General features: G+C 32.6%; 8 protein-coding genes across 8 annotated transcripts in view; 6 read left to right on the forward strand and 2 right to left on the reverse strand.

Annotated features, from left to right (window-relative positions):
• Nucleotides 1-1,965, reverse strand: part of vret (vreteno) — an 8,280-nt gene extending 6,315 nt beyond the window's left edge. The window contains exons 1-5 of the mRNA XM_018549201.1: nt 1,913-1,965; nt 1,105-1,159; nt 408-667; nt 89-268; nt 1-15 (exon numbers count right to left, since the gene is read on the reverse strand). The exon at nt 1-15 is cut by the window's left edge and continues 118 nt beyond it. Of these exons, the coding sequence (XP_018404703.1) occupies nt 1-15; nt 89-268; nt 408-667; nt 1,105-1,159; nt 1,913-1,965 (563 nt within the window). The remainder of the gene's footprint in view (nt 16-88; nt 269-407; nt 668-1,104; nt 1,160-1,912) is intronic.
• Nucleotides 1,966-6,929: 4,964 nt separating this feature from the next.
• REPTOR (repressed by TOR) lies at nt 6,930-9,390 on the forward strand. The gene is made up of 5 exons (XM_018549248.1): nt 6,930-7,697; nt 7,891-8,298; nt 8,440-8,931; nt 9,005-9,127; nt 9,296-9,390. Exons 1-5 carry the CDS (start codon nt 7,079-7,081, stop codon nt 9,388-9,390), a joined length of 1,737 nt encoding a protein of 578 aa, XP_018404750.1. The 5' UTR covers nt 6,930-7,078.
• Nucleotides 9,391-12,776: 3,386 nt separating this feature from the next.
• Nucleotides 12,777-19,332, forward strand: LOC108781368 (zinc finger CCCH domain-containing protein 13). Its single transcript, XM_018549323.1, has 10 exons — nt 12,777-13,279; nt 13,710-13,785; nt 13,948-14,348; nt 14,599-16,767; nt 17,070-17,378; nt 17,613-17,955; nt 18,033-18,199; nt 18,587-18,870; nt 18,943-19,057; nt 19,195-19,332. Exons 1-10 carry the CDS (start codon nt 13,086-13,088, stop codon nt 19,301-19,303), a joined length of 4,167 nt encoding a protein of 1,388 aa, XP_018404825.1. The 5' UTR covers nt 12,777-13,085; the 3' UTR covers nt 19,304-19,332.
• A 1,141-nt stretch (nt 19,333-20,473) lies between these two features.
• LOC108781331 (HIG1 domain family member 1A, mitochondrial) lies at nt 20,474-21,633 on the forward strand. The gene is made up of 3 exons (XM_018549270.1): nt 20,474-20,543; nt 21,203-21,326; nt 21,408-21,633. The coding sequence occupies exons 2-3, from the start codon at nt 21,236-21,238 to the stop codon at nt 21,593-21,595; spliced, it is 279 nt and encodes a 92-aa protein (XP_018404772.1). The 5' UTR covers nt 20,474-20,543; nt 21,203-21,235; the 3' UTR covers nt 21,596-21,633.
• A 1,075-nt stretch (nt 21,634-22,708) lies between these two features.
• Spg7 (SPG7 matrix AAA peptidase subunit, paraplegin) lies at nt 22,709-28,294 on the forward strand. Its single transcript, XM_018549158.1, has 9 exons — nt 22,709-23,008; nt 24,495-24,779; nt 24,854-25,085; nt 25,159-25,473; nt 25,569-25,737; nt 25,810-26,162; nt 26,237-26,730; nt 26,811-26,933; nt 28,109-28,294. Exons 1-9 carry the CDS (start codon nt 22,709-22,711, stop codon nt 28,271-28,273), a joined length of 2,436 nt encoding a protein of 811 aa, XP_018404660.1. The 3' UTR covers nt 28,274-28,294.
• A 1,171-nt stretch (nt 28,295-29,465) lies between these two features.
• On the reverse strand, nt 29,466-35,700 carry Nbr (exonuclease mut-7 homolog). Its single transcript, XM_018549197.1, has 13 exons — nt 35,333-35,700; nt 35,106-35,246; nt 34,550-34,740; nt 34,159-34,397; nt 33,892-34,073; nt 33,621-33,809; nt 33,354-33,551; nt 33,036-33,185; nt 31,898-32,176; nt 31,652-31,800; nt 30,372-31,070; nt 30,115-30,305; nt 29,466-30,026 (listed from the first exon to the last, which is right to left on the reverse strand). The coding sequence occupies exons 1-13, from the start codon at nt 35,433-35,435 to the stop codon at nt 29,666-29,668; spliced, it is 3,072 nt and encodes a 1,023-aa protein (XP_018404699.1). The 5' UTR covers nt 35,436-35,700; the 3' UTR covers nt 29,466-29,665.
• Nucleotides 35,701-35,955: 255 nt separating this feature from the next.
• On the forward strand, nt 35,956-37,598 carry LOC108781332 (coenzyme Q-binding protein COQ10 homolog B, mitochondrial). The gene is made up of 3 exons (XM_018549271.1): nt 35,956-36,071; nt 36,684-36,806; nt 37,153-37,598. The coding sequence occupies exons 1-3, from the start codon at nt 36,055-36,057 to the stop codon at nt 37,595-37,597; spliced, it is 585 nt and encodes a 194-aa protein (XP_018404773.1). The 5' UTR covers nt 35,956-36,054; the 3' UTR covers nt 37,598.
• A 27,074-nt stretch (nt 37,599-64,672) lies between these two features.
• The window catches only part of Rhp (GTP-Rho-binding protein rhophilin), a 9,567-nt gene continuing 2,150 nt past the window's right edge, over nt 64,673-72,089 (forward strand). The window contains exons 1-8 of the mRNA XM_018549219.1: nt 64,673-64,910; nt 65,903-66,018; nt 66,476-66,607; nt 66,685-66,760; nt 70,180-70,257; nt 70,982-71,365; nt 71,660-71,758; nt 71,844-72,089. The exon at nt 71,844-72,089 is cut by the window's right edge and continues 25 nt beyond it. Of these exons, the coding sequence (XP_018404721.1) occupies nt 64,695-64,910; nt 65,903-66,018; nt 66,476-66,607; nt 66,685-66,760; nt 70,180-70,257; nt 70,982-71,365; nt 71,660-71,758; nt 71,844-72,089 (1,347 nt within the window). The 5' untranslated portion in view covers nt 64,673-64,694. The remainder of the gene's footprint in view (nt 64,911-65,902; nt 66,019-66,475; nt 66,608-66,684; nt 66,761-70,179; nt 70,258-70,981; nt 71,366-71,659; nt 71,759-71,843) is intronic.

The raw sequence follows: 72,089 nt of genomic DNA on the forward strand, positions 1-72,089 counted from the left end.
ACAGTTACTACACCTCTAAAATAAAAAAACTATGTAAAATACAATAGTTTAAATAATGATTGAATATAAATAATTGTATTTATTTAACCTTGTCCACAATTTATTACTACTCATGTAAGGATCCTCCATTTCATAAATATCATGTGTTTGTAAACATGAAGGCAAAGATGATAATGATCCACAGTTTGCAAAATTAGTTGGTACTGTCAAATGTGGCATTACATGCTTACGAAATACATGCGTTGATTGACCACGGCCCATACTTTGACTAAAATAATACGTATTACATATTATACATATAATTACACTGTCACACTAAATATGTGTGAAAATATATCTTTTTTATAATAATTACTTCAACATTATAACAATAACATTATAGTAATAATAATAATGATTATGCTTACTATTTTAAATCACTATAAATAGGTGACGGTGAATCTGTAGTATTTATCACCTTCGGTTTCTCAAAATATACTTCTTCTTTTGTAGATTTATCTTTTGCAAGTGCCACTTTCAGGCATAATGGTCTTTTTTCGTGGAGTTCTCGCATAGCAAGTTCAGCTTCACGATATGTTCCATATGTAACATAGGCCCATGTGGCATTACGAGGATAGAACATTTCCTTAATTTTGCCATACTGACTAAAAATATCTCTGATACCATCCTTAAAAATTATTAGAATTCATTTTAAATAATAAATATATCTCACAATCTCATTATAAATATATAATATTTGATCGGTTTATAGATGTCAAAACGTTCATTTACATAATTTTTATTATTATATTTTTACTTTATAAGATTTATCTTTATTTTTATATTTTAATTTTTGACTTGTAGCCTTTCTAATTTATTTTGAATCTTTTATTGAGCCACATTATTATTTATAATATTGATTTGCAAAATTATAGCCAATAATATAATTTATACATTAGTATGTAAGTTATACAATATTATATTTATTTGCTATAATATATACAATAATATATAATTTATACAATAGTATGTAATTTATACAAAATTCAAAAATTGTTTCAATAAAAACCATAAACGGTTTAAAATTAATTCTAATTTATAATTAAATAAATTAATAGATTTTACCTCATTTAACTCTATTGGTAAATTTGTCACATATATCGTATATTCGGCATCCATCCTGTAAATAAATAATGTAAAATATAAAAATATTATGCACAAGATATAAATTTTTACAAATTATGCTCATTCTGTTAGTATTGTTCTATTAAAAGATACAACTATGATATAAAAGTAAAAATAATAGTTAAATACAGGACTCAATATATAAAAAGTTGTAATATAAAAGGACAAGTAAGAGTCAAATAAATAGAAACAATTTAATAAAAATTCAAATAAAAGTAATGAGATACAATGATCAAATTATAAATTTTACTATAACAAATTAACATAACATGTTTCAGTTGTATGATTCAGCCCTCTTCAGATATACAAATAAACTTATATAACAAAAATCTATCTTATAATACAAAATGCAAAATCGATATAAAGTTTAGGTATGCTATTTTAAAGAAAATAGATGCGATGAACATTCTGGACAAGATAAAATCTTCTTTGTTCACCAAACGATTGAATGATCGATTGAAACAGTGTTCCACCATAATAGAAAAAAAATGTTTATACATTTTAAGTAAAGAATGAGGCTACGCAGCATTCCATAAAACATGCTTAGCTGTTAAAAACTATAATCGATATAAAAGTATTGCATAAAACAAATTCATAATTTCAAAGATGCATATATAATTTACTGATGCCTCTCGAGTTACACAAGTATGTATATTATGCAAATATTTAATATAAAGATTTCTTTTATTGTGCAATGTATCATTTCAAGCAGATTTATTTATCTAACACACGCTTTTTTTGTTCTTACCGATCAATACCCGGCATTTGGTCGGCATCCGTATGACCATCGTAGTACGCCATGTTATACACGCTATTTATTTCTTACTTGCGAATTTGTAAGTGATCAAGATTCTCTTCGTTTTTACAGTAACAGCAAAGGTATAAAATCTTTTGCGTAGACTGTTCTATTAATCAGCGAATGGAGAATGTAATTCTTCATCACACACAAGGTCTCAGAATAAACAACAAAGGACACCGGTTGATCTGCAAAAGCGGCACGTTAACACAACGTAACGAAGTTAGAGATACGTAGATAAACAATATATCGTATATTCGGCATCCATCCTGTAAATAGATAATGTAAAATATAAAAATATTATGCACAAGATATAAATTTTTACAAATTATGCTCATTCTGTTAGTATTGTTCTATTAAAAGATACAACTATGATATAAAAGTAAAAATAATAGTTAAATACAGGACTCAATATATAAAAAGTTGTAATATAAAAGGACAAGTAAGAGTCAAATAAATAGAAACAATTTAATAAAAATTCAAATAAAAGTAATGAGATACAATGATCAAATTATAAATTTTACTATAACAAATTAACATAACATGTTTCAGTTGTATGATTCAGCCCTCTTCAGATATACAAATAAACTTATATAACAAAAATCTATCTTATAATACAAAATGCAAAATCGATATAAAGTTTAGGTATGCTATTTTGAAGAAAATAGATGCGATGAACATTCTGGACAAGATAAAATCTTCTTTGTTCACCAAACGATTGAATGATCGATTGAAACAGTGTTCCACCATAATAGAAAAAAAATGTTTATACATTTTAAGTAAAGAATGAGGCTACGCAGCATTCCATAAAACATGCTTAGCTGTTAAAAACTATAATCGATATAAAAGTATTGCATAAAACAAATTCATAATTTCAAAGATGCATATATAATTTACTGATGCCTCTCGAGTTACACAAGTATGTATATTATGCAAATATTTAATATAAAGATTTCTTTTATTGTGCAATGTATCATTTCAAGCAGATTTATTTATCTAACACACGCTTTTTTTGTTCTTACCGATCAATACCCGGCATTTGGTCGGCATCCGTATGACCATCGTAGTACGCCATGTTATACACGCTATTTATTTCTTACTTGCGAATTTGTAAGTGATCAAGATTCTCTTCGTTTTTACAGTAACAGCAAAGGTATAAAATCTTTTGCGTAGACTGTTCTATTAATCAGCGAATGGAGAATGTAATTCTTCATCACACACAAGGTCTCAGAATAAACAACAAAGGACACCGGTTGATCTGCAAAAGCGGCACGTTAACACAACGTAACGAAGTTAGAGATACGTAGATAAACTGAGATAAACACGTAAAAAGGAAAATAAAAATGGATAAAAAAAATGTCGTAAGGCCGGCACCTTTATATAGTATCTACATGAAAGAGAACGCAAAAGAAATATGATTTGAATGGACGAATCGGAATTTTCCAACTTAGCAATAAACGGTTGTGTCTAAAGCCTGTTCTACAATGGGCTGTAGTGGATTAAGGAGGCGCGGTCCACTTGGCGTCAGGGCCTCCAAACTGGCCGTAATGCTGATTCACACTGCATCCGATTTTTCGTCGTACGACGACTCTGCAACCAATCAGGAAACAAAATTTTGCTTCGTATCGATGATACGATTTTTCTGATTGGTTGCAGAGTCGTCGTACGACGAAAATCGGATGCAGTGTGAATCCAGCAAGTGTGGTGGCACCCGCTTGTCCAAACGCAATCGCACGACTAACATGGCGTGTCCAGCCAACCACAACATCGCCTCGAGTCGACCAATCGAGCGACGCACAGACGCAACCGGCAGTCGCATTGCGCAAGCCGCGAAAAATAAGGAGGAAGCCGCCATAATTTTTCCAACACTCTTTGTTTTGTGTCGCGACTTGATCCACATATACGAGTACCGAGAAGCTAACGTGAATTAGTTTTATATCATATTGATTAGATACTTATCGTATCAGAGGCCTTTGTATAATAAAAATAAAACGTGTTGTTACATATTAAACGATAATCGCTGTGACTAGTATTCATCCCAGTTTCCGCGCGAATATCACTTCCTCGACAGTCGACGACGCCATACCAGCGTTATATAGTAGCGCCTCTATAATATATTCTCCATATAAATGAACTAAATGCATGGATGCATAAGTACATGTCGGTAAAAAAGTCGGTTTTTGGAGCTTGAGTGAGGCGGACCTGTTTCGTGTTTTCTTTCAGTCTTGTTGCATCATCCGTCTTGGACGGACCTTTGACTACATCAAAGTAGAGACCATCTAATCAGAGTCGCGAAATAACGTTGCCAATTTTGATTGGTGCTGACATTTTTCAGCAAAAACCGGAAATAGTCATGGCGTCAAATTTAAGTCGACCTACATTCACTGCCCATTTTGCTCTTTTTTTCAGGATTACGAGGAAAGACTTTCATAATATAACCCTTTTTTGCAGAATTGTTGCAGTCTGGCGCAGAACAACCAGTCATTTTAGAAAATATAATTTTATGAAATACAGTATTAATATAAAATATATAATAATGTAATTTCTTTCTGATAACTGTATTTAGATTCACATGTATTAGGTATTAATGTATCACAATCATAGTCTTTTCATTGCAACTGCGATGGTGCTCGTACGTGCAGTAGTATTAAGCCCATTCTACATTGGTCGTATCGTAGGCGTCGCAGGTCACAAATTTGTTGCAACAGCCAATCCGATGTGTCAATTAGAAGTCTCACGACGCTTACAATGCTACGATACGACCAATGTAGAATGGGCTTAAGATAAGTAGATGTTGAGCATTTCCTCACAATTCCGCCAATTCCACGTGTCCGAAGCCATCATGGCTATTTCCTTTTCGCAATGAGGATAAAGGTGGCTTTACGAACGGTATTCAAAATCCAATTTTATATTCAAGATCATCTTAAGTCTGGTCATGGATAATTTATTTAGCCTAGTTTAAAATCAGAGCGTACAATGCTTTAAAACGTCATTAAGACATTTTTTAAACAGATACTTATCTGAACGATGGCGGAAAATCTTTGAGACATTTCAAGTTTGGACATATAGATGTCCTTGTTTATCCTGTAGGTTAAACAAAGACACTTATCGTATAGGTCGCGGACTAAGCGCACGGTATAAACGTAGTCACCGTTTGGAAAGAATCTATTCAGCCAATGAAATAACTATTAAGATCGAAATCGGGCTTTGCATACCGTCTTCCGTCGTCAGTCTCTTATTAGGGATTAATAACCTTTATTATTGTGTAGTTGTACTCACTCTGCTGCTTCTTCTTTAGATAGAAATGACATCAGTCCCCGGAGCAACCAAAAGGAGAGGGGGATTAATACAAGTACTCTGTTGCTAAATGAAAAACAAATTGTTAAAAAAAACAAATGCCTATTTAACGAAACAGTTTCGTATTGTGAATGAAACGCATATTCTTTTTCACCTTTTCTCGATGATGGAACTCTATTCACGAGAGCTACTGTCACGATTTAGAACAATCTATAAAGTTAACTCATTCAATACCTTGGTTGAATGGCCTAGTTTATATCGTGCACTTAATACAAGTGCCATACTTATAACTAGTAACATTCCATTCATTGCTGTTTGGACTTGTCACGTGACACTAAAGCGAGTAGAGCCCCAACACAGACTTTTGCATAACGCATAAAGCATGTGCATAAGGAATTTCATTGGCCCATTTTCTTATGCATGAGTCAATGGACCAATCAAATTCTTTATGTATATGGTTTATGCAAAAGTCTGTGCTCCCCGCTTAAGACTTAAAAGCTTAGGTAATAGTTTATTGTAGAAAATCTATTACAACTATAATCGCAATTTTATGGAAAAAAAAAAAAGAACGCGTATTCTTTAGCACGGATTGCTCGCGCACTAACGCACTTGGGTAAAGTTTCCAAACGCAAACCGGACCGGAGGTTTCGTTGATCGATGTCCTTGAGAGGTAACGTCGTCGTGCTTTTTTCCGCACGCACGATGAATAACAGAGTGACAATTCTGCGCCAATTCTGCGTCAAGTTGCAGAACGAACGTAGGAAGATGCGCGCGTTTTTGCAGATGGAGGGAAACAGCAGCGCACGATTGGTCGGCGCTCCGGACTGGTCGACATTCGTTCGCGAGACGTGTCATGTGACCCGTTCTTCTATTTATGCAAACATCACCGATCACTCAGCCCCCGCAGTCTCGTGGCAAAACAATAACAAACAATACTTGTCGTCGCTTCTCCGTGTTTCGAGCGATTTCTCGTCCGATTTCTCGCGCGATTCTCTCGTGGGTCGTTTTCGTACGTGCAACGAAAAGTCCGTAGCACGAGATTTACGGTAATTCGCAGGATCATAGCCGTCCTCGAGCGCGATCGAGAATCTTCTCGCTTTCGTGAAACCCGTCGCGCGGGCGCCACGCGAGTCGAGTCTACTCCCGACGACTCGGGGGGGAAGAAAAGTGAAACTCGTCTGGCCTCGTCGCGAGATGCTGTCAGCTGCGGAAAATGTCCACCGTGTCTACTGACGAGAGACACGCGATGCGTGCGTCCTGTGTGCGCGCGTGGACCAATATGTGATTTTCGGGCTGTGCACATTGTCGTTCTTTCCGAGCAAGTCAGCTCCTGTTTACCAACGACTTTGGCAGAAAAGCCGTTCTCCCTCGTGGTCGTCTGTGCGCGAGGCCACGCGAGGCCACGCGAGGCTGCGAATCACCGCGAATCACTAGCGAATCGATGGAGCGATACGAAGAGTGGAGTAATTAAAATCAGTAAAATCTGTAAACGATGCAACTTGCTCAGCGAGCGATAAGTCGCGCGCGTTTTCTCTCTCTCTCTCTCTCTCTCTCTCTCTTGTTGTTGTTATCGTTCCGCTGTAACAACACGCTGTAATAACGATCGTTTTCGTCTGCAACGATATTCATCTCTGATACATCCGAAGTCAAACGACGAATAGATCGAGCTTGAACGATTTATTTTGTTCAGAAAACTTTTGTGTTTCGTGCAAACAATTTTCAGAGATATAATTATTGACGTTGCTGTAGCGTGCTCGATTATTCAAGGCGTGTACGTCTTACGTTCTCTGCCGTTTTTCGTTGACACACTCCAAGTAGCTGATGGATGACTCCAATTATAGCGACTTTTCGCTACCCAGCACGATGGATAGCGTAGTGAAGCAGGAACCTGGCCAGGAGATGAGTTCAGCGTCGGCATCTGTGCCGATACCAGGTGGACACAGAGGTACCACGCGAGGAACTTATGATCAGTTCTCTCCGTCTCCTCTGGCGGTATCCTCAGGATGGGATATAAGGGCAGAGCAAATGGAGTATCCCTTTAAAATGGATCCAGATCAGATGGATATCTCCTTCAAGATGGACGAGGACGACATATTTCAGGTGGACAAAGCTGAACTTATACAAGGTCCAACTCTGGCTGAATTGAACGCCAACGACGATACCTTGCTGGGAGATTTAAATTTTGATGATTTGTTATTACCTGAAGAACGGGTACAACCAATTAAAATGGAATATGCCCCTCCGTTGACTGGCTCTCTGTTTAGTAGTAGCATAGGATTTGCGCCAAGTAGTTTTCCTCAATCTGGAGTAACTCACCGTAGTTGTCCCACATATACAAATACATGTGGCTTTAATTTAAATAGAGATTCAAGTGTCGTGGATAATGCTGAAGCTGTTAGTCCCACTGCGTTTCCTAGTCCAGGCACTAGTAATGTTGCAGGTATGTTCAAACAAATGTATTTCATCTTCTTTATAACAATAACATTAAACAATAACACAAATTTCTTTTACATGTAACAGCAAAAACAATTAGATAATATTAGTATTGTGCCCTTCATGATTTATATTTGTATTTTTATGATTTGTTGTTGCTGTTTGTTGATAAGAACGATAATGTATTATAATTCATTCAGGTAGTTCAACAGCAAGCTCATCGACTTCGCCACATCCTGTAGTTCGGCCCATTGGCTCGTCGACTCTACACGAGCTACTTATGAAAAGAGGTGAAAATCCATTTAATCCAATATCTCAACAGGCTGATAATATTTCTACGATAGGTGGTAAACCTAAAATTTCGAGACTGTCTATGTCTGCACCGACGCAGACAATGGGACATTTGGATCAAATCTGGTCCCACAGGGAACCACGACAACATCTCTTGAGTACTGGTAGCTTGGTAGAAGCAGGATCGACGAGTAGCCTAAGTACTGGAGGTGCTCTTAGTCCAGATCCACTATATATTGATCCTCTTAGCCATGATGAAGGTTATGAAGATAGTGATGATGATAGTGATCACTATGATGACTACAGCAGTGATAATGGTATATATATGTACATATAATAAAAAATATACATATATAATATAGTCATAATCAAATTAATCTTATGTTTATTGAACGTTTTGTAAATCAAAAGAGAGAGAAGTGAAAATGTAGTTATATAAATCATCGTTTATTTATCAGATACAGGTGGAAGCGACGGCGAAGAACAAAGTAATAACAGAGTAGGAACAGGAACTACAGAATTGGGAAAGGAAAGGCATAGCAAAAAAGAAAGATTCTTCTGGCAATATAACGTTCAAGCGAAGGGACCAAAAGGACAGCGATTAATCGCACGAGCGCGTTTAGAAGATCCACACGTCTTGAACGAAGCAACTGATCCAGTATTTAGTCCTCATTGTGCTCTTAGAGGAATTAAACATAGTGGAAAGGCACGGAAAGGCGACGGGAACGATCTTACACCAAATCCTCGCAAGCTCCATAACATCGGACGAGAACTAGATAAATTAAATCGCATTATAAATGATATGACACCTGTTTCAGAATTACCTTTCCCGGCAAGACCGAAGACGCGTAAAGAAAAAAATAAACTAGCTTCACGAGCATGCCGTTTAAAGAAAAAGGCTCAACATGAAGCAAATAAGATAAAGCTGCATGGACTTGAAACAGAACACAGTTGAGTAAACGTTGAAATGTATTGAAACATATTTTATTTCGAACATATTAAGAAAAACGAATTATTTTTTAGGACGTCTTATACATGGTATATCACAAGCTAAACATACACTTGCTGCTAAATTAGCTGAATCTGATCCTGACACTCAAGAAGAACTTACACGACAAATGGAAAAATGTTGCAAGCTAGCTACCAGTGAGTAATATCAATTTATATATACATATATATATAATATATACTTTCCTAAATAAAATGTCATGGGTATGACATACAGATAAAATATACAATAAGTATACACATATAAATTATTATTATTTTAATATGTATGTAAATAATTTAATATATATATACATCTGATTACAGAAATGCGAATAGCAAATTATTCAACAGATTTTGTGAACAAAGTGTTGGAGAATGTTAGAGCCGGTATTCCTGACGGTGGTATCGATAATTTTTAATATTATAACGAATCATTTTCCTATAAATCTTATGTCTACGCGTGTATATATATATTTAGAAAAATATGTTATGTCTATACACACATGTAGGGTAATATTGCTTTTTATCTTTAAAGTTGCTGTTAAATGCTTCAAAAAGAAGATTTACAGTTAACTTATTGGTTAATTAACATATATTGTATACGTTATATTTCCGAAAGTATTTACTGATATAAATAAGAAACGAAACCTTGACATACGTATTGGTTTATCTTTTAGATTTTCAAATCGTTAATTTTTTTTTCTTTTTACAAAAGTATCTGCGCTTTCACCTACTGTATATATTGGTCAATATGTATATAACATTTTTCATGCATCACGTATGATAGTCTCAGTAATGTATTTATGCAAACAAAGGATATCATTTTTTTTACAAATTAACTGCAAAACTATCATTTGATTAAAAAGAAGAACGGTTATATATCCTGATGAAAGTGCAAAGAAAAAAGTGCCGAATGTCACTTAATTATAACATATTAAAGAGAGATGATATCATCAATGTCCATTATCAATCAACGTTGCACACGTTGTGTGATATTAAATTTAATCTTTAAATTACATTTAATGTGTACCACACAGCAGAACTTTTTGGCCTTAGAACGGTAAAACTGCTATGTTAAATTTAATTAATATTTTTTCAAAAATATTCAAAATATTAACGATTTTTTCCGAATAGATATGATTCAATTTTTACTTAATTACTAATGATCAAGGTTTCGGAATTGTTGATGGCGGCTGATGCAACAGTACTAAGAATTGACATTGATGATCTTTTTTTTTTTTTTTTAATGTTCAGACGACGATGTAGTTCTAATCATAATTGTAAAAGATTTAGAATGTGCATTAGATGCACTTAGAAATGAGCTTTGAATTATATAGTTGTTTGCTGTTTGCTGACTCGATCTACCTCAGAACGAAACGCTATACCTACGTACATATATATTTGGATTAAAGATAAAATACAATAATAATGTATGTGGAAAGATTGTAATCGTGGCGCGAGGTGGAATAGCATTGCTTTAGAATTTTAGAAGAGAGAACGAATATAGCGAAGCATATACGACTCTTCTGTAGCGTCTACATCTCTTCTAAATAATCTATCCAACGATTGTTTAGAGCGATTGTACGCCGCGATTAGAATTATATTTTGCTAATCACTAATATACACATACATATATTTTAAATATGCAAGATGTTAATTCATATTATATATTCGTACTAATATTTTTTTAATCGATTTTTGTATGTAAAGTTGCGCTGAAGATCATAGTTATGAAAGAAATAAAAACCGTGTGGATATATAGTCATATGATTACATACATATATAAATACAGATATTGTATAATCCTTATTGAATCGTTATGCAGTCTAATTTATTGTTATGCGGGGTATCACCGTAGGTTTCATTCGTTGTATATGTAACATCGGCAAAAATTAATGGATGTAATATCAGTATAGCACGAGACGTCACTTCGATATCACCATAATTACAAGTATGCGGGAAATGTTGCGTATAATAATAATAATAATAATATAATAATAATAATATTTCTTTTTTTTTTATGGTGTGCAATACGTGCGTTTGTGCGAAAAGCGCCACTTTATTGTTTTGAACGACGACCCCGATTTTATGATGAGTGCTTGTGTTCGTTCGCTCACTCGCTCGCTCACGCATTCGTTGCCTCCAATCGCACTCCCTGCGTAATTCATCAAAAAGTGAGGATAAGTGCGCACAACTCTTTGTTATCGCGCGGGTCAGTGTAAGATATAAAATTGCAATTAGCGTGCGAGTGCATTCCTGACGTTAATCGTGCTAATCGAGTTGCGGCAAACGACCCGAGGATAAACTGATTAGAATATGTAATGATGATTGAATTATTTTTATTCTAATAAAAAAACACATGCGAACGGCAAGCAGACCTTTCATTATATAATTATTCTAAAGATAATATGTTTAAAATGTTTTTTTTTTTTTTAATGTAAGATATATTATATGTAATGTGCAAAATCAATGAAATTTAATATAATACAAAAGGTGGGTTTAATACACAAGGAAGGAAGAAAAGGTATTAACTAAATTTAATCAATTTAATTAATGTAAATGAAATGTATAATATAAATGTATATATATGAATATTTGTGTTGTAAAAAGCAAAATTCCATGAAAGAAACAATACACTATTCCATGGTTATTAGTCATCGGACGCATCTGATCGGTCATTCTCATTTAATTGGTATGATTCGACGTGATTGTAGCGTTAAGTCATCCGATTTCCGCGTATTTTCTGATTTGAATACATAATATAACGATAGATGGCAAGCGAACGCTTTGTCTATTTTTGCAAATTGATCAAAATTGAGATGAAAGTAATTGGCATATAACATAAATATCCATAAAAAACAGAACAATTTAACAACATTATTGCAACATTACGGTATATAAATGCGCGAGTCGAGTTTTATAATTATATATTAAATGTAGATACACATTTTTAAGACAAAATATTGATCGAAAAATTTGGATCGATCTTCTTAAAACTTTCGAATATTTCAGATTCTTTGCAGATAAATAGTGTTTTAATGGAAATTATATATAAAAAACTTTTTAAAGTTTGACAGTCTTGTGTAAATGTACGCGAATACCAAAATTTAACTTGAGTCGCTCGTATAATATATATGATATTAAAAGTTTATGATTTATTATTACTCTTAAATATATATGAGCATCTCTCCCTCTATGGCCTATATAGTTTAACTATATGTCACTTGAAAAGATATCGGAAACTTAATATTCAAATTGAACGAAACATTCATTATAAAGAGAATTAAACACTTATAAGAAAACTAATTAGCAATGAGATTGGTTTAATCAGACGTCTACTCTAGTTACCGCAGTATAAATAGTGTATGCTTTCCAACAAGCGACACAGTGATCATCTCATCCTTGTTTAACATTGGTGAACAACAAGAATAAAATGATATCTCATGTGCATTATGCGTGCAACGGAACATAGCCACTTGTATAACACAGTGAATCATATTACACATCTTTGTTGTCTGCTTACGTTAAACAAGAATGAAGTGATTCATTGTGTTAAGTTTATAATTCTATGTCCACAGTGCTAGAACTGATCAGTCCGAGTTCTTGGATTCAGAAATCTATAGCCAATCCCAACATGTATAATATGGTTTTTACGGAAAAACGGTAAGTTGATTGGCTACACATTTCTCGGTCCGATAATCGGACCGAGTTCTAGGTTCTAGCAGAGTTCCGTGTGGAACACAGAACTTTATAAAGACTCCAATATAGACTCCGTGGAGTTTTGGATTTCAGCCGATTTCGATTGACTCCGATCTACTCCGATCTCGTTACCGACGGCCGATCGAATGTCAAATACAAGCTGTGAAATGTAATTAGGGAAGGGGATATTCCTAAGATATTCCGATTTTCGAGCGCAGCGTGAAGATACCTTTCTCCTTCTCGCATGTATTGATATTATTGTATCGTGCCGATTGTGCGCTGACGGCGGAAGCCGAGAGATCCAAGTCGCATTGCCGCGTGACGATCAATGACGGTTTTGCACGGCACGTAAACGCCTGCATGCTCGCAGTTATGCGCTTCCATTGTGAGAATACGAGTGCTTTATGGTGATAATATGTCAAAACCAAACATAAGGAAAATAACGGCTGACCCTACGAAATGTAATACAGACTCTTCACGACGGCCGAGTGTGTTTGAGAGGTTGGGCACCAAACCAGCGATCGCCGCCACCGCCGCCGCTCAAAATACATCGGATTATTGCAGAAATTGGGCCCTCAACGGTAGTTGTTCCTACGGAAAGAGTTGCAAGTGAGTGCTCGATTCGTTTGTCATAATCTATTGCCGAAGTGCACAGTAATATAGACGGCTAGTTGATCGTTGCAAGATTTTACACTTGCACATAAAAAAAAAAAACAATATTTCGCATTATAACGTAAAGACGATAGTAAGAAGAATTCTTGTAATATATAGTTAATTTTTACATTAATAATAATAATAATTAATATATTAATATTTTACGATTTATTATTAACTGAAATTAGCATTAAAATGAGCTGAATCTACGATAGTTTTATATTTTCTCCAATATTCATTCAAACAGCTATTTTTCGTTGATCTAATAATTTCATTTATTTTGCGTAATATGATATAATCCAAAGGCTAATTTCTTATAAAGATCTGATTTCTGATTTAAAATTTCATTTTTTATTAATTCTCATTTCTTTTATTTATTAATTAGATACGCAAACACACATACCTTGATAAGTCCATCCAAGCGTGCTAAGAAAGATAATGCGATCGCAGGTACATCTGGGGTAAGCTCATGTCATATTTTTCTATTTGATAAGAATTTTATTTGATATGCATATACATATAGTGTGTCCAGCATTGCAATATAATTGACAAGAGTAAAAATTGACGCGATTGATTATAAACTAAAAAGTCAAGAATTCTTTTTTATCTTTTCGATATTGCAGCTCATTGAGGATCCCTTCAAACGGCTCACATCAAAAATTGTGAAAAAGCCGTCGCATAGCCCAGATTTAAATATAGAAGAGTGGAATCAGAAAGATCTCGAGTACGAGGACGAGAAGGTGTTGGAGAAACGGCGGCAACTCCTACAACGGGAATTAAAATTACAAATGAAGAAAGACAAAGAAGTACATGGCAAAGATAAAGTAAGGCAGAAGAAAAAAGCGATGAGCTCCTCCTCTAGTTCGCGCACATCCAGCACGTCTAGCAGTAGCAGCAGCTCCAGCAGCGAAGACTCCTCTTCTACGTCCACGTCGGACTCGCATAAGAAAATCAAAAAAATCAAGACTAAAAGACATCATAGTATTTCTGCTGATTACAATGAAGATAAAGAAAGAAAGAAAAAGTAAATACTTATCTATAGCGTATTTGATCCGAGCGGGTTTGCACCAACCTGGGTTGAATTAATGATGTATGGCTCTTCTATTGGTAGAACATGTAACATCAACTAATAGTAGAACGTTATCCAACCCAAATCAGTACAAACCAGCTTGGATTGAAAACACTATTAATATCCTTTATACTTTATAACATATGAATATGTAATCACCAGTATTTATATATAAGCAAACAAATTAGGATCTCAATCCTTACAGATTGAAACTCAAGAGACTAGGAACGAGAAACGACAAAACCGTCAACAAGAAGAAACGCAAACTCGACAATTCCACAAAGAAAGATCTTACTACGAGATCAATCAAGAAGTATGCTCCGTCGTCTGTATCCAGAAAACACCCCAGCTCGTTGCGCACTAGATCACCTGTGGTGCAGCAGGGATCTACGAGTGGAGTCACGTCTGCAGTGACCACAACGTTGGGCTCGCAAGTTTCTGTCGCGCATCACGCATCATCCAGCAAAATCCGGGAAAGAAACAGGAGCGAATCTCCGAAAGCGATAAAGAATAATCGAGAAGTGGACAAGGAGGACAGCAGGCATTACAAGAAGGTACGTGATGTGGACGAGTGTCTGTCCAAAGACGCTGTCAAGTGCAAGTCATTCGATAAAATCAAAGAGCAACAGGAGAAAGAAAAGAACCGCGCTATTGACGAAAAAAACAAATCCGACGATCGGTTGAGGTCCAAGTGCAAGGAGAAGGATGTCCGTTCACGTACGCCGCCGCCACCGCCGCCATCATCGGAGCGGTCATCCAAGTACCAACACGTCAAAGAGAATGCGTCATCAAAAATACAACGTAGTCGAACGCCATCGAGGAGACGCGATCTTACCCCGGCGAAGAATACGGAGAAGCAAGGCAACTCGTCAAGTCGCGTGAGAGATGCAGAGAAAAAAGATCGCGACGCGCACAAGAGAGATAAAAGCAAAGAACGAGATGATGCGAGAAAAAACGAGCAGACGTCTTCCGGTAAAGCAAAACAAACAATGACTTCGAGTCAAGACGACAGCTATCGAAGGAACAACACAAATAAGGACAATTTTGATGATAAGACGCAACAGAAAAGCCGTGAGCGTCAGCGTGAGAAGGAGGTGAGAGACGAGCGACCCTCGAGATTGACTCGTGATCAACGCCAAGAACCTCAGCGCGACAAGGATAAGGATGAATCTCAAGAGCGTTGTCGAAATGAAAGACAGCGCGAGCGTGATCGTGATCGGGATCGGGATCGAGAAAGGGAACGCGAACGCGACAGAGAGAGAGATAGAGATCGTGAACGAGAACGGGAACGTGATCGCGAGCGGGAAAGAGATCGTGAAATACGAGATCGAGATCGCGATCGGGACCGAGAAAGAGAGAAGTCTATAAAATCACGAGAAAGGGATGTGTCTACGGTAATTCCACCCGCGACATTGAGCCTATCGGCGGATAAGGGTTCACGTTACAATAACAGAATCAAGGAAAGACCCCTAGGTAAGGATGTGTCGTTTGAAAAGAACAGCGGGACTCGCGAACGAAATAGAAACGAACGTGAACGGGAACGTTCTGAAACGAAAGCTCTCGCCGAGCGTGAACGGAACTCCACGCAGTCACGACTGGATGGAAGATACGAAAGAAATAGCATTGCCGAGAAGGACGTATCGTCAAGTCGCGGCAAGTCGACTGTCAATTCACCTCGGGATCGCATGGATCGCTTTCGGGAAACGTCTTTAGATCGTACAGCCTTGCACGAGAAGAGTGGGCACGCCGCGACGTCGTCGAGTGTTCAGTCAACAGCGACGTTACCGCCCGTAAAAATACCTCCGGCTTCATCTTCCTCATCAGTAGTAGCTGTGACACCCTCTCTATCGTCTCGCGATCATCTTATAGACATGGTGGACGGTCACTATGACAGAGATAGGCACAGAAGGTTCGGTGTGAGATATGAACGGGGTCATACGTCAGAGCACAGTAGTAGAAAGGATCAGGCACGAATTGAATCGAATCGCATTCCGAGCAAAATCAACCGGATAGTGGATCGTCGGGATGCAAACAGTCCGCGACGTACCATGGAGGTGGACAGGAACTTTGGTAGGAACTACGGCAGATTGCCGGAGCAGTGGGAGGAGCAGGAGGAATCGGCTCCACACGTTGAGTATCGGGATCACGCTCACATTCATGAGGATGACAGAAGAAAAACTATCGAGGGAAGAAGGTTTGACAGTCCCTTTGAAGAGAGACGCGTTGCTCGCGACGAGAGATCCAGAGAAAAAGCGAGATATGTGATTCAAACTACAGAGCGACCATCCTTCGATGATCATCGTCATCATCACCATCATCATCGACATCCTCTGTATCCTGGCGATAAGATGAGAAGTGGTGGAGCTAGTATCAGGTAATAATTAACGTACTAATATAAACTATAGAAATATTCTCTCTTTCTCTCTCTCTCTCTTTTTCTAAAAGTTAGTTCGAAATAATATTGAATTATACTTTTTGAGAATATTTAATTTAATTTAATTTTCTATGTGTTATTCTTTCACTAAGATAGTATTATTCTATTCTAACAGATAATTTTTTATCAGATCTGAAACATTTTATATGTTGTGATAATATCTTACAATTATAAATTTTTCTATTTCTTTTTTTTCATATTACTGAAGTTTTGCTCTTATTATTAATTATTTTCTATTTTAGAGATGAAACTGTTCCTAACGATAATTGGGAAGGACATCACCGTGATGTGGAACACGGTCGAGACCGTAATTATCAGGCGGTAGAATGGGAAGAAAGGGAATGGCGCAATAGACCATTATGGGAAAACAGAGATAGTCTTCCTCGTTCGGAAATACATGACGACGAGTGGAATTCCAGATATGATAATACTATAAACGACTGGAAGCCTAATGATGCACGGAAATGGGATAATCAGAACGTTCACGTTCGATCGCATTATAGAAACGATCGTTCGAAGGACTTGGAGCACGGAGAATCTACACAACATAGGTAAACATAAAGTCTTACCGTCTTACAAGATTAAAATAAAAATAATTATAGTATGTATATGTTTGTATCATACGGGATGAGGCATCTAAAACAGGTCACCTAAATAACTGGCTTGTTTTTGATGATACGAAAGAATGTTTCAGATGAAAGTGGAACGGTTTCAAGGGGAACGTGTTTTAGATGCCTCACTCTCTATTAGTATCAAAGCATGTTAATTGAAAATAATTCTTATAGCAAAAGACGATCGTATAATGCGCCGGAAACAAGAGAAGAGCCAGTGATTCATCCTTCTGCTAAGCAAGCTGCTATTTATGGTAGTATGAAAGAAGAACCTATTAACAAGAAATTGATGGAACTTGCTGAAGGTAGATTGTGCACAACTACTAGAGAAAAGTCTACGGATAATTTCCAAAAGAAGAATCAGCAAAAAGATAAACCCGAAATTAAGGAACCTGTTGCGATAGAACCAAAGCGTCCCATTGTCGATGAGTCTTTACAGACCCTTCATACCGAGAGCGACTTGAGTGATATCAGCGATGATCCTGATGATATATTGAATATGGAAGAAGATGCTACAGTACATATCTTATATTTTTATTTTTTTGTTTGTTTCGAAATGTGATATTTACACTTTTATATATAATTTTTCAACAGGATATGGAAAATAATAAGACGCGAATAAATAAGAAAGCATCGGATGCTGCTCATCGTGATGCGCAGTCAACAGTACAAGAGCCAGTTCAATTATCTCCAAAAGAACCTGCAGAAGAAACTATTTTCAGTTCAAAATCCAAGGATAATGCCGATACAGTATCATTGAAGTAAGATATATAGATTATAAAATGTTAAGAGATAAAATGTTTCTGTTAAGGAAAATATTTGATATTAAAATTAATTCGGCGCTCAATTCGAAATACTACAAATGTGGGTGGTATATTTTCATATGAAATTATTTAGAGCACTTTTGAGATCAAGTTTCAACCGGTACAAGCATTACTTCTTACTTATTGTGTGTTCATATTATACGATTATAATAAATCATTATTATTGTTTGTTTGATATTCTGTTCGTAGTTTGTAATAGAAAAATATGCGATTATCTTTAAAAAATTTTAATTCTTTTTATTCAGATTGCTTTATTTACGCGAACGCTCTAATTTTATATCTAAAACATCAAATTTTATATCTGACTCTCTCTATTGTACTAAGGAATATGGAAGACGATAATATGGAGACTATGGACTTTGAAGAAATTTCTGATGGTGAGTTAGAGGAGGACATCAAAACGAGTGGAAAAGGACTAGGTGATGCCTTAGGAGTCGATTGGGAATCTCTTGTGAAGGAAACGCAAGCAAGGAGAATAGTTCCGTCCAATCAAGACTCTGCGGAGAATCGATGGCAGTGTAAAGCTATTTTTTATAGAATCGGTATATCTAAGAAATATGCGGGTGAAGATTTCATGAAAAAGCTGGTAAAAAAGTATGAGAAGAATGGTAAGTTTCAATAATTTTATTAAAGTCAGAAATAGGTCTCTGTATAAATAAATAATTAAAAAATTTTTATAGATCATAAATTTTTGCTGAATGATATTGCGCTAATGCACACAGCGCTCGCGCGAAATCGGTTACTTCGAGATTTAGGTAACGGCGCAATGCATTCTGTAGATGATACTTTGTATAGGTAAGATTTTAAATTATTCTTATATTTAAAAGTGCAATTTATTTTAAATTATGTGCATTATAAATTATAAACGTCAATTAGTTATATTATAAAGTTTAACAATGTGTAATCATTAATAAAATAAAATTGTGTCGTAGAAATAATAATGCAAATTATGATGAAGATGTGGACTACGATTGGGAAACATTAAAGCCAAGTACTGCTTTGTACGAAGAAGCGAAATGTTTATTACAGCAAGTAATATAAAAATAAGATTTGTATATAAAATTATTAGTAATCATTGTGTTCTTGTAATATTTATGCATATAAAGTATATAATACATATAAAATGTGTGTGGGATACAGCACAAGTAGTAAACAACAAAAATTTAAATTATTTTATTAAATAGAATGTACATTATGTATTAATATTTGTGATCGAGACAAATTTAAAAACACAATTATTGGAAAATATACAAGATGCACAAATATGTTGTTAAACTTCAAAATTATGCTTTGAAAATGAAGATTTATATTTAAAAAATTTTTATATTATATTTTGTTGCAAAGTAACACCTTGTCACTACTCACGCTACCCTGTATTGCTCCAGTATGCGTACGTGCAATTGTAGTATAAAACTTTTTAAAACATTCCGCGTACCCTAGAATGAGGCTAGTTATGTTCTAAATATTAAACACAACTATAATTGAGATTTAGTACATACGTGCTACGCATATTATTAATTTAACTTTTAATGGGAGCCCCCACTACTGTTTACTGCACATGCGCAGTATAACTTCGAAAAGGACAAAGACACCACTTGAAACGTTCTCTCTCTCTCTCTCTCTCTCTCTCTCTCTCTCTCTCTCTCTACTCTCTCTCTCTCTCTCTCTCTCTCTCTCTCTTATCACTGTTAATAAAGGCGGCGAGAAGCCGTATTGGTTACGACGTTGACATCGCCGATGTCGCAGCCAATAAATAGCGAGATTCTAATCAAACTAGGAATCCAGCAGAAAAAAACAGATATTGCATGCCGCCAGCTTAAATATTTCTTATAGCTAAAACAATTACATACTCTCTAATTTAAAAAATTAATGTTTTATTATGTTATTTATACATGTCGTTTATTATTTAGTTATTAATGAATAATTGCATATGCAATCTCTTTTGGTAAGTATTGATAGATATATATCAACAATATTTAATAAATAAAAATTTAAATTTTTAATACGATTACTTGGGGCTTTCTGCTTGGGGTATGTTGAATAGAGATAGAGGTCAGCATTTGTGGTTGGCGGGAGCCATTTCGATAAAAAGAACTAGATGTGTTCGAAAACGTCACTCGACTCTGGTTAGGTGTCCTCTAGTATCATATCCTTGTTCAACATTGGGTAGCAACAATTAGGATAAAACGATATACATATATATATGTAGATTGTAGATAACATAACGTTCCCGAACGCAGTCTAGACTAGAAGTATTGATCCACTGTGCAAGATAACTCCGGTAATTGTTCAGTTTAATATGTATAACTATAAAATTAAATAAAAAATATATCAATCGACATGTTTTATTGTGAAATAAACGAATGTGACAGAAAAAAGTGTCTCTTCACCCTATGAACTAAGATATTAATTATTAAAGTTGCCGAGATTATTCAGGTTAGGAAATCTGTCACAGCAATAAAAAAAAAAATCTTTTTTTATTCTTGCTATTCATATGGAATCATTTGTGGGTTTCCAACTTGGCACGCAAAGCAAGATGTGAACCATTTTCTGTTCCTGCACTAATCTGCACTAGAATTCGCTTTCGACAAATATCAAATCTATCTCATTTTAAATTCCAAAAATGCATAGTATATATACACTAGTTCAGTCACAGAAAACAGAGCTTTAATACAAAAAAAAGAAAAGATTGGCATAGTTTTTTTTATGGTGGTAGCAGAGCGAGAATCTTTCGCACGTATACATATATATGTACTTTGCGATAATTGCGATAATTGTGATTGTCGTGAATTCGTCCTCTTTCTCCTCCTGCAATCGCAAAGTATATGAAGGATTCTCAGCCGCTTTTTAATAATTCATGTTTTACCTTCACAACTTTTTTAATCTAAATAATTTTTACAACTAAATTAAGACCCAGAATTAATATTACACAATTTTCAGGTTAGCAGATATTAATTACCACATTTTTTTAAAATGGCTACTACTGATAATGATACAATAATAGATCAAACTTTGTCAGAGAGATTGATGGAAAAAGGACGAAAATCACCGTTTCTTGTTGCAAGTATGTCAGCTATTTTTAAAGCACATAAAATGTAAATATATTTGTCATTAATATCTAATACATGTATTGTTTTCTAAATAGGTTTGATAAGTTTAGCAGGTATCTGTGGCTATGGTGCTTATGGTTTTAGGAAGAAAAAAATATCTACACAATTATATTTACTACAACTCCGAGTTGTGGCACAAGGAACAGCAATAGCTTGCTTGACGATAGGAATGGGATACCACATGATAAAGAAGTATATTTTACATGATGAAAAAGAACCATAATGCTTAATGCTAGATTAATAGCTTAACTGTTTCAAAAATAGGAATTAGAAAAATAAAAAGTATATTGTCCTTATATTTATTTAAAAATGTAATAAATGTAATTATTTTATTACAAGCTTTACCGACTTAAATTATATTTCTAATAACATTATTAATTTTTACGAAAATGATAATTTCTTCAAATATACTGAACCATTGAGAATGGCAAGTGATACTTTATCAAGCCTGATACAGCTAGTTACAATAGCGTTTATCTTTTCTTTTTTTCTTGCAAAATAATATAAGCATTCCTACCGAAATTGAACAGATTACCTAGCGCAACCCATTAAGGCCGCAGCACACACTTTTGCAGGACGCATAATACATGATGCATAAGAGATCAACAAATCATAATCCTTTTTCTCTCACTTCACGGAAGAGAAGCATTTTGATTGGTTGATTCTCTTATCAATTATAGAGAATTATTTTTCTCGCATTTAACAATGATTGGTCAATTTCTTTACGGCTTAGGGCCTCTTAAAGCGAGGTGTGGACCCAGCCTTATTGACCAATCAGAAGAAAGAATTTTCCGAATTGACCAATCAAAGAATGCTTCAGAGCATTTGCAGCGTGAATTTGATTGCACCTTCTAATTATGTGCGGTACCGAAATTAAATGGCATCTAATCACGTGATTTAACAACCAATCAAGCCTATTCTCTTCAACGTCGCATCTCCGTTATATAGGATTTTAGTATGAGCTTGCTATTCGTTGTTTACAACAAAATTGCTCAATGAGTAATTTTGATCACGTGATTTATTTTTGGCGAATTGGTAAGCTAAAGCGGGGAGCACAGACTTTTGCATAACGCATAAAGCATGTGCATAAGAAATTTCATTGGTCCATTTTCTTATGCATGAGTCAATGGACCAATCAAATTCTTTATGTATATGGTTTATGCGTTATGCAAAAGTCTGTGCTCCCCGCTTAACAATGGGCGCATTCAGCAGAAAAGAGCGCTACGAGAGCGCTCGCTGTTATTGGTATATTCTTCCAGATTTAAAATTCTGATTGGATGATCTAAAAGAATACACCAATAATAGCGAGCGCTCGTGTAGCGCTCTTTTCTGCTGAATGCGCCCAATTGTTCAATGCTCAACGTTCGATGCTGATGCTGTTGCCCAATGTGATGGCACCTTAACAGACCATGCAGACTTCGCATTTGAAGTAGTTTTTAAAAAGTACTTTAAAGTTTGCATCATGCAGTACTTAACAAGGTACTCAGAGCGATATTATATGATGCCAAGTCGGATATTTAATTTCCCATCCAAAAGAATTTATTTTCCAAGTGAAAAATTTGTTTACGACGTTAAACACTTGAGTTACGCGCACAACAATAGAGCTCATAGGTTATTTCTTTCTATGTCTTATCATGTAAGTATCAACATGTTTTGTGTCAATATTTTATTCCGATTTCTATTTATTTTTATATTTATTTAGCTAATTAATTTTTAATTTATCTCATTAAACAAACTGTCCACGATATGAAATGGATTGGCAGTAGATTATTCAGATATTGCAATAGATCATGTGTGTGTTCACTTTTAAAGATATAATATCTCATAGCATTACCAAAAATATAAGAATTTAATAAAATGTTCTATTACTACGTGTATATATCTATATAAAAATTGAGTATCAATTTTTTTCATTGATGTGAGTCATTTAATTTTTTTTGTTTGCTTTGGTTCTTATGTAAAATTGCATTTAATAGTACTTACTTGCAAGTTTGATAAGGTTATAACATTAGAAATTAAATTTATATGCTAATAAAATTTAAATAAATGTTTTTGTTTATTTGGATCTACTTGTTTTAATGTTATTTACCTAAAACTACAGCAAAATATAAAGCCTGTTTTTTTCAGCTGAATTTATCTTACAGGGTTCATTTTTTCTCTTTTTTTTTTCAAGGTAAGAAATATGAACTGTGAAAGTTTAGCAAAAAAGAACTTATCTATGATAATTCTGCTGTAAAAAATTTAATTATTATTAAATTATTTATATATATAGATATATATATTATTACGTTGAAAATTATTTCTTTGTATTTGGTTTCAGAATATATTTATAACAAAAATTTTTTTATTAATGTTTGTTGATATTAGTTGATATTGTACAGCTAAAACATTCTTAAACTTTTGTTTAATTAATACAGCAAACTTGTAATATCATTTAATTAGATTATTAACAAAAATTGAATAGATTTGATTCATCATTTCATCTATATTAAAATGGAATTATTTAAATGATAATAAAAGAACAGTGTTTGTCTCATTTCTACGGTCAATATATTATATTCTACATTTATATTTTTTTTTAGTATTTAATTGACAAAATTTCTAACATATACTTTCAAAATCTATTTTTGATAAATTTAGCTATTCCAGTAATAATCAGCCTAATTGATCTTTATATAGATATAATATTGATATTATATATAGATATAATATATGACAGAAAAGAAAATTATTAATAAGATGTTCCTACATAGTCAAATTTGTTTGAAAACGGATTTTATAAGGTATCTACTGCAAATTTTATCAGAAAAAATCCAACAAAAGTAGTGAAATTTACTAATATAAAATATGATGGCAAATTAAATACAAATATCAAGCAATGTCTGTCATTTTATAATTTAAATAATATATTTTATTAAAATGATTAACTAGATGATAGATTAGTTTCTGTTAATAATCTGTGATGAGATTATGTCTACAGTTTTTAGAACACAAGTATTAATACAGATACAACTGCCAATCTGTCATATTCTATTCTATTCTAATAGAATATATAATATTCTGTTAAAATTTGATTGCGAATTGCTAGCTTTCTATTAATATTTTACTGGATTTATTTTTAGGCTTATAAGAAAATTTATAAAGAATTTCATGCTGTGCAGTCGACATTGATGTGCAGTAGCAAATATAACTTTTCTCCAAGATTTAATATTAGGTATTTTAGTACTACATGTAGTAACTCCAATAAACAATCACCAAAGAAATCGGACTCAGAAAATTCAAACAAGAAGCCTGACGAAAATGGAGATATAAAATCAGTTCTCACTAAGCTCTCCATGTGGCTTATATTATTATATGTTACCTTAATTGCATTGAAATACCAGATAGAAATGTATTCAAATTCAGAAGTAAGTATTTTTTAATAATGATTTGTCACAGAAATTATTTAAGAAGTATAAAGTGTTATAATGTTGTGGCATAGCCCGCAGCTTCTGTCTCCTGGAATGAATTTGTATACGACATGCTGAATAAAGGAGAAGTTGAAGCGATTGTTGTAAATCCTACAATTGATCATGTTATAATTGTGGTACATGATGGTGCTATTATTAAAGGAAGGAGAAGCTTGTACAAGAGATATCATATGGCTGTTCCAAATATTGAAAATTTTGAAGAAAAACTGAGGAAGGTGGAAAAAAATCTTGGCATAAAAGCAGGTAAATAAATCGCTTGCAAAGTATTAACAAATATTATGTACTAAATTAACCGTCTTTTAATAAAATGTTTTAGGTCAAGGAGTGCAAGTAATTTATGAAAGGAAGATAGAATATATAGCGAGTATTATAAGACTTGTACTTATTGCGTTGATAACCGCAATTGCTTTTAGTTTTGTGAGAAAACGTTTCTCTTTTAAACCTTTTGAAATTATTTCGCAAATGAAACAAGCAAAATTTACTCTAGTCGAACCGTTGATGGGAAAGGGTAAAGGAGTACGTTTTGGGGATGTAGCTGGATTAAAGGAAGCTAAAATAGAAGTGATGGAGTTTGTTGATTATCTGAAAAAACCAGAACGTTATAAATTACTGGGCGCTAAAATACCACAAGGCAAGTGCATCAAACACACACACATTTTTATACAAATAAAACATTCTAAATTTATACCAGAAAATTAAATTCTGAAAATATAATCCTATCTTCAGGCGTTTTGCTTTTGGGACCCCCTGGATGTGGTAAAACATTACTGGCTAAAGCTGTGGCAACTGAAGCGAGTGTTCCTTTCTTATCTATGAATGGTTCCGAGTTTATTGAGGTATTCGGTGGTTTAGGTGCTGCTCGAGTCAGACATTTGTTTAAAGAAGCTAAAAAGAGGTTTGTCTATTTTTTTCTTAAGTTTATTTCAATGATACTTTAATTAATATTTGATACTTTAATTCCTTTTAGAGCACCAAGTATTATATACATCGATGAAATTGATGCAATTGGCAAAAAACGTTCAGAAAGCTCACTCGGAATTGGTGACCGAGAATCTGAACGAACATTAAATCAACTTTTAGTCGAAATGGATGGAATGATAGCAAAAGAAAATGTCATTATATTGGCCTCAACGAATAGAGCGGAAGTATTGGATAAGGCATTATTAAGACCTGGCAGATTTGATCGACACATTTTAATAGATCTTCCTACGTTAGAGGAAAGACAGCAGATCTTTGAGACTCATTTAAAGAAAATATCTCTAGAAGACGAACCTTCGAAATATTCGAGATACCTGGCTTTTCTTACACCCGGTTTCAGTGGTACTGCATTTATTTATAAAAACAGATTTATATATAGATTATTTTAATAATTGCATGAATAAATAATTTTTCAGGTGCTGACATAGCAAATGTTTGTAATGAAGCCGCACTACATGCTGCGAGAGATAAGAAAAAACAAGTAGATAGTAACGATCTTACATATGCGATTGACAGAACAATTGGTGGTTTGACAAAAAGAAATAATCCATTAACACCGTCTACGAAACGCATCGTCGCTTACCACGAGGCTGGTCATGCATTAGTAGGATGGTTAATGGAACATACTGATGCTTTGCTCAAAGTAACGATAGTGCCACGAACAAATTTAAAACTAGGATTTACGCAATATACTGAATCCGATCAGAAGCTCTATAGTAAAGAGCAACTCTTCGAACGCATGTGTATGACATTAGGTGGTAGAGTTGCGGAATATGTGACATTTGATAAAATCTCGACGGGCGCCGAAAATGATTTGAAGACCGTAACAAAAACGGCATATCTTCAGGTCCAACAATTTGGAATGAGTCCAGCTGTGGGTTTAGTTTCTTTCGACGAACATACTAACACGGTATAGGATAATATTTCTCTGAGTTTTCTATTCATTATATTTGCGAGTACCATATTTAATATCTTTTTTTTTTTTTTTAGAAAAAAAAACCATATAGTAAAAAGTTAGCAAATTTAATGGATGCCGAAGTAAGAAGAATAATAGGCGAAGCATATGAACGGACTCGACAGTTACTTTTGGATAACAAAGACAAACTAGACACAGTATGTATATATATTTAGAATAATAATTAAACAATATCACATAAATTTGCATGAATAAAATATTTGATAAATCCTCGACAACATATATCAATTCCAATTCGTGTTGATATATGTTGTCAAGGTTACAATCTTGAATATCATTCAAAAGGTTTTATCTATTGCTCATTGTTTACTAAAAAATTATTAACAAAAGAAGTTCCAAAATTAGTTTTCTGATACTAGGTTTATTGAATATATCTATTAAATTAAATATATCTAGTTTCATACACAAGTACTGGGCTCCGGACAGCTTCAGACAACTCCAGGAAGAATGATCCTGTCCCTCCATCTTTTATCTTTAGTAAAACCTAGAGCTCAAGAACAAAGCTCTCTCTCTCTCTCTCTCTCTCTCTCTCTCTCTCTCTCTCTCTCTCACCCCTCTCCTATATGTCGTATACTCAGTGATATACTTTAATTCGTATACAGGTGAGGAGGATTACAGAGGGAGGAAGGAGTTCATCCTTTCTCTTGCCTATATATCATAATATAACTTAATTTACAAAAATATAATAGGATATAATTTACAAAAATATAATAGGAATTTAAATGTATTGTGATTTAAACAAAAAGAATATGATTGAATATGTATTATCGTTATAGTAAAACTATAATGCATACCAATTTGTAATACAACTATAATTGCTACCAATTTGTAATACACGATATATTTGCTCTTGTTTTATCTAGGCTGGTATTCATAGTTAGTTCTTATATTAAAGACCATTTTAAGCTCAGTCTTGAGGTCTCACAATCAGAAGGCTGCATTAACGTCTTAAAACGATCTTGAAATAAGAACCGACTATAAATCTTTTCAGTTTTCATTATTTTTAGTGTTATATTATAGATTTATTTAGTGTACTGTAGAGATTCATTTATTTAATAAGACAAAGATTAATTTAGTATATAAAATAAAAGGTATGCATATTCGTACAAAAACGTAAAGCGAAGTTTCACATAGATTAACAACTAAAAATCATGGTCTATTTAAAAAATTTTTGTTAAAACTTAAACAAACAACATGCGATTGCTGAAATCTTTTGAATATCGGTTATGGCCTTGATATAATGGCTATGTCAAAGTTAAGGTGGAAGAGATTCCCTAACAGTAGTTTTACTAAATATTTTTATTGAGCACAGCTTGCGGAAGCTCTGTTGAAGAAGGAAACATTGTCATATAATGACGTGGAAAAATTAATTGGACCGCCACCCTATGGAAAGAAGCGACTTGTAGAACCAGCAGAATTTGAAAATTCTGATCCAGCTAGAGAATCCCCCTCGGTAGAAAGAGAACCCGCAGAATGAGAAATTTTTTATATAGATATTTATATTCTGTATATATATATATATATATTAGTAAAAGATGAAATATATTAAATATATTAAACTATTTTTTGATAAATGTATAGGATTTGTGTAAAATACCTTTTTTATTATATAGCGCGCGCACGCGACGCGCACACACACACACACACACACACACACATACTGTATATACTTTTTTATTTGTGTATCATGCATCTCACATCTAGTTTCTGTGACCTACAATTAAATTTAAATAGCGATAATAAATTATATCATTGAAATGGGAGAATTATATTTTTATTTCAATGAGTAGAAATAAAAAATTTCATTATAACACATAGTTGAAAAATATAGAAAATATAGATTTAAAAAATTGTTAAATCTAAATCACTTCGTATAGTCATTAGTACATCTTTCTTATTTTTTTCAATAAAAATACATACATATACTTTTCTTTTTAAATATATATATATACATTGTGTTTATGAACAACTAAGATATACCTTATGATGACAAATAATTAAACGTCTTGAGCTATAACACATTTTTGTGAATTTTAGAGATACAACCACAAAATTAAATATTCAGCAAAGTAAATACTCGTAAGTACTTGCACTTGATTGGTTTTTATGTAAAAAAAAAAGTATATGTCAAACACATGTAGTCGCGTAACAGAAATTGCATCTTAAGATGTTTGTATGTGGTTAATTATGAAATTTATATTTCGAAAAAAACCGTTATCTTAGCAATATTAAAAAGGAAGATTAGAAATATAAATTCTAAAAAATTATTTAGGTTATTTAATAATTTATAGTATTTATATTGAGATAATATAATTATTAGCAGTAATCATTAAATTATTTAAGAAAAGATCTAGTATCTCATAATACAATTATCAATATAATGATCAATATTGTCAAAATAAAGTTTATATTAGTTTACGATGTTACTTATATATATAGCACAGCTAAAATAAACAAAATAAAATATATTATTAACTTAAAAAAATATAAGGAATAATGGTAATAATATAACAATACTATTATATGTCTATACCACACATTATTGTGGTCGAATATTTTGAATAAGCGAGATAATATTGCATATTTATCATTGGCATTATAAATTGTAGGAATAGTTAGTATTTACTCAAAATTTAAACTAAGGACGATTTTGATTTTTTGTTTGTGCTTTTCTCAAGGCATTTATTATGGAACAAACCAGAATGAATTCTGATCGACATTATTCCATTTTCTTCAGAAAATACAATAAAAATCTAGGGAATAATTGAATAATTCTGATCGGAATCAATTCCGAATAATTCTATAATATATACCCAGTTCTTCAAGCATGCACCTCTTGACCTCTATCACATTTAATATCGCGATACTCTTATTGTTTAACAATTAAATCTTTGATTACGCCATTAAGAGCTCGTTCCAAGTGCGAACCGTTCCAATATATTTTTCCACAATGCTCGCAGACATAAAAAACCTGCACATTTTTCAGTACATTTAGTGGGATTTTATCAATTTGTATTCGCATGTTGTATTTGGTCGTACATGTGTCAATGTTAAGAGTATCTACGGATAAACGCCATGTACGATGTTCGCTATTTGTAAAATAATTATTTCGATTTCGAACAACTTCAAAATCATCATTCGAATCGGAGTTATCAGCATTTGTTTCTACTGTATTGTCAGCTTGATTAGGCAATACTCGATAATTGTTTCTTCTTATAATTTTCACGAAGCTAGTAGTAAAATAAAAATTTTATTATATGAAATTGAAAAAAAGAAGATATATGTATATAAATAACTAAATTGAATAAATCAATTCACCTTTGCATAAGAGCATCCATTAGTTTCTTTGGAACTTTCACGAATTCATCAAAATTACATATTTGGCATCGACTAAAAATATCATTCTGCGTTACTACAATACCAAAGTGATTTAAAACTTCACGTAGTTGGTTGTCAGCTGTGTCGGCCATTATCCTGTAGCATTTCTCCATCGATAAATACTGCTTAAACTAATAGAAAATATTAAAATAAGATATCTAAATTAATTGTTGATATAATACGAAAACAGATCTTACTTTTTCGTAATTCTTGTTACGCGTTAATAGAATCCTATTTTCGCGCATTGCCAATTTCGCGGAATCGTCTCCTCCTTGATCAAATAATACATGTATGCAATCTATACCACATAAGCGCAATTTACTGCTTAAACCACCCAACATTGAATCGCATACAACGCGCCATGTATGTGCAGGGATTAAATCCCAATTTCGTCGTTGTATGGGTTCAGATTTATTCGTATTTTGTCTGTTTGGAGTATTTCGTCTACCTTGAATATCTTCCCATCTATCCTGTTTGTCGTATCTATTACAATCGCGTCTACTTTGGCTACCACATCTACTTTGTGGATCATATTTATGATTATCGTATCTTCCATTAGCTATTTGATTTATTCTGACATTTGCGTGTTTATTCTGATTATGATTATCACGATTATCATATCTTCTTTGGTTATCGCGTCTTTTATCATTAACTATTTGGATTATTCTAGTATGTGCACTTTTATCATGATTATCATGATGATCATATTTTTTCTGGTTATCATATCTATTATCATTGGTTAATTCACGATATACAGGTCTACTCTGATTCTGTTTATTATATCCATATTTGGATGTAGACTTGTGTGCTATACCATATTTTGGTGAAGTCCCTACATTCGTGCAGTAATCCTCATTGTCTCTATTAGGTATTGTTGGATTTGAATACGTATATTTCTATAAAACGGTTAATAATGAAATCCCTAATATAAGAAATATATAATTAAATTAACTTAATATATTTATTAACCCTCTATCTGCAATCTGTTTTAGCGTAAGTAAAATTACACTTTCAAATTCTTCGAAATAAGGGGAACGATAAAGTCCAGTTCCTTTTCCTAAAATATCTTGTCGAAAACCTATTTGTTTCAAACTTGAATTTTTCCACATTTCTTGAAAGCCTACAATAGTAAAAAATAAAAAAAAAAAAATTTTGGACTGGACGGAGACAGTAAGAATATGATTGCAGACGAGGAGTTAAAATGTTGATTCTCTTAAAATAAAAAATAGAAAATAAATCATATTATATAGTATATATTTTTATACAAGTCAATTATTCTTTGACATTAAAGAATAGTATAGTAAAAGAAAAATAAAGATACATCTAACATGAAAATAACGTTTTCACAATAAAGATAATATTTTCGTTATGATTATATGAAAAATATTACTAAAAAAATATATAATTACACTTTTTCTTATTAAAGCATTATTATGTTACGTTCACATGTATTAACATAATTTGTTGCAACTTATACCTTATGTGCAGTTTTATTCGTATTAGTTTTTGTATGTGTATGCGGAATACCCTGTATTTCAGCGCAAATATCTTCAAACGGTATGGTCATATCTGCTGAATAATCTGCTAGTACATTGTATACTTCCAACAAACAATATGCATCTAGTGCTGTCACATAATAGATACACACACATACACACATATATATATATATATATAGTGACAGGAAGAATAATATATTAATAAAATTAAAACGATTACTAACCAGCATATATTATTTGACTTTCCCTCAATGGTCTCAGTTCCCAATTTGAAAATTGATCAGACTTATCGAGTCTTTGTCCAAAACATAATTCCACAAGTTTACTTAAGCTTCTATTTGTGAAACTTGGGTCACCTTTGTATGGGAAAATAAAATTGTATTCTTCTACTAATTTTGTCCATAAAAATATTAAATCAAGATATCCTTGGCCATATGCTTTAATAGATGATAAGGCAGGTAAACTATTACGTATTACAGCCGTGTCTTGTGCTATTCCAAATCCTATATGAAAAATTATTATATTATTATTATTATTGATATATAATTTTAATATCTCTCACATTTATACTATTCAATATATAAACTATGCTCTCGAGATGAAAATAATAATTAATAACGGGCGATTAAGGACAAAACTATTGCAGTACTTCGGGCATTTTAAATTTAGGGCCATGACACACAAAAAACGTACGGCAGTAAAGCTAATTTGATCAAAAAGACAAGAGACAAACAGCAAGAAACAGGAAACAAAAAGCACATTATAGAATTAGCTTAAGATGTAAGAAATAAAGAAATGAATATGTATTATTAACTGCTACTTATATTATGGCCTTACGGACTATATTGTGATTAATCAATTCGCTTACTGCTTACGTTTTGTTGCTTAAAGTTTTTTCTACATCATGGCCCTTAGGGAGTCGACATATATTAAGCAACTTAGTCAAACAACTAAATGAAAGTTCAATCTTCAAACAAGGAATTAAAGATGCTCATTCTGTTGCTATTTTGCGCCAAATCTAATGCAACTGCTCTATAGAATTTTGTTTTGTATATCACTAAAAATAACTTAAAAAGAATCGAAATGTTTAAAATTATAATATAGGAAAGAAAAATTAAAACAATAAGTTTAAAACGGACGAAGTAATACGATAGTTTTGCCCTCAATCGTTAGTTATTAATTATTATTTATATTATTGAATGTCAGATGTAACATAAAATAATTAAATTAATTCTATTTTCAAAATAAGTGTAAAATATTAACACACGCACGCACGCACGCACGCACGCACACATATATACGTTATATCCCGTAAAATAATACAGACAATATATTATATTTTAGATAACTGAAAACACATACCAATTTTGATAATATCTTTATTTCCGAACAATACAAGACCAAGTTCATTCCAAAGTTCAGGTAATGTATTGCCAATAGTAGTTATATCCAAAATGTAGACATTATCCTCAGTAGCTACTTGCATAAGTGCTAGTTCAGGTTGTTTAGTTCCTGATAAAATATATACATTTTACTTTAATTATACATTAAAATATATTAAAAATAATAGATATAATAGGGCTATCAACCAAATGATACATTTTGTAATCAGAGATTATATTATTTAATTAAAATATATTCTATAGTTCATTTATATGTTTAGATTTTGATTATAATTACCAAAGCTAGGTTTCCACTCTAAATCAATTCCAACTATATGAACATCCCTCAATCCGTTATCAAGAAATTCTTCGAATAATCGTCTATCATCTACTAATTTGATGTTTTCTCTCGGTAATTTTAAAATATGATAATTTACATTATCCTTATTTGGTTCCCAAGTTTTATCTCTACTTGTCGAAGCGCCCTCATTTATTACTGTAAACTATAACATTATGGATACTTCTCAAAATGCAAATATAAAAATATAGATAAAAGCATTATTACGTGATGCATTCTGTTCTTCTACATCTACAATAGCCCACGGCCATTCATCTTTAGGTATTTCATATTCCTTTGCCCAATATAAACCTTCTTTTGGGTCATTGGCATTAATTAACATACTTAGTAACTCTGTTTGTAATTTGGCATCATTTCCTACTGCTTCTTTTACCATTTCTCTCCAACTGGCAATATCTATATAACAAAAACATGTACTAAAATTTTTATTTTTAAGTGAAATCTTCCTAGATTGTAATATAAAAAAATGGATAGTTACTTAAACTACCATCCACATAGCGCTTATATATAAGGAATTGCAATGCTCCTTCATTTCGTTTTGTGTTTAAATGAGGGCATACATCGGGTGATAAATTATATTGCTTTATTAAACGTGCAATAAGCTTGGTTATTGGACGAATTTGTGTCAATGATATCTTAACTTCTGGTATATCATTTGTACTACAAAAATTCAGTTCAGTGAAAATCTTTATTATGTAATAATTAATATCAGATTTGAATGTTTAATAAAAAAAGTGTTACTTACTAAACAAATTGTTCCAATATAATCTGTACATTTTTTCCTGGTGCTATTAAATTGTCTAAATAAGTTGTTAATGATCTTTGAACTTCTGGACAGCCTGTTAAAAATTTATCAACTATTTGCAATTTATTTTGTAGTATGAGAGGTAGTAATAATATTTCTGGGTCCATAAAATGACTTTGCAACTGTAACATTGCTATATATTGTGCAGCTTCTTTATATTCTTTTTCTTTTATTATATCCTAGAAAAGTATATACATGTATGTGTATATATATATATGTATGTACAAAAAAGAGAGAGAGAGAGAGAGAGACACAGAGAGAGAGAGAAAATACATACAGATACGTTGTATATATAAATATAAAATAGATTGTTATATTTCTAGCAACATACCTCTATTGTTGATAAGAATATATCTTTATGTTCTACAAAATCATATATAACAGATATCGCCTCTATTAACACCATCTGTTTCATATGTTTCTGTCTTACTAATTTAAATGTTGCTAGTTTCAAATCAGGAACAAGAAAATCTTTGTATCCTTCTTTCCTTTCTTCTATCCAATTCGAAAACTCTTCTATCACTATAATGCAATGAAAATTATAAGAAGCCTATAATTTTTAAGAGATTAGAATTGCAATCTATTATATATCTTTCAAAATATTGTCTAATAATTATAGAAAATTATTTCTATAGATTATCAACATTGAGAACTACGTTTTCTAAATTTTTGTATATGTAGAAAAAAAGAATGTAAACTTATTTTGATTAGTTTATATTTTTTTATTTTATATAATTATCAATCATTAGAGATATATATATTACTGATATAAAAATCACTACCTAATAATTCTATGTTAGCTAAGTTAATAAATTATAACTGTTATATGTCATATATTGCAAATATATTTTATATAAAATTAAGCTATAAAAAGTTGAAAAAAGTACCTGCAAATGCAAGTGATTTGTTGTTTGTCATGTGATCAAAATCCGAAACATTGACAAGAATTCTCAATGTGCTAAGATATGGATTTGGAGCAGTCTCGAAGTAATCCGTCAACGTTTTGCTGACACCGCTACATTTTTTCCCTACGATTGACATGATTACGCATTTAATATACGTAGTCAAGTGACAAAATATAACAAAACGCATGAGATAATATTGAAATGCTCACACAGTGACCACATTCGATGCAGAGTATCGAGCCATGTTTTCGTAGCATCATCTATAGAAGAGAAGAACAACAAATCCATATCAATGTTCTGACGTCGGCTCATCACTTAGAAATTCTCGAAAATTTTGAATTTCGTCCGTCGTTGGCAAATATGTCGGCTGTAGAGAATATAGCGAATTCGGATATTCTCGTTTTGGAAACACTCGAAAAGTCGACAATAGACAAATAGAAAATATCATGGAAGAACACGAATAATCGTAATATAAGAAACAAGAGAATAACAAAGGAATGCTATTCATTTGACATTACGTCACAATATTAACGAGAACAAACGTTGGCTGAGACCTCATCAAGCCACGTTCGTGCCTTATCACATCTATAGTCAAAGATATCGTGTTATATAGTATCTTCTGAAATCTGAAGTAGATTGGTTAAATCTCGATAGTGCTATCAAATACTATCGATAATTTTTACTATCGAATATATTCGAGAGTTTCAGAAACTATCGACATTTTAAGATGCTTTCACATGCAAACCCTATTGTAGAACGGGCTTAAGTTTTGGCCTTACGGCCTCTACTGTGATTGGTCAATTCGCTCACCTTAAGTTTTTTGTATACCATGCTTGATGTTAGCTCAATTTTTAGGTTAAATTAAATTTTGGCATGGAGAGACTAAAGCTAAACATGCATTGTCAAATATTATGACATAATTGAATATTTAATGCTCGACATGCACAGGTGATGTATTCGTAAATTATTCTTACATAACTCTTTGAGGTTAAGTATTAGTGCGAATAGTAATTATACAGTTTAGCACTCCGCAGCTTAAAAATTGATAAAATTAGGCTTATTCGTTTTTATACGAAATAAAAGAATCTGTCAAAAATAAATATCTTTCTGTCTTGAGAACGGAGGTATTAATCGGTAAAGTTAACGACTATTTAGGTCGGGAGACCAGAGAATTTCTTTTTATAAACACAAATTCTCTGCTTTAAAAACAAATTCTTTATTTAAAAACAACAATTATATATAAAATAATTTGTGTTTTTAAAACGGAGAACTTTTTGGGTTTGTAAAGTAGACAAATATCTAAAATGTATACATTTGTGGGGCTATAAAGTAGGAAAATATGACCACAGTACTTGTTCACATTGCAGTGTTGCATATCTGTAACAGATTTCTAATCTTTATTGATTAATATCTCGGTTCATATGACAGAGCTACTTTTATTTCTACTAGAAGAAAACTCTTTCGTTTCATGCAAAAACGCGTCAAATAAACCTAATGTTATTAATTTTTAAGCTGTAGAGTACTAAATTGTATAATTACCAGTTTATAAAACCATTTTAGGCATGCGTCGATCCTAACACAATTACCATGGAAATATGATTCTTCTAAGTGGAATTTATGGCGAATGTACAGAACACAAGCAAATTATAAAACTAAAGAATATGAAGGTCGCAAATTAGTGGGGTAATAAGAACTAAGAGAAAAAGATTTTTTGAGCAATCCTTTTATTTTAATTTTTGTGTGTTATTATATATTTTATAGTATATTAAATAATATTTAAAATAATGTTTATATTTACTGCAAACAATATAATTTAACATATTAGGCCTGTTCTTTTTAATGATCTTGCATAATTTATGTTTTTTCTTTTTTTTCACATTAGAGAGAAAAAGGAAAAAAATGAGTACTGTGCAAGAAATTCAGCTAAAAAGAACAGATTTATTTACTGATTCATATATATATGTGTATTATAAATTATATGTTTTCATTACAGAATATATCAAAGTATCCAAATTTTTTTGTTCTTTAGCTTTTCAATGGAGAAAATATACTATGTTGTTGCTGATGTAGGAAATTATAAAAATTTTTTACCCTTTTGCAAAAAATCTGAAATTACTTTGAAAACCGAAGACTTCTTGAAGGCCAATTTAGTAATTGGATTTCCACCTATACATGAAAATTATACTTCAACAGTGACTACAGTATGTCCAAGAATAGTCAAAGCCGAATGTAAAGATGGCAGATTGTTTGATCATCTAGATACCTTGTGGTTGTTTAGTCCTGGATTGAAAAATAATTTGGACACATGTGTAATTGACTTCTCCTTGTCCTTTGAATTTAAATCTACCATTTATTCTCAATTGTCAAATTTATTTTTTAATGAAATTGTGAGGCAAATGGAGAATGCTTTCCTTCAAGAGGCTGCAAGAAGATATGGCCAGCCATGTTTAAAAACAGTACAGCTACAAAGATGACACAAGATATGTATAGAAATCATTGAATATATTATACATAAATTTTTTTTTATTTAATAAATTTATCTATTGTTATCCAATTCTTTTTAAAATAAATGTATGTAACCTTAACAAGATTGTATAACAGTAATAAGACAATAAAGTTTATAGGTTCTAATAAATAAATCTAGAAAGAATAATTTAAAAAGGAACAAATACCAACAAGAGTTAACATTTATGGAGCGTTTAGGGCTATCGCACACAAAATTCAGTAACAATAATCATAAGAACTTAAGCCAATGAGCCAATTAGGATATTGCTTTAGATCTCATGATCCAAACCTCTTGTATACGCGCGTGCATGTGTCTTAATACTTTTATACAGACAATTAATTATGAATGCCGACCTTAGATCACATTAAATTAAATGTTTAAATATATCATTATAATATTCGTAAATTAATTTTTCAAAATTTAAATTTATATTAAATGAGTAAAGATTTAATAACTTTTGGAAATCTAATTTGATACAATATGTTTATATATTTAATGTAATATCAATCTAGAATTAAATTCTTTATCTTTTTCACATATTTTTAATAACTTTTTGATTTACTAAAATTCTATCTTACATTATGTCACAATCAAATTGTTAACTTTAGTATACATTGGTGTATATTTATTTTTACATTATATATATTTACATATTATATTTTCTCTACAGTCCGCGATTACGACTAAATTGATATTCCCTGTAATTACTGAAAATCTATATTATGTGTATCATAAATTTTCAGTAATGACAGTGAATATTAAACGCAGTTTACTTGTCTAACCTTCGACCGACATTCACATAGAGATCGTCAGACATATTTGTTTTCCCGCATTGCTAGTTTCTGATTGGTCAACGCAGTTACTGCAAACACAGAAAGTTAAAGTTGAATCAACTCGCCAATTTGTGGAATGCAGAAGAAACGTTTGCGAAATGCGTTTTGCGTGCTGCAACTTATGTTGACAGGGCTTTAAAGGAGTACGGTAATGTTTGCCGTTTTTTCGCGCTATATGTACTGCGCTTAGTGCCAAGGTACGACGGGGAGCACACATTCTTGCATAACGCATAATACATAATGCATAAGAAAATGTACCAATCAAAGTTCTTCGTTTCCTTCCTTGCTATGAAATAAAGACTTCTGATTGGTTGAATTTTTATATGTGTTATGCTTTATGCAAGAGCTGTGCCTCCCGCTTAAAGAAGTAAAAACTCGTAATTCATATATTTGTGGTTTGTTTCTTGTTTTTTTGTCAGGTAAAAACAAATTATGAAAATAAGATCAACAAAAGCGGAAATGAAATTTTTGATATTTTTTTCTTATGTAAATTACATAGTTACCATATATAATCATGGCTATATTACTGATAATGTATCGTTTTACATGTTGATAGCTTCCTATACGTCAGTTTTATCTGTATCTTTTTCATTCTTATTGTTTTCATGATATCTACGGTTTTAAATATAAAATCAGGATATATACACATGCACGCACGAAAAAAATAAATATTTGTTTATGACTGATACTATAGACTTCCTAATTCTTGAATTTATCTTTCTAAATTTATTTTTCTTTTTTGTGCTTCTAAAAATTATTTTTAGCTTTTGTTCAAGAAATATTGTGTTAAATATTCACAAAATATTTCGTCAGCACGTTAAAAAATCAGAGATTATACTCAGGATCATGCGATTTTGATAACATATGTTAAGATTATTGATTTTGGAAGGTGCTAACTTTTTGTAAGCGTTTATCAATATTGTTCAAAAATATAAAGTGCGTGTTTCTAATAATTCTATTCATGTCGACAAAATAATGCGAATACTACCTAAGTTAATTACCTATTCAATATTAATGCCAGTTTGATTGAAGTAATTTCAAAGACACAGCCGATCCCGCATCGGAGTTATCAAGGTGTATTGTGCTTATACATAGATATGTATATGGAGTTGTAACGGACTCGCATGATCGCCAATGTATGTGTGTGCGCATGCCTGCTACGGTACCTTCGCGCGCGTTGCAACGAACGTTTCGAGCGATAGTCCGACACGAACGTCCGCGTGGTATGCGGCTGTCGCGTGTAACTCTCGTAGCGTACGCGACCTATACGGAGTGATTGGCAATCGTTCGAGGTTCACCGTGTGCCGAGAGCGAGCCGGATCAGTGGCCGTGCGCTGTCGACGCTACGCGATCGCGTTGATCGATCTCCCCAGCGGCGATTGGCGGCGATCACTCGACTCCGGTTTATTCAGTATATACTGACGAAATCGAGAGTCGCGCGGAGTCGCTCAACGAATGGACGGCGCGCTCACATTGGCGGTTACGCCGTAATTTAAATTAAATCGCAACCTGAGATCTTCGAATTCTTTGATTGTGCTCGCGCAGATCGGTCGATACGCGCGTCTGTCGCGTGAACATATATGAACGATATGCTTCAGAGTCCGGGCGATATATTCAGTGCTTCCCGATGGTGATCGACGACACCGACGTTTGATCGACGAGCGGTATTTATTATATGATGCGACGGCGGCGGCTACAATGAACGTTCCGATCGTGGCAGGGGACATCGTCGACGATGCTGGCTTCAATCGGCCGCAATTTGTTCGGGTAAGTTTTGATATCACTGCAGTGGATTCCTATATCGAATTTCACGGTCCCGCGACTTCAAATTAGCAAACTTATCGCGCTCGAAGGACGTCGAGGATGACCGTTGAGTTTTCGCTTTTATAGCGCGAGTTATAACGCGGATCTATTGTGAGATATCCTCGAGATTCCCGAGGCACGATCGGTGACATACGTCGATCTCGATATGTTTCCACCGATCCGCCGGAAACGATCGCTCTGTCAAAGGCTACTTTCACTTTCGCTTTTATCTGGCGATGCATTCAGGATCGCGTTTATCGCTAAAATACTGCCGCCACTTATTGTTGAAATGAGTTTTACTTGCGTTGCATTCCTGTCATATTTAGTATAAAACGCGCTATAATCTCTCTGGATGAAAGCAAACGCGATTCGTGCGCAAGAAGGAGAAAATTTAAACGTGAGGAAGGCCTACAATAATCGTAGTCCCGCCTGATCAATGTAAAATAAATATCGAACACGAGAACAGAATGCAATTTACAATGTAAATTATTAACAAGTTAAAAAATTGATTTGCAACGCCACGCTCATGCATAACCTCGTGCATATAACTAATTCTAAGTATCCTTCAGACGTAGGTGTGATATTATTGTACAAACATGTAACACTGTATTAACTATACGTATGTTGTATGCATATGTTAAAATTTTGTCGCGACGGACTGCCGAACGGAAATTTCGTTAGGTATAAAACCGGTTACAATAACGCATTCCATATGATACGCAATTTTGAGAGAGATTGGCTGATAATAAAAGAAGTTATCATGCTTTTCATTGAGATATATTATAGTCTAGAATGTATCTCTTTTCGAGAATTTTTTTATTCTCGTCGAGATCTATTAATTAATTAGTTATTTTAGTAATAGAATAATTTATTTACTTCATATGCTGAGAAAGGATTTGGTTTACAATTTTTATCTTAACCACACACGCGTTTCCATTCATTCCCTATAACTACTTGACTAAATATACAATAAAAAAATGTATAACATATAATTTAACATGTAATACATATGTATTGTATGTACGCTTGTAAGTCAGTGTGACAAAAAAAAGTTAAATTTAAAAATTCTGTAACTTTGTAAGTATTTCATTAATTTTAAAACTTCTTTTTAAATCAAAATGTTATAAACTTTATATTTTAAATATATACAATTTAATCAGATAATGTAATCAATTTTAATCAAATATGAAAAAAATGTTTAACCTATATTCTTTGTCATGATTGTTTTATAATATGAAGCCATTTGTGACAAAAACTGTGATATTTTATATAAAGTTATGTTACAAATAATCGTACTTTCTCATATGTTCTACAGAATAATAGAATATTTGGTATATTAATAAAATTTTTATTATAGTGTGTGTGTGACATTTTCTAAACAATGCAACAAATTTGGAGAAAATACAATATTTAAAAAAAAAAAGTTGTACATTCCAAAATATATTTTTAGAGAAGAATTTATTCTGAAATCTTTCTATTTTTTATTAATTGTTTTTTTTATTTTTCATTAAAATTTCATTCAAATGAAAAATTTAAATAAAACCTACGCATATATAACTTTACTTAACCTTATCTTAAAAATAATGTCACGCTCACATTGCGTGTTTGACGATATACTATCTTAATCACAAGATATTTTTGTGTTGAGAATGTTTGTACTCGCTTCTCTGTAAGTGCAAGAGGATGAGTGATATTCAGCTTTTTTATGTTATAATCATAATCCATGGGATGTTATATATATACTTTACACAATACACTTGAGCCATATGCGTCGCGAGATATTGAGTGCAATCGCGCGTTGAATCTCCGCGGCATTTTGTAGGAAGATTTCACAAAGGTACGACGCATATAGGCATTATCATCATGGAAATAAAAGATAACAATACCTGCCATCCTGCTATGTTCAAAATAATTGTAAACTTGTCTATAGAGCTGCAGATACCAACGTTGCATTAGTCATACATCCTCATTAACATCACATTTTGTCTAGTTGCTTCATATGATTGTAAAGTTACAATTTTAATTACAATTGCATTTATTTATTAAAAATGTTCGACGAACATTCGCTCTAAAATTTTATAACTATACTATAATATAAGAGTATACGATTTTTGCTTACAATGGAAATATAAGATTCACATAACAAATATTATATTAAGTTCGCTTTCGTATGACTGAATATGATTTTCTTTGTTTGATTGCACGTTCAAAGATTTGTATTGTTCATAATGCTAAATTCATAATGTTAAATTACACTACTCAACAAAAAATAGGGAGGGAACACATTCGAACACTTTCGAACAGGCTAAAAATTGGGCAATATTCAGAACATCATAACTCGGTGAAAAATCATCGCAGACAAAAAAATTATAAAAGCTTTTTAAAGGTTGAAATCTCTATTTACAAAATCTGTAATTGAAATTTCAATATAACTGATTTTTTACGGAGTTATACAGATACAAATCGATATCCGTCAAATTTTGCACAAACTTTAAAAAAGTTTATGATGTGAAGTAAAAATTACACGAAAATGCGTTTTACAGCAATCGAAAGAATGAATTTTTACCTTTTTGCAATTTGCTTTTTTAATGAATTTTGTACGATTTTTTTTTACCGAGTTGAAGCAAAAGCGATCAGTTAAACAATTCAACTTAAGTAAATATATTAAATTTTATTTAAACGTAAAATTTAGTTTATTATTTACTGAATACTCTTCCGTTATGTACGTTACAGTTCGAAATTGACCTCCGAAATGAATTGGTTTACATTTTGAAACACACATTAAGAAAGTTAAAAATGTTATTTAATAATGATTGGATTACCATCTTTTTTAATGTTCTCTTTGTCTCTAATAGTATATATATATATTTATGTTGCTTATGTTTACATATAAGTGTCTTGCATTTATTAAAATTATTATACCTACATGCCTAATTTTTAACGGTATAAATGGGCGACTTTTATATCTCGATAACAATGAAACAATTTACCTTGGCTAGAGCGCGATGTGCTAGAGCGACCCTTATATTCTTAGGCTTCATCCAATTGACATAATTACCTTAACGAGGTACATCGCAGAAAGAGCACGTGCCTATTGTTACCTTGTATTCTTAAGAATGCGTGCCTTTCGCTCGTGTTCTGAATGTATAAATGATAAAATCACAATACTTACGCGGATCGCGATTACTTTTCGATTAAACGCCAATTGATAGCAATACAGACTCACGTCTACCTTAAATGTTTTTGATATGAATTTGAAACTGAAATCGCTTCGCGAACTCAAAAAACAAAAAGTTCAAAATCGAAACATAAAACGTCTTTTAGATGTCTTTAAGACGTTTTTGGTAAATATGTCAATCAGGAGAGAATTTTCCAATGACCTTTCAAACTTGTTAGAGGTCACTCAAGGTCATAATCTTGACAACATGTGTTAAGGTCATCGGAGAATTTTCCTTCAATCGCTATATTAGCCGTATCTTTTTTTTTAAGTGTTTTTAAAGACATCTTTTAGGAGTCTTTAAGACGTCTTGTATGTTTCGTTTTCAGATATGTATTATCTGAAGAAACCGCTATTTCTCGATTAAAATTATAAATTTAATATTTTTATAAACGCGATTGTAAATTTTGCATTCATTTTGATAAATATATAATGTTATTGAGATAAAATTCAAAGTGTCTTGCATATATCTATTAAAATCTATTTAAACAGTGTTTGTGAAGAAATTGTTGATGCAAAGGCGTGTTTGGATTCTCACCTGTGTGCTTCTCGGGTGTTATGTCATCGATCTTGTTTAACGTTCGGTAAACAACATGACATCCGGGGAGAATCCAGGTAGGAATCCGAACATGTCTCATATGAAATTTACTGCTTTATGAAAATTTTAATTATACAAACTGCAAAACATGAATTGCAGAATAAATTATGTTTACTTAAGAAAGTTGAATGTAATTTAGAAATAATAGTTTGTTAAGGAAATGTTTGTAAATTCAGATGTATGTGTCACTATGAGTTACAATCCTTTTTTCACAGAACAATTTTAATTTACATCATACTTTTGTCACAAATAGTAAATTGTGAAACTACGCAATGAGAAAAATGATTACAGACATTCATAATAAATAATAGTTACGAGACATACATAATAAAATGACGAATACGTCATCTGTGCATTTATATTGAACATGTTTATCAATTTTTAACAAGTACTTTTTTAAATCTAAATCAGTATAGGTATATGTATATATGGTATCACGCAATCTATGTTGTCACGAAAGAAAGAGCATACATTTTTTAAAAAGTACAGCAGCGAGCAACGAACCAAACCATATCATTCCTATAATTACTATTTTTACGCATTCCACAATTGAGAAATATAAATTTGTTTTTCATTTTAATCCTTTGTAGAGGCGTACATGTCTGTTCAAGGGAATAATCATTCAGGGAATTTTATCGGACTTAAGGATTATCATTGACTCCATCGCTAGATTTTGAATGATTTTACCGTACTTTATCGAATTTCTAGGAATTCATCGGACTTCTGATAGGTTATACGAAATTTCCATAGCTTCTGATATATATACACACACACTATATAAGCATATATAAACAGAGTTCCGGCTGCTACATATTTTTAATCAATTTCTTAATCTCCGTGTCCAGCTTAACACTTTGAGAAAAACTGGACACGGAGATTAAAAAATTGATTAAAAATATGTAGCGGCCGGAACTCTGCTTAAAAATGATTGTAGAGCATAGAACTCTGCCAATACTAACTAGAAGTACTAACTGGCGTTAAAACTGGTATAAACAACAAGCACTTTCTCCAAGTGTCGTGTTGTACATATTTAAATTCTATAATTATTAGTAATTGTTGGAATTTTGTTTTCATATTTTAGTTGAACTCGAGTATTAATTGAAGTACTAATTGGAACTGTTGCCAAAATTGATAATATTTGTGGTTTTTTTGGTATTTTAGAAGAGAAAGTATCGTGGTAGATTCTCGAAGTTAGCACAACATTTTCATTTTCAATTTTTTAATATTACAAATGCGAAACTATCGTTTATTTTTATAAGGAACTGTAGAACTATGAAAAGTGCTACTAGAACTGTTGTAATTTTTTTTTATATCGACAGAATGTGTCGTGCTAGCTTCACAGATCCATAAACAAACAGGAAGCACTTGTAAACGTTAGCGAGGTTTCCCTTAGCTAAAACAGCTATATTCACTAATGAATTCACACTACTAAATTCACTAACGTTATAACGAATTTTATTATCATTTGTTTTGAATTGAAAAAGATTTAGGAAATTGAGTGAGAGAGAGAGAGAGAGAGAGAGAGAGATCGCGTAAGAACTTTAAAATTACCTTTCACATAGATAATGTGTCTTTGCAAGAGACATACAACTTTGTACTGTACACGCGCTTGTATAGTAACAAAAATAATATACATAGGTACCTACATTCCGCTATGAAAATAGAAGTGTTCGTGGACGCGGACTATGTCACGCATGAGAGGGTTAAGCCGCTCGCGTACGGCTAAATGCACGCGGAGGTCAGACGTCGCGGTGCAACGCTCACCGGTAGTTTACCTCCTTCGAAAGTGGAGTAATGCGCGCAAGGTCGGCGGCCAGCTGGCCGCACGTACATCGCTTTACGTCGTTTTACGTCGCTGCTCGCATTATCGAATCTCGAGTCTGCGACGACAATCCTCGCGATTGCGAACCCCCGCCAAGACTCGGGATCCTCGAAGAGGATCTCGCAGAATCTCGCAAGTTTTGATGCGTGGTAAGCATTTATGAACTTTTTGCTGCAATATTGTAGAGATGTGTGCTGTATAAGAGTTGCCTTGACTTAATGGGTCCTTTCAATTTTATTCTTGGACCAAAGGTTTAACAACTTTAAAAATGTCACTGATTGGGATACCTTAAATATTTATTACATTGGAAACTTGTGGATATATTTCTTAATGTTGAATTGATTTTATGATTGCTCATAATATTACCTATTGCGAGTACCGAAAGATCATTCAGTTTATTAAAAATTATCTAAGAAATACCCATGATACTAGAAAGAACGTCCGATTTAGCTTTTTTTCTACAAGTTTTTACACTTTTTCTATAAATGTCGTGGTAGGATCAGATATTAAAAAATTAATTTAAAAAATACGTACCCACTGGAACTCTGTTAAAAATGATTGCAGAGCAATAGAACTCTGTCAGAACAAAAATTATCGCTAAAAACTGTTATAAACAATCAGCACGACACTTTTAAGTGTCGGTCTGTTTTCTAAAAATGCGCGGGTATAAAAATGGGTAATTGATGAAATTTTATTTTCAAAGTGCATATATCAGTATATTTTTATCTACTATCGGAAAATGTTGTTAAAAACTATCGGAAAGTGTTGTTAAAAGTTATTATTTGTAATTTTCTTGTACTTTAAAGGAAAATTGTTGTGTTAGATTCGCGAAGTTAACACGCTATATCTTCAAATTTGGGGGTATGTTAAGTTAGCACCTCAACTATAGTACTCAGGAGTTCTGATTAGAGTTCCCACTTCCTTTTGACGAGACGAAGAGTTTCCTACAGTTAATAACAAGAGTTCCGCTCAATAAACATTTTTTTTACATTTTTTAAAAATGGGGTGTTAACTTTTTATCGAATTTCGAGGTGGAATAGTTCTGAGCGGCTTAATAGCTTCAATTTGCGATTGCTTAGAGTTCCTGATATGTAAAAAAAATTTTCGAATATTAAAAAAAAATTAAAAATTTTTGAAAAATTAATTTTTAGATACAATAGTTCTGATGATAATTTCTGCTTCTTTTTGACGATACGAAGAGTTCTCTATGATTTTTAATGACATACGCGCTTAATAATCATTTTTTAATAATTTTTTAAAAATGTTCTTATTTTTTTAATATTTTTTATAGAATTGTGCCAGCCTCACAGAGGTTGCATCCATCTAAAAAATACAAAGATTATTGTTATGGTTCAGATTTTGACTCTCTATCTCAGTCATTTCAGACTCAGATGTCACTGGTACGAACAGAACTCATTCTTACCGACCATTGAGAATGAAAACTTACACATACAAAGCTAATACAGCCTAGTATACTAAGCCTAATTTTTTATTAAATTTTTAAAATTTTGTTTTATTTCCTAAAAAAGAGTACAATAAGTGAAAAAGTAAAAGTAAGCGTTTAAAAAGTTTTTCAACCTCGGAAAAAATACATGTATTCTTAAAAGAGTACGCTTGGTAACTCTACGCTACATCGCTGTTTATATATTATACATATAAGAATATTATTAGAGGCGGGATTTTGAAAGTTGACGGGTCGAATTCGGATTGGTGGGATTTTTCGGTAGTAGGATTAGGTTTTTAATATTTATTGATGTGATTAATCGTGGTGGAGAATGTTGTCGGGACCTCGGTCCTCGTTCTAGCGATTGGCTGATTGATTGGCCAGCTCTTCACTGATGGCCCAGCACTGAAAAAACTTTTTGAAATAGATTGAATATTGTACTGTCGGTAGATTTTTTTTCAAAAAATTTTGCTTACTGGTCGCTCGTCTGCTGTGTCGAGAACAGGAGTAAACTCGGGCAATGATCGCGCGGTTGGGTCGCTCCTCGGACCACGACCGGAATACGCTCGAATGGATACGTTCTCCGTCACGCGTACCACGCCGCACCTTCGTCTACCATACCGGAAGTCGCGAGACGCATAACGCACCTGTTCTCTCTCTGTTTTTCTCCTTTTTTCAGTGCCTTTCTCTTTAAAATTTCATTATAAAATTCATCTAGAAATATCTATAGGTACTTTAGATATTTTAATCGAATATGATCTCCTTGTCCTTCATCTTTTTCAGTTGGACACTTCTCAGTCTATTTTTGCTTGTTAGTAATTTTTATTTAAATATCGAAAAACATTACACAATAAAAATATTACATAATTGTAATGATTTTATTAAAAAAAATATTTCCAAATAACAAAATAATTAAAATATATATTTTGGAATTTTTTATTTGGATATCTTTAAAAATAAAAACATCAACTTATGTCTACCGACTATCTTTAATATTTTTTTAAATAAGAAATTATTCGTTAATGACAAATTATCGTTTATTTATGTCACAGATAATAATAGGTACATTTATTAAGCATCGTTATATTAACATACCGGTCTTTCTACATAGAAAAGATACAAACAAACGTAACAATAAAAATCGTAATATGCGAGTAAATTCCGTGCACATATACATATATGAAATTATCCATAAACTGTAGACCTCTAGTGCAATGCCATTTACGATTCGAATCTGTGTATGAAGTGCCTATATATAGTCATATCACGGATATAGAAACAAAAGTAAACGAGACTTTCTTATCGGAAAAAATTATATAATCAGAAATTTATAACCGAATGGTTCATCCACACTTCTCGGACATTATCTTATCAAAAAGATAATGATCCAATCAATATATCACTTGTAATTTACCGAGTAAAAAGATTAGATATTAAAGTAAACATTTTTAATATTTTTGTATATGTAACAAAAACAATTCCTTACTGTTCTTTTCTTCTGATAATTGTTTCAGAATTCTAATTATTCCTTCACTTAACGAAAATTTTATCGCGTAAATTTTCAATGTTTAATTTTTAACATTAAAAAAATCAAACAAATTGTATCTTAATTAATTTTTGTAATATGAGAGAAAGACAGAAATGGTAGAGAAGAGGGGAAAAAGAACAAACTTTAAAATTACAATTTTATTAATGCGAGTAAAGAAAAAGATTAAGCGTAAAAAGATTAGGAATCGAAAGAATTATTTACTTATTTATAACCTTGCACATATCGATATTACGTAAGAAAGACTGGCTTGGGCACGTTCTTTGTTATTTGGCGTTTGCCGTATGTCATCTGGCATCAAATCATCAAAGGATACGTCGTGACGACAATTAGTAATCGATGAGCTGGCACGTGTTGGCACGGTTTGTTACGTAGGATTGCAGGAAAAGTTATTCTTCAAAACTATCTGTAATTTTGCTGAAGATGGCTCCAAATTTGGACGAAACATTCGAATTCTAAGCAAATTAAATAAATTTATGTTTAATTTTTATTAATTGTATATTGTAAAACTTGCGCACCAAGTTTCACGTCATACTCTCATGTGTCCTTTTTCTAATTTTTTGTTAATCATGTAAGTTTTAATCTCAATTTTTTATTTTATATGTAAAATTCAAACTTTTTTATGACTTTTATATTATTACTTTATACATTGTGTAGTATCATTTTCAAATCTAACAAAGCTAAAAATTTATGGACATATTAATTTATGACTCAATAATTTAATTATTGGACTCTATTTTCTCTCGTTTTTTAATCCCATACATGTCCAATCATCACAGTAGCTTTATGGTCATCTTTTTCAACTCTCAATTCCAATTTAGTCTATTACTATGTTGTAATTTTTACTCTATAAATATTTTATATTATGTTGTGAATTAAGGCTGAAGGAGACTAAGTTAAGTCTAACTTGTAAGGTAACCTATTGTTGAAATTGGTATAAAGTTCAAATTTTAATTGTATAATAAACTAGTTTTTAATTGTAATCCATTAGTTAGTGACTCAAAATTGACTTATGTATTAATTTTATTGTTAAGAAAGAAAACACTCAAGAGATGGGGGTCATGATTTCTACAGCCTTCATCATGGATTCGTCCCTGGGCTGCATTCAATAGAAAAATTTCCTTATTATTCTAAGATTCTTTAATAGATTAATTCTTGCCCTTAATTTCTCTTTGAATCTAACCATTCAAATGAATAAACCAATTATATTAAAAAATCTTATAAAGTTGCTTTTTCTGCTGAATGCGGCCGTTAATTCTCAAATTCGCATCGGTGTCGTCTGCAAAACAACCTGGTTTGCACACAATAGAAAAACGAAGCGACATTCGATCGAGTGCTTTAATAACGTATGCCGGCAACGTGCTCGCGTGAGTCACGCTGGCGCAGCTGTCAGGCCTTCGGCTACTCTCGAATGACGGAGACGTTGCTTCCTTGCGTTTTCCTATTCTTCGATGAGCGCCATTTAAACGATAAGTCCTACGTGAGTCACGTCGCAAACCGTGCGTAATCGCATACGTCGGCGACACGCGGCGTGTCTTCATGCCTCTAAACGCGAAACAAGTCGCGTCATGGCCACTCGTTAACCTTGCCACGGTTCCTAATTTTATTGCATACTTAAAGATCTCGAAAAAAGGATACTCGATCTTTTGTCGACAATAATAAACACATTTTCCACCTGGCAAGCAGTCAAGGCTAAAAATCGTTGGAAATTTCTCTCAATTAAAATTAAAATTTCTGATTAGCAGTTTAAGGATGTTTCGGCCATACAATTTTACCTAAAAGTATCAGTCAAACAATCAATCAAAATAAGATGAAATGGAAACAGAAGCCAGAGAGATATTACAAAAAAACAATTTTATTGAAAAGTATTGAAATTAAATTTGTACAGATGTACTTCTTTTATGAATAGTTGTTCATTATAGCAGTCAGTGAACACCTGATCATTTGCAGTAAATCAATACTTAGAGACACGTCTCACATAGAATGAAATCGAACGGATGTGCTTGTTTGCATACATCGCTTCTAATCTGCCACTATAATGCAAGGTTGCCGATATGAAAAAATAATCACACAACGTGCTGTAAATCGCAAATCTCGCAATCTCTCAAATATCATCGAGAGCGCGATTTATGTTACATGAATCACTTTTAGGGCGTATTCCATTTTTATGCCACAATACGCGTCTTACGCATTTTTGTTAGGTGCGACAAGTAAAAAACAATCAGTTCTTTTACAATCGATTACATAAATACTATATCGCTTGACCGCGTATTTCCTGGAGCGGCAAGTACACGACGCCTTTTTTCTCAATGCAGAAATTTTTTCGATCCGGATCAGAACACTCGAAAAGATCGCATTCTAAGAGATGGCAGAAAAGTCCTCACGATTCTCCATGCTTATTTATCTCAATAAACTATTCATCGCAAGTGCCTTTCTCTCAGTGCCTCAAAGTAGCAATGTGTCGATTATTCATCTAACGACTTTCGATTTGCATTGTGAAGATTCCGCATTCTAAGTTGTACATTTGTTTTATTGCAATCTCCAAATGAAACCTCGTATAATTTTCACGTAAATCGAAAAGATGCATCGTCATTGGAAACCCAACCCCGAAATGAAACAAATGAAAAGGTTTATTTATCGAGATCATTGTTCATCATCTTAATTTATACATGTAAAGAATAATCTAATCGGTACTATCATTAAAATGGCAGAGATTTACGTAAATTATGATTTAAATGTGATAATATGAAACTGAGATGAAAAGAGAGATGGAAGATATGTATAATTATATATAAATCAAATTTAAATTATACAAAGTTTTTATATCGCAGTTAATTTATTTTAACAAATGGATTTTGTTGGATTTCCAAGTTATTCCGGCTTGAAGTGTATAAAAACAGTGGCCATCTAGTCTAGTCAACTTGGAATGTCGAAGTGTGAATGCTTCTACTATAAAATGCTACCTCAAAGAAGAAAAGGTCTTACAACCATCTGTCGCTCTTTTCAACTCAATCATTATCATACAACGATCGAACAAATATACGAGATAGTCCGCAGGGAAATTAAACAAAGAATAACAAATCTGCGGAAAAATTAGCAACTAGTTAAATTTTTGCATGGACCTTTATTTCGTCGTTTTAAACAATATCTTAAAAGTCCCCATCAATATTTTTCGCGAATATCTCCAACTCTATTTTGATTTTGCAACTAGAATAGTTATTATAACATTTGTAGATTATAGGAAATTCTCTACATAAAAGTTCTATGAGTTTTTTTTAAATTTATTCTGATTTATACAATTCTTTTTTTACTAGTAACTATAGCGTGCTTTTCTTCTAGTGAACTAGAAAACTAAGGAAATATTTATAGTATATATAATATTATTATAAATGTCTAGTTTGTGTTAGAAAACTAGTACGTTAGTTGTTAGTAAAAAAAAGCATCGTGCAAATCAGACTTAAAGGATAATAGATAATTTGTCGTAACGATTTTACACGTGAATGCATAATAAGTACGAGAATAATAAATATTAATTCATTATTTTTATTATTATTTATAATCATTTTTATGTACTATGACAGAAAAATTTAGTTACATTTCATTGCGATTATATTTATCTAGAAATACTTTACCTCACTGCAATTTCAGTGTTCACGTTCGCATGACATTTGTAGTTACAACAACGTTAATACTGCAAGTATACCTCCTATATCATGAGTTTCTTATTAACGATGCAACAAATTGGCGGCAATCAAAAATTAACATCATCATTTCTATCATATTTTCTTACAAAATGGAAAATATTGTTTCTTGTTGTTCTTTTAGTATCAGAAAAACATTTAATTTGAAGCTGTTAGGAATTTGATTTTTAGAAATCACTCTTCATAATCTAAACTTTATTATTACTTTGCTATAATATCGTACAATTATCGCGTTACCATACCAATCTCGTTTTTCTCGAATGATGCCAAAGGATGTTTGAGATTTCTGTCGAGAAATTTGTCACAGTCACAATGAAACACGCAGTGTTCTCTTCTCCTTCTACCCTCTCCTTTCTCTTGTAGCGCGGTCGGCCGCATAACAGGCCCATCCTCGCGATGGACGGGGTCCATCCCTACTCTTCTTTCTGCTCATCATCCTTTCTTTTTCCCTTTCGCCGAGCTATACCGATCGCGGCCGATTCCAGCCGAGCTCTAGGTTGCCGTTGATGGATCGTCTACGCCGATCAGGAAGTCGCGTACGCCATCGCATCGATCGCGTAGTCAAGCTCCACTTCGTGTTGCAAAACTTACCTGCTGATTAAAAGTCATTCGACAACGACTCGAAATATCCCTGATTTCGTCTTTCCGGTCGCCGAAGTGTTCTCCGTTCTCCATATTACTACGAGTTTTCTAATATTTCTCCGGACGCTATACGTGAAGAAACGCACTACCGCGCTTTCTTCTTCTGCTCAGTAACGTGACATTGCGCCTTCCATCGCGTAAGACAGTGTGCAATTTTTGTCTTTTACGGGAAACGATAGATTGCGAATCATTGAAATATTGCCGCAAATATTCGGACTCGGTTGAGAATCGTCTCGTACTTCCGGTCGACCGTGTGAACGACGCGACCGCGAGCACTCCACGGGAACTTCGCGTAGCGAACTAGCAGTTCCAAAGAAATCCACCGAGGACAACGACAGTGTGTTACTCTCATCTTAAGAGGACACACGGAGAACATTCCACGGGAATACGTGTAGACCGGGAAAGCGAGGACACGGATCGAAAAGTGAACTCAGATACCCGCGATTCGCCCTGGCGAACGGACTCGCAAACGATGTTGATACTTCCAGACATAAAGCTTCAGGTAAATAACCGCCGCTTAAAACTATTGGAGCACACTAAGAATTGCGATCGATCACACACTATTAACATTTTAATGCTTATTTTCATTCATTTAATTAGATTAATTTTAATCTTGGTTCAACTCTCTTATTCTTTCTTCATCTTTTTCTGATTCTAAGAATTATAAAAAATGAAGAGAGTAAGTTGGAGAATAAATTCAACCGAGATTAAAGTTAAATCTATTATACTGTCTATTGGTTAATCTATTATACTATCTATTGGTGAAAACGAATATAAAACTTTTATCGGAAAATTAGAAGTTATCAATAAGATTAAACGTTTCCCAAATAAGCCGGCAAATATTCAAAAGATGAGTTGATACATTTCAAACATCTAAATGCCTTCAGGATGGTCCTTACGACATTTAAAATTTAATACAAAATGCATGTAAAAAATATATGTATATAAATTAATATAATATTCGAAAGAAGTTGATTTATGTGTGCAATTGTGTCCACAGTTGTCAAAATTATAAATGTGTACGAAATATATCTTTTTCACACAAATTGTAATTTCTATATACATATGTGAAATATTCTATCGAACTACTGTAATCAAATCTAAGATAATTCGTTTTCAAATCAAATATTTATTAACTTTTTCGATACGGCTTTATTTTTCGTCATTTTGCCTCCGCTGGAGGCAAACGAACAGTTAAATCGCGAATACGCTGCCACTGTACGGGACAACTACATGATGCGAACGTCACTTCACCGGAGAAGGAATATAGCAGTTAAATTTCACCATGTAACGTAAAGTATCGATGGAAAGGAATCATATTTGAACATGTTTTATAATAATAATAATATGTAAAAAGTTGTTATAAACTGTCGTCATTAGTGTACGGAAAGTTGGATGAGAGAGAGGGAGAAACACTATAATCATTAGTATACAGCGAGCGTTTACTATTCAACGATATATAGTCGTAGGTAGTATCAAAAATATTAAAAAACAAAAATAAAAATTATGTAACATTATATAATAATTATATGATATTAAATTATATAAAGTTGCATAATACATTTGAACTTATTCAAGCACATATCCCGATAAATAAATTGTGAAAATATTGCACAATAATGGCATCATGAATAGACAATTTTGCAATAATTGCGTTAAAGAATTCGTCATAATGTAACAATTTTGTCAGAACAAAATTTCTAAATGATATATATTTGTCAAAAATTAAACAAATCCAATTTAAATGATTCGTAATTTACTTTTTTTAAAAATATAAAAATAAATGTCAGCAGTATATTAAAGAAAGGAATTAAGACAAACATTTTAGAAAAACTGATTTATATGTATTCGGAAAAACCGTTTGATTTTAAAATTATAAATTTATTCTATTTATTATAAATTTACCTATGCTGAATGCATAATATTTAATGTTGTAATATTTCTACTTTATAATTTAGGAATAATTTTATAAACATTTTTATATAAGCACAGTTATATTTTTAAAATGCAGTTAAAATGTTTTTCTCAATTATTGAATAACTTTTTTCTAAATTTAAATATAAATATGCTACTAAGATGATATGTTATTGTGAGAAAATACTATATGTCGAAATTAATTGAGTAAACAGTTATCAATATTTTAAAAAAGATAAGGGTTTTTTCATCTATTTTTGTTTATAAATGTATTTATATAATGCAGATTACAAATTCTATACAAAATTGTGTCGTATAATTTAATAAACGTTCACTTATCGGGACATTCGGTATTCGATTGCTCTTTGCAATGCTTTATTTTTTCTTTTCGAACTACTAAAACAATTCAAAAAAGCTCTTCAATTTAATTTAAAACCAATTCACATCGAGTTCTCTACTCTTGTGTACATTAAATTATGCGAATGAATAACAATGGTTTGAATTAGGACGAGTTGCGGAATAAGCTGGAGCTAGGCATACCCAACCTTTTTCGACTGACAAGTTAAATGTGCGCTCGGTGCATCCTCAGTACAATTCCCCGGATGCACCGTGTAATATACAATATACACACATACATACGCACGCACACTCTTTCGCCACACGTCGCCTTTCTCCATTGGCCAAGCGTGGGGCTCCTCTACGTGTGGTAATATGTCGAGCGTGCAATGATCGCGAAGGACGCGACAGCCTTGAAGCTGCTCGAGAATCCTAAGACATGCCATTTCTAAGTAGATCGAGGTGTAAACCGGAACGATCGTGCCCTCTTTCCTCCTCTCGATTATTTATAATTTTATACACGTTTGCTTTTTCCGTTTTCCTTGCGTCCGTATACTTGAGTTATTTCAGATCCGATTAATTGCAATTTAAGGATACGATGGGAAGCTGCTAATCGGCGTAGCGATCAATTGATTGATAAGCGATCACAGTCGTCACTATTAATTAACAAATTATTGACGATTATAAATTGCAACTATCAATAAAAATCTATAATTACACAGACATCTGTGATGTTTAGTCCACTAAGACGTAGGAGTGGTTCCTGACATAATTTTTTGCATTCAATCGGAATCTGGTCACAGAATTTGTTTAGCACACATCAGGATTTTAAAATCTAATCTAAAAGTGTAAAAGGCCGTTTTTTGCACTTTTAAGTTAAAATATCTCAAATTGTTGACGTGCTAAATAAATTCTGTGGCCAGATTCGGATTCAGTGGAAAAAATTCCTACGAAAACCATTCCTATATCTCACTAAACTTTCCAAAGTCTTATTTTCGCAGATCTATGTTATTCATTTCTCGCTTATGAGTTCGTGATTATTACTTGGTTGTAAGGAAGTAATAAATATGAATCACGCGCTTGTGCAACTAGAGATATGTTCGGATAGACGCTATTAGCGTTATTTGTGTATCATTTTATCGTTATCAGACATAAACAAAGGAATGATACAAATAGAGCTCTCCACCTTGAGAGTAGCACGTAAGTTGGACTATGCAATTGAGTTGCGTCAATGATGCTATTGTGTATGATTGGATACACCTCGTATTCTGTTAATCATGGTCTATACTTCTGGGCAACGAAGGAAACCGCACGCGTAGCCAGCCGGGCGTTTCCAGATCCAGTACTACATAATTTAAATTACGGCGTAGCCGGTGTTTAATACGACTCAGAGTCATCGACCGACTAAAAATGCGCGTGAAACGCCTCGACGCGGAGCAACGACGCGGCGCTCGTTGGACGTACTTGGTTGCGTTTCCTACTGCGCGCCGCCCGCCGCCGCTTGGTATCGGCGGATCGACTTCTGTTACGCTATGTAAGACGAGCACGCGAAGGGCGTCGCCCTTGCTCGCGGATTAGCGAACTGAACAAGCATCTTCGTATAATTGGCAAGATATCTTCACTGTTGTCACAGTGCTGCTAGCTACCTATACCACCGCGGTTATTCCCCAGCAATTAAACCCGGTGGCACTCTTTAGCAGCTTCCGATTTTTTCACGAGAAAATGAAAACAAAACTGACTTTACACTAATCACATATGAAAAAAATTATTTCAGTCGAATTGGCTGAAACTGGGATATTTTGTAGAGTATGAGATGCTGATGAAAAGTTTTCTTATGCAAAATAATAAGAAATGAATAGATTAAGAAACACAATATCTGATTAAGGCCACAGCATAAAGTTTCGCATAACGCATAACGCATGGTACATAATTAAGCGAATCAATCAATGTCAAAATTCTTTTCCCCCTTCCGTTTCACGAAAAAGAGATATTTTGGTTGATTTTAAATATCATCACACAATAATATTGTACTTAAATAGATTTGAACTATTGGATTTCTGTATTTAAAAAAATTAAACCACTGTAAAAATGTATTATGGAAATGGACAAGATTAAATCGCGTATGTAATCAATTAAAGATTGTATAGCGCTCCATTTATCGCATTGAGACTCCTTAAGGCCCCAATTTGTACATTTTTACTGTAATTTGATTGATTATCTTGTGCATTATAATAATTTTCATAAAGCGAGAGAGAGAGAGACAGAGAAATGCCATAAATAATAACGATCTAGCTCTCTGTCAATATTGGTACAGTAATGAAATCGTACATAAATAGTGATATGCGAATGCCGTTTAAAATATCAAACGGACAACATTTTTGAAGGCAATGATAATGATGACATATCTTGATGTGAAATTTTGACATTTCGGATTTCGTATCGCGATATCTCCGTTTATAAGGTATATAGAAAATAAAACCAAATTTATTATATAATTTAGACCGAAGTTGTCGATTGAAACTACTCAAAAGTTACTAAATTTATTGACAGATCCGATAATCTCGGGTGCTCGCAATTCGCTGGCTTATGTAAAGACACAGCGGTCTCGCGCTATAGCTACGCTTGGCGCGAAACACTACCGTATATACATAATTTAGCTGTTATCGTACGTATTAAATCCTAAATGATTGTACTGAAAATGAAAAGATTAAACAAAACGATTGCGGTATATAAATCGATGGTTTTTCTAAAACCAAACTTATAATATCGCTTGTCCCCCACTGCAACGCGTGATATCGCCGGCGACAGGTGCGCGTTACGAGAGGCCACGAAAAATGTGGACGTATCTTATTTCCCGTTCGTCTTCTTGGCCCGTTCGACTATGTCTACGGCATCCGAGAGGGTGGGGATCAATCGCAGCGAATACCGTTATCAAGCTCCTTCGCAACTTCTCAGCGTTGGACGGTATTTCTCTCGCAATATGCAGTACCATCGAGTACGTAGACTATAAGCATAATCATAATATCATGTCCGCCTTTTCCGAGGCTTTTTCTTCACCGTTGTAGATCTTCTTTACTTTTTTATCATGAATATCATGAAATTACTCCATTAAAAATTTCGTACCTCTGGAACGTATATGTCCCGCGCTTACAAAAAATCAACTTTTTAACAAATCATATCTACTTTGACTCATCTTACAAAAAAAAAGGTTTAAGTTACATGTCTGAAAAATTGCACATTTTGAAATATGCTGTTTTTAATAAAATATAGTTATGTTAATTTATGAGCGGTTTCTTTTGCCACACGCCGCAATCTTTTTAATCTCCTCTCCAAACTCTCACCACTCATATCGATCCCACTATTCATGTTGTTAAAAATCCTGCTTATAATTGTAATAACTAACTGAAGATATATCTTAATTTAAAATTTTCATTTGATTTATATAATTTAAAAAAATATTATTTAAGCTCATATTATAAATATTATAGCTTTTCCTGGGTTTCGTAAAGCTACATAGATTTGTTAAAATAGTACACAGAATTATTAACAAATCTTCTTAAGAGAGAAAAATATTAAGAAAATGACATGCACACACATTAGGCATATCCAATTTGAGCTCCGGAGCCAAAACACAAAGCCATTTAAAAAGCCAAGCAAAAGAATTCAATGTGAGTAAGATTTCAGAGACTGTAAAGTTGACAAGCGTGCGTCGCTCACAGCTAAAATTGGACAGATCTGACATAGGTAGATGAAATTGCTGATATTGCTCAACCAGTATTGCTAAACGTTAAACTTTCAAATTTTACTATATATGCGTAATACATTACAAATTCACCTTCGTAAGTGTGACGTAAGTCAAAGTTGCTTTCTTAAATCCGATTTAGATTATTTTTTTCACACACACACATACGTGTATATACAATCTTGCACATACCTTTTTCTTTATCACTTAAATTTTTATTTTTGTATTTTATTTTATTCAAGTACCTTTAAAATGTTTAAAATTTCTAAAAATATATTTAAAATATTATCTTTTAATAATTTATTATACTTTGATTATGTTAAAATAAATTAATTTCAAATTCATACTTTTATAGTAATTTTATAGAGGAGAATTAGTTACTCTTGTTTGGAGAACAACTTCGCCTGTAATTATGTGTCCTGTACTAGATTATTTTTTTCACATTCGTTACATGTCTAGTTTCGAAAAGTTTTTGCCTTATATTAAACATTTATTACTAATCATACGATTATTTTTAGAATATTTTTAATGAATAAGTATAGTTAAGAAAGATTATTTTGCTCATAATGAATGTACAATGACTAATAATTTATAAATTATGTTCAATTAACACTATTTTTGTATCAATCGCATGTAAGTATCATTTAGATTCGAATAGTTTGGCTATCTATACGCCGCATTTTTCCGAGAGACGGCGCTTCGTACGCTCATTCGAGCTACGCATATAGAAACTGAACAAGGATAACTCGGAATCTGGTTCATCTGTTTCTATCACTTTTTTCTATCACTGTTTCTATCCATTGAGTCAGCAGTCTAGTTATAGAAATCTGTGTATGTAACATTAAAATTTTTTGTTCTTACTTTTATGTAATATAATAAAAGCGTGTATATAAAAAGCTTATATCCTTATTTCTTCCTTAATGTTCTATCTGGAGACACGGTAGTGTCTCGGCGCTAAGCCAAGCGCAGCGATTATGAGATACTTCATATATTATATAAGAAATCTTTTGTGTCTCACATTAGGAACTCTCTTTTTTAAATAAGGAAGAAATTGGCACTTTTAATAAAACATTTTACATACAACAAAACTATTATCGATTATTAACTTTTGATGATAAAACTTAAATCTATTTCTCATAAACTTGACATGTAGGAAGAAGTTAAGGTAGAAATAAATTACAAATGAAATAAATTACAAGTTTTTAAAGAAAGGTATTCTATAACTTGGCTGGCGACTTTACCCTAAATAAAAAGTAAGTTTCAATCTTTATTATTTTGTACATCGAACACATCTATATAGGTCTTGCTGTTTATTCTTTTTTTATTCTTCTCATTATTCTTGATTTAGATATAATTGCTACGTAACACACATATCTGTAAATATACCATACATGTTTTATAAATATTTTATGTATATAACAGTCATAGTTAGTCATAGTTAGATAACAGATAATTTGACAATACCCGTGAAAGCCTCAAAAGCGTAGTCTTAGTCAGTGTTTGTTGAGCAACATTATATCTTGCTTCCACTTTTTCTCAAATGTTTATTATCCTATCGCTCGCAAACACATTATGTGAGTGTCCACAGTGTATTGAGTTTAGATCCGTGAGTTTGTCAAATGGATCAACCTCAGGGATAGACAGCTGTTGAGTTGTACGCAACGATCAGGAAGAGTCTTGTCATCTATCGGCGTTTTACAGTACCGCTTTTACAGACATATGTTTCATCGCAAAATTGCACGCACACATTGCACGCACCATGAATGTGTATATACGAGAATCGCGACGAGACGAGACGAGGACGAAGAAAAAGCCATCGTTAACCATCCCCACTGTATTATTTACCAGAGTTTCTCTCCTTTCACCGAGCGCCAAAGTGCATCCACGGGACCTATATTCTGACGACCTCACCTGTTGCGATTAGTTGTCGCTTTGCCGGCAAGATACGACGGTGGCCGGCCAAAAGTCGTCGTGTTATTGAGCATGTAAAATAAATACGCTTTGCTAAATAAGAGGCACGGGTTAAGTGCAAAAATCGCGTTTGTGCTCGCGATTGAGAATCGAAAATACACACACATCACATTTCTAATTTTCGATTACAATTTTTTCTTCCGTGACAAATGTGTACGGTAATTGCTGAAAACGCTACGTTAAATTTACATTAAAAATTACGGTGGTATGATCGTAAATACATAATACCATTTGAATATGATCGACGTGGGAGATTATAAAGATTATAATGTAAATTTAAATTGCGATAGATTCATTTGATAACATTGTGCCGGCCATTTCGTAAATTGTGCGAATTTTCACGGACGATCGTATTTGTTCGCGATTATACGCACAACGCGCGTAAAAGAAAAACAATTGTGTATATATGTACATACAATCATTTGAACATTCTTTTTTGTCTCATAAATTCACTGGACAAGGTCGCCTATCGAGGTTGCACGAATCAAATTCTAAAGAATATCAAATGAACGTGGACAGTGTTAATAATAACACTGTGTTAACCTACGTAATCATTTTAGTCTTTAAAAGTTTTCAAATTTTTAGATTTTGGTACATATATCATAATAACATGAATTAATTTTTACATAAAACTAAATGAAATTGTGTGATTGTTAATATATATAGTATTTATGAAGTGTTTTGCGCCGAGTGTTTCGCTCGTGTCTTGCCGATACCCATGACATATCAGAGGATCACGTCTTGGGATGATAAGTCAGCTGTTTAATGAGTCTATTAAATTTTGAGGTTGAACCGTCTCCGTGTTCAACCTCAGTTGTATATATATTCGCTATATTCTTAAAGCATATTCCGTTATTTTTGCGATTCGGAAATGCGCGTACGCGTTATACGCGAGCGCGACATATGTCTAATTGTAAGTCTAATTCTAAGAACTCTACATTATTTCTTCGTGCAAACTATTACGTTGTTCGAAAAGTTTGTTTCAAATTTTCTAGCTCAAAATAGTACATTGCATATTTAAAAAATTAGCGATTATACCATTCGATAGAGCAAAGTTTTAGCTTTAAGAATCTGTTTTTTTAATTACGGTACAATAATTTTTAACGGAGTTATGAGTAATTAAAATCAAAATGTTCTTTTACTTAACTCACGAATAACTTAGGAACAAAAAATCGTATAGGAACTTTTTTTTTTAGAAAACCTTAGGATGCGTTTATTGTACATTAAATGTGTGTAAGACAGACAGAGAGAGGTCCTTGGATCTCTATCTTATTCAAGTAGACTTGAAAAATTTGTTGCACGACAAAAACGCACAAAATGAAATAGTGGCATTACGGCATTCGCTATCGTTGTGATAATATAGTTGAACGTTCCATGCAAATTCAATTGAATGTTATTGCACGCGCGCAGAATACGGGAGATTTCAATCACAAGACTATCCCGCGGTGGAACGTTGCTCTTTACACCGATTTAGTCCAGCAATACCGATTCCGACCGTATTTGATTCACCTGAAACGACAAACAGTTATGCGACTAGCCAGCCGGCTACTGAGACCACGTCGTTTAATAACGCGCGAGTTACGGTAGATTTAGCGCGCGAAACATCCGGCAACGTCATTAATGTAGCGTATCCATTCGCGTCGCCGTATACCCGGGCAGTGTCCCGAAACTTACGTATCTTCTTCCGGCTGATAATTATTCAACGGGACAATCTGAATTAACAACTAATTCTTTTTTCGAAAATTTGAATCGAAAATTTGATTAGACATATTTCACGACAGATTAATTTCTTTATGAAATTATAAAATAAGATTAATGTTCAAATATAATAATTCTTATATCTATACCTATGAATCAATTAATTGATGATAAAGAAGAATAGAAACACGAAGAGAAAGAGGCTTATAATTTTGTCTAATATAACTAGGAATTTGAAATCATTCACTCGATATCTAGCGTGGAATTAGTTATTCTCTAAAATTTCTTTTCATTATCTATGAAATCTAGTTTTACATTGAGAATATATTATGATACGGTCTGAATAAGTCCAAATTCAAATGTAGAGGGATGCGCTTTTCGAATTTTACATTGATCGGTTTACTCGAAGAATAGTTACGAATAAACATAATTTATTTTTATTATTTATTAGGTTTAATATTGTATAGAGTAGAGAATTGTAAAAAATTATATGTTCAATATACATGTTACTTAGTATTGTATAAATGAAAAAAAGAAGTAAATTTTCAGTATAATTTAGAGAAAATATCGATTACTGGAGCGTTCTGTACGTATTAAAGATAGGCGTATATTTTGCGAATAACACTGATAAGCGAGCTATTAATTATTTATGTTAGAAGGAACTATAGACGTTACAATTTCTTATCGAACGAACAACACCAATCGTAATTTCTAATCTCGCTTCTGATTGACCGAATTAACTCTTTTATGTTCTATTTATTTAAGAATGTTTTTCTACGACGTGTTACATCGTGATGTGTTATATCGAATAAAATAGCTACCATAATCATTATCAATCATTTACCAAACTCTCGAATTGATCAAGACCTTTGTACACAAAATCAAATTATTCGCGTGTTCAACAATATAATAAGTGTAAAGCATTTCGATTAAAAAACTGCAAAAGCAATTATAAGACAATAACTTATTTTAACTTTGCGTTAAATAAAAATAACAAAAGATAATAAAACGGTATAAAATGTTCTGTCTTTTATGAATAAGAAAATACTATTTTACTGCGTGGACGCTGAAAATTGATATGTCCTCATATACGCATTACGTAAGGAAGAATCCGTAACTGAGAATTCTCATCTATTCAGTGATGCACAATGTTATAAAGGCACAATATTATAAAGAGGTTCATCGTAATACAGGAAACTGTAAGCAAAGATTGATGGAATGTAAAGAAAGAGACACAGCCTTAGAATTTTCAATTCGGTTTGCATAAACGACAGTTACGGATAATCCATCGTTACCTTCGAGTCGCGCTTATCACGTTAACGAGACAGTTTATGTAAAGTAGAACGGAATTACGGTAACGCGAACACCTAGTCCTCCATTACGTATCTAACTAAAATAAAGGTTATAAACCGCATAAACTGTCCGCGAGTCCGCCTCTTATCTCTTTTTCTTTCCTTTTTTCTTTATTATTTATTGGTTTATTTATAATATTTTTTAATACTATAAGTGTAATTTAGTAACGAATTTATTTAGAATTGTACATGTTATTAAAAGATTAATATTTGAAATGTTTTATCACTTTGTCCAACAATTGGTGTATCAAAATGTTTACTATTAACTGATACGTTTATCTTACATTACATATTATATATCTTTGCATTCTATTTTCAAGCAAAATTTTAAAAAAGAGAAGAAAAAGAAAGATGAATGGACGTTAAAAAATCATATTTTCGTCTATGTCGAGAACAGTTTCTGTTCTGATGGTACGATCAAGATTACTGTCGATATATTCGCGATCATGCTAAAGTGGGTGCATTACTGCCCGTTGCCGAGGGATCGCACGGTCGCTCCTTCGGACGCAAAGATGATTGTTTCGAGCGAGACTACGAAAGACGAAAAAGACGAAGAAAGAATATTTGAAAGAAGAAAATACGGTGCTGACACGGTGCGAAATACGCGAAATACGAAAACCGCCACACTGGATGCCATCATGAAGAGATGCTTCCGGTTTGGGGTAAGGAGCAAAGGAAGTCGGACTTGACAGTCGGCTACACACGGCGTTCACGAGCTTCTTCTTCTTATGTATAATTCGCGGTCGTATTCTCTTCCTATTTTATTTATACCTTGAAATCCGTTAGTGTATAATTACATTTCTCCCCGATTCAAGTTGATTTCTTATATTATCTCAACTAAAACGAAGAAACGAATTATGAGATTATCTAGATGTGATATCCTTGTTTGCGAATATTTCTCTTGACATGACTTTATTGGGCATGTAAAAAGATAGATAGCCATATATGAGAAAAACTAACTTACCAATATTTGGGGCATCAAAATGAGATCCTTAATGTCTCTAATTATTGCAGATATTGTCATGCAAGACTTTGAGAATAATGCAATCACAAATATTGGAATAGAATTACTTTCCTCTCTCTATCTTATTTCTTTTATTTTCTTTCATTATCTTATTGGTAACACCAAAAGACATAAGCATATCAGAATATCAACAATTTTTACGAGGGATTGCATTTCACCGTTGAAATTGTAAAGAAACGTTGCATCAATTTTTGAACATTTCTTTTAAAAAAAATATTATTTTTAGTGTGGGGTTTTTCATAAAGAATTTTATTCAAAAAGATATTAATTTTTTTATTCTAATTACCCAATATGTCATAAAATTGGGTCAATACAGTTTAGTAAACAGAGCTATTTATTGTCGCACCCATTATTCCATCAAAAGAATTTACAATTTATTGTTGAAACGTTAATAAATAATGGATGCCTCATTGTATTGATTTTTAATAAAATGGAGGATACATTAAAAAAAGTTATTTGTCGAAAAGGAGATAGATAATTGTTAACCAGAATTGTGTGTGTGATTGATCAACATGGTTAGCAGAACTAGTCTTTATCGTAATATCAATTTTTACGGATTCGAGATTATATGATTACGAGCCACACATGATACATCGGAAGCATCGCTAACATGCGTTTCATGGTTCGCAGGGTTCAGATCCGAGGGTAGCGACCTGCAGAGGAAAACTACAGAACAAGCGAAGTAAACTCAATCAAGAGATCAACAAGGAGCTACGGTTACGAGCGGGCGCTGAGAATCTCTTTAAGTAAGCCGCGTAATTTATTATTATTTTATTAATTAATGTATAATACAATCATTTTATTAATCAATATAAAATATACATAATTTTTATGCATTTTATATGTATAATCTATGAATAATATAATCTATGGATAATTTTATTATTTTTTTACAATATCCTTTTTATATTCATTCATCCTATACTCGTTTTTTATTAACATTTTACTGCTAGTTTAGGCCCTACAGAAATAAACGTGACATCTTTATGACATGAAATTTGTATAAATGACACATATAAGAAGAGCAGTTTTTAATTATTTATGTCTCAATATTATAATGGTCAATCTCATTGTAATTACACAAACGTGTCAAAGTCTTCTAGTACAATATATAGTTTCAATTTTAAGAAATTCTGTTTTTTTAATTGAGTGTACTATCTTATGTATCTACATTTATTTTAGTTCTTATTAATTACATTATAGGGCAACGACTAACAGAAAATTGAAAGAGACCGTCGCATTGGAGTTAAGCTTTGTCAACTCAAATCTGCAGTTGTTAAAGGAACAGCTTGCCGAGTTGAACAGTTCAGTGGAACTGTATCAGAATGTCGATGGGTAAATTCGAAGAAAATTATGACTTTTATGATATGTGATGATGAAAATATAGCATATTAAACGGTATTGTTTTTCAGCGCTGAACCTATTATGCCGATGATACCATTAGGACTCAAAGAGACCAAAGACATCGATTTTCGAGATCCATTCAAAGTAAGTCTCGAATTAATGCGGTCATCAATTTGCGAAGTCATTGTTATATTTATGTGCTTTTTTTTATTCGTTCGTTTATTCGAGAGGTGGTACTTCTAAATTGTCCTCGAAATCTTCGAGATTCTTCTTCTCTTTCTTCTGTGTTTGTTTCGCGGAGTCTCCGATTATCTTCAGAAAATTGTGAACGTCCGTGGGTGGACCAATCTCGAGAAAAGCTCGTCGAGAAGTTACCTGTGGGCGAACTGTGATCACCTTCGTTTTAGATTCGTCAGATGTTTTCTTTCTTGTCGATTCATCTTTCCTGATGATTGTTGTACACGGAGTCAATCGGGCCATAGAAATCACTAAATTGCCAGTGATCGTATTCCGTTGAACGTTGCTTTTGTTAACCGATACTTCGCAGGGCAAAGTCAACTGCAGAATCTTTCCTTTTATAGTGACTCGCGCGTAAGTCGGATTTATGTCGACGTCAATGTAAGAGGTGTCCAAATGTCTTCATATATAAAAAAAAGCGCAATAATGATACGATTAGTACATGTTTATAAATATGTTAATATACATTAATAATATACGTTTAATAAATTTTGAGAATCTTCAAAATTTCTGGCAGATAGAAATAATCGCTATTCTAAGCGATTAGATATATTAGAAATTGATTGATTGCATTCATCATTAGTTAATATGTATACCAGTTTTTTTGTATTTTCTCAAACAAAACATTTTGATCGAGGAAGATTGGTACAATATAAGAATTTATGCTGTATCTAGAATTAATAAATTAATAATTTTTTTCTTTTTTAGTGATTGAGATAGATAGATGTTTAATAACTAATTCAAGAAAAATTTGTATTAACATATTTTTATAAATTTTAGTTTTATATTCTAAAATATAAATATTTTGTATGTAAAGTATTTTATATTTGATATATTTGAGTAATCTCGAATTTTTTTTGTTCTTATATATACATGTTTAAGATAATTGTAAATGTAACAATTTTTCTCAACTTATTGTCAGTAACAACTTGCCTTACAGATAGAGTTTACTTGCAGTTTTACTGACGGAAAGTTTTAGTTTTAAATATTTAAAAAACATTATAATGTAAAGTAAAAAAATAGTCTATTTAGTTAAAGATATATTAGATCAATACTTAGATATTCATTGATTTAAATATATTAGTTCATAAAAAGATTCTAATAAAAAATTGTAACAAACAGTTCTAGGTTTCTATCATGTGATTGTATTAATTAATGATTACTTGTAAACGTAAACTTCGAGAATAACAAAATCGGGATCGTTTTCATCGTTTAATCTAAATGGCACCTTCGCCTGATTTAGATTATATGCTCTTCCGTTTGGAGCGAATAACTTCAGCACAGGTTTTAAATGATTGCTCTTATTCGAACTATGCTTCTTTTCTTGTTTTTTTATAAATTGTTTAGCGATGGCTACTCTATCTTCGGGCGTATGATAACTAGACTGCTTCCAGAAACGTTCATCCTCTAACTCTTCATTCTGCTCTGTGTTTGTATTCTCGCTTTTCTCGTTCTTTGTGTATTTCGTTAGTTCCTCTGTAATATTCTAAGGAAGATAATTATACGCTCATCTTTGCATTTTTCATGTGTAAATGAATCTATGACATAACTGTTTACAGATGTTTAACAGACTGCAGATAATTCAAAATACGCTTATGCAGATATACATATACATATATAGTTTAACTAAAAAAATATCAGCATTATTTGTACATATAATGGGTGATTTTTTGGAAAATCAACATGACATCTTCCCGTATAGTTTTCGATATTGTTTATACTCCGCAAAAGTATTTTTTAGGAAAATATAACGACTCATATTTTTTTTAAACAATCCATTTAACCGTGGTACTAATTGCAATTCTTCGACATTTTAAAAACATCAATTTTATTGGTTTTTTTTTACCTCACAGTAAATATTTTTAAAACTATTACGTAACAGGTTCTTACGTAAAAAATTCTCTACTTTTCACAATAAAAGTAATCTTGATTGATTTAAATTTTATAAAAGCAGTAAAAATCATAAATTAAAAAAAACACTGTTTTTTTCTGATCTAGGCATTTATATTAAAGTAAATATTTTTTTAGAAAACTGACAATTTTTTTACATAAGAAACCGCTTTATTTAAATTGGCAATTTAATTCAGTTGCAATAAAATAATTTAGTAAATCAAGAGTAGTAAAAAAATTTATGACATACCTGTGTTAAATGTTATTTGTTACAAAATTAATATTTGGTCACATATTCTTGTATAGAATTTTTAATTATTTTGCTATTTTGATTTAAAGGGATGCTGCAGCCGTTTGTATATTTATGTGTTTGCATATGAAAAATTTTTGAAACGCTTAGAAGACTTATACAAATGGCAAACGTTTTCTGAATACTTTACAAACGCTGCATCAAATGGTTAATTTAACCCAAATTGTATCTTAATTAAAAAATTGCATGATCAACATAATAATACGCATTTATGTATGTCAAAAAAAATTTACCATTTGATTGATTGTTTTTTTGATTTCATGTTCAGCATTACGACGAGCTCGTTGAGCTGTTCTAGTTTTCTCGTAATGCCGATAGCTCTCAATAACATCATCTCGCGCTCGCGAATAGATTTGTAATGCCTTGATACGTTCTGATCTTTCAACCTCCTGCATATCCAACTCTTGCAATTGCGGTAAAGTTGCCACGATATATTGTCTATAGTATTCGTAATCCATGCACGGATTTCCCATTAAAATCAGATGCTCTAAATGCTCGTTGTACCTATATATGTAAAACATGAAACACACAGTTTAGAGAGAGAATCAAAAGGGATTTATAATTCTATTATAAATAATTCTATTATAATACCTGAGACTTTTTACACTTTGTAAATTTCCAATAAAATTAAGAGTGAGGTCTAACTTCTTTAAATTCTCTAAACCTCCCAGGTTCTCAATAACCTCGATGTTATTCAGAGCCAGATTTAAATATTCCAGCCTTTTCAACATATTCAGATTCTCTATCTTCGATATGAGGTTATTTTGCAATAGAAGGATCTTGAGATTTCTGCAGTGTATGTCTATCAGTTGAATTTTATCAATATTCTCCTGATGTAAAGCTATTTCTTCCAACGTCGATATTTCGCCTTCATTGTGCTCCGAACGTTTCCGTATTAATTCGAGAGTAATTTTTGTCATTTTGATCTTGCGTTAGTTTTTAACTTTATAATGAGAATCACGGGAGAAAATCACAAATGTCGTGAATAGAAATATCCAAGCATGCATTAACCACGAAAACTTCGTAGTTGCTATGAAGATATCGATTTAATATTGTCAGTCATATTTTCTGATTCCACGTGCTACATGCACATGTCACGTCCAAATAATCTTTTATTTTCTTATAGGACTTTATCTTGGAGCATTATAGCGAAGATGGGGAAAACTATGAAGAAGCTATAGCTGACTTGATGGAAACTAGACAGGTAAATAAATAACACATATTTTTCCTCGTAATAATTTCCATAAAATTTACAAAAAATATTCAATTTTTTATCTTTCTTCCATGTTTATAATGTTTTTATCTTTCTTGTTTACATTTGAGAAATGTTCTCTGGAAAACTTTGCATAGATTATGTCCAATTTTTTTGTTATAAAGTATTTTGTATCATAATTTTCGATAATTTGATTATTCGAGAGATATAAATATATATACTTAATTTAATTTAATATAAAAAGAAATAATATAATACGAATTTAGGCCGATAAAAATATAAATATAATTAAATATAAAATTTTTTATATTTAGTCGAAACAAGGTCTTAATACTTAAATATTTTTTGTGTGAATTTATATACCTACATACCTAATTTTACATATTACGCGCCAAAATCTTTTTTGATTTTGAAACTCCAAAACTAGATTAGTAACCACTTTAATAATTTTACAACCAGTTAAAAAATTTTTTTATAGTAATAAGCATCTTTATAAGATTATTGATAGTCAAATGATAATCTAAATAATCAATAAGAATCTTAAAATCTGCAAATAAGTGATATTATGGTTCCACTAACGTTTCAAGATCGAAAGATTTTGGCGCGCAATGTGCGCAAAAAATATATAAGCACTAAGATCATGTTTTGACCGATTATAAAGAAAACCGTTATATAAATAAATATTTTATAATTTTATATTATTTTATATTCGCAGGCTACAAGGACACCGACCAGAGATTCAGCAGGCATCGCGTTACTCCTGCGTTATTATAATCAGCTGTATTTCATAGAGAGACGTTTCTTTCCGCCTGATAGAAGCCTTGGCATCTATTTTGAATGGTTTGATTCGTTGACAGGAGTACCGAGTTGCCAACGAACGGTCGCCTTCGAGAAGGCGTCCATTCTTTTTAATGCCGGCGCACTTTATACACAACTGGCTGCCAAGCAGGATCGTCTGACCGCTCGAGGACTCGATCAAGCAGTCGATGCTTTTCTCAGAGCGGCTGGTACCTTTCGGTATATCCATGAGAATTTCACAAATGCACCGAGTATGGATCTGGGCCCAGATATGTTAGAGATGCTGGTACAGTTGATGCTTGTAAGTTCTTGTTTTAATCTTATAATTATTTAATATTTATTTTTATAGTTCAAATAAAAATAATTACTTATTCTTGCAAGGCCACCTTTATATTCAAATGTAACTAGTCTTTGAAACGGCACTGCTCATAATTAATAGTCCTTTAATATTTTTTAATATTATGTATTACATAACTCATCGACTCGCGTAAAGATACGGTGCGGTCTCGCACTTCGCGTTCACTTGGCGCGGAACACTACCGCGTCTCTTGATATACTATTAACGATTAATTCATTTTGCATTTTTACATTTTAGGCTCAGGCAAGAGAATGTCTCTTTGAAAAGCTGGAGCTTCAATCGAAAGATAGCAGAAACGTCGATGTTTGTTTAGATCTTGCTCAAGAGGCAGCTCAGGTAAAAAAAATAAAACCTTTTCACAATTTTTCTGCAATTATCGATGTAATAAGTACAAGTGAATCATGAAGATGATTTAATCCAGGTTGCAGCGATATACAATGATGTTCACGGATTGATATCACGTGAGCCAGTTCGTGACTATGTTCCAGAGACGTGGATCTCGTTGATACTGGTGAAGCGCGAACACCATCTTGCCCTCGCTCACAAGCATATCGCTGTTGGTCTGCTGGACAGACCAATCGCTGAATTTCGCGTGGAAACAAGGCTCACATTAGAACATATCCAAAAGAGCGACGGAAAAACTCAATTGGACGCAACTATTCCCAGA

This window comes from Cyphomyrmex costatus, unplaced genomic scaffold (genome assembly GCF_001594065.2).
Source record: "Cyphomyrmex costatus isolate MS0001 unplaced genomic scaffold, Ccosl1.0 scaffold8, whole genome shotgun sequence".
Taxonomy (NCBI): domain Eukaryota; kingdom Metazoa; phylum Arthropoda; class Insecta; order Hymenoptera; family Formicidae; genus Cyphomyrmex; species Cyphomyrmex costatus.

Bases quoted from the DNA above. Each gene is read 5' to 3' on its own strand.
- REPTOR (XM_018549248.1), top strand. From the start codon at position 7,079: ATGGATGACTCCAATTATAGCGACTTTTCGCTACCCAGCACGATGGAT. The intron at 7,698-7,890 runs GTATGTTCAAAC...TAATTCATTCAG, and splicing joins AGGCACTAGTAATGTTGCAG to GTAGTTCAACAGCAAGCTCA. The intron at 9,128-9,295 runs GTGAGTAATATC...ATCTGATTACAG, and splicing joins ATGTTGCAAGCTAGCTACCA to AAATGCGAATAGCAAATTAT.
- Nbr (XM_018549197.1), bottom strand. From the start codon at position 35,435: ATGAGCCGACGTCAGAACATTGATATGGATTTGTTGTTCTTCTCTTCT. The intron at 34,741-35,105 runs GTACTTTTTTCA...ATTGCATTATAG, and splicing joins CAAATCACTTGCATTTGCAG to TGATAGAAGAGTTTTCGAAT. The intron at 34,074-34,158 runs GTAAGTAACACT...GAATTTTTGTAG, and splicing joins ATATTGGAACAATTTGTTTA to TACAAATGATATACCAGAAG.
- LOC108781368 (XM_018549323.1), top strand. From the start codon at position 13,086: ATGTCAAAACCAAACATAAGGAAAATAACGGCTGACCCTACGAAATGT. The intron at 16,768-17,069 runs GTAATAATTAAC...TTTCTATTTTAG, and splicing joins AGTGGTGGAGCTAGTATCAG to AGATGAAACTGTTCCTAACG. The intron at 18,200-18,586 runs GTAAGATATATA...TATTGTACTAAG, and splicing joins GCCGATACAGTATCATTGAA to GAATATGGAAGACGATAATA.
- LOC108781332 (XM_018549271.1), top strand. The intron at 36,807-37,152 runs GTAATAAGAACT...TTTGTTCTTTAG, and splicing joins GAAGGTCGCAAATTAGTGGG to CTTTTCAATGGAGAAAATAT.
- Spg7 (XM_018549158.1), top strand. From the start codon at position 22,709: ATGCGCCCAATTGTTCAATGCTCAACGTTCGATGCTGATGCTGTTGCC. The intron at 23,009-24,494 runs GTAAGTATCAAC...ATTTATTTTTAG, and splicing joins TTCTTTCTATGTCTTATCAT to GCTTATAAGAAAATTTATAA. The intron at 26,731-26,810 runs GTATAGGATAAT...TTTTTTTTTTAG, and splicing joins TCGACGAACATACTAACACG to AAAAAAAAACCATATAGTAA.
- LOC108781331 (XM_018549270.1), top strand. From the start codon at position 21,236: ATGGCTACTACTGATAATGATACAATAATAGATCAAACTTTGTCAGAG. The intron at 21,327-21,407 runs GTATGTCAGCTA...TTTTCTAAATAG, and splicing joins ATCACCGTTTCTTGTTGCAA to GTTTGATAAGTTTAGCAGGT.